The following is a 63,999-nucleotide window of genomic DNA, read 5'->3' as shown; positions in this document are numbered from 1 at the left end:
GAGGAGACAGAGCCAGATTTAATATTCTCCCCTCAGCACTTCTCCAGGGTAGGTATAAGAGAACACCAATAGCAGAACGGGTATGTATATGTGGTAAAGGAGAAGTCAAAGATATCTCACATGTTTTATTGTATTCTGTGTTATATAGAGTTTATAGATCAGTATATATTCTCCCCTTATTACAGAGATTGCCAGGGAGGGCAGCCGACTTTTATGTAGGCTTTCTCCTCCAGGACTCAAACCCAGCTACTATGCGTGCAGTGGCAAAATTCTGTGTTGCTGCAATGTCCACAAGAAAAAAAAATTAGTTACAGAATTATAGCTGTCAACTTGTGCCAATTTTTTGGTGATATCTATAACAATTTCTGGGGGAAAAAATATATTTACTCACATAGCTATCAGCTCTCCATTCATATAAATTAGGGGGTGACCCTAACAGTTTGAGATCATGTATTTTCTTAACAGGGATGTCATTACCCACTATTAATGTCAGTATTATTTTTTTAATATATTGTATGTCTATTGCTGGTCGATGATTGTAATAAAGTTATATTCTATTCTTTGAGAGGAAACAGTCACAAGTACATTTTAAGTTGCTCCACTAAAATGTGCCCATTACTTTACACTAGCCTGTTACACTAGCCTGTTCCAAGGACAATAAAAACATTGTTCAGTGATGAGTCATCTAAATTTAATCTAGCAGTACCAGATGTGTCTGAATTTAGAATTTCGAAGTAAAGAAATATACTGTATATTTGGGAGGGGGGGTTAATTAACAATCAACTGGGTGGAAAGAAAAGCTTTTTTATTCCTGAGTCAAGAATCAGAACATAATATGGAATCTATTCAAATGGAAAGTTTCTATGTTTCAGGCCAATAGCGGCTAATTAAACATCCTTTCCATTTTACAGGAATTTAGTGATTAGAGACAAATGCTTAATGGGAAGAATCACTTCTCCAAAATCAGCTACAGAGGAAGTGGCACAGCTCCACTGCTGATTTCTTTAATAAAAAAATCATCTTTGGTTTATAATGTAATCACACCAAAACGAACTCACTGGCAAACAGTTGATTTAAGTAGTATTTTCTTTACTTAAAAACAACTCTTTAGGAGTAAAAGTTACAAGAAAGACAATTAATTACATCTATCAGTTGGAAAGCGGTTCTTTCTTTTTTTATCATTATAATTTCTTGCTTTTACAAATTCTCCCCAGCACAATCACAGGACACCAGAATACAATGGTGGATCTGACAGCCATAAAATTCCAAAATAGCAATGATTGATATCTGTATATTAAACTGTTTTACATCACTATGAAGGTTAAAGTCAGTATTAACGTTCTGACCAATATGGCTCAAATTATAAAGTATAAACCAAGATAAAGGGGTTACAATAATTTCTGTCTCATTAAAACAATGAGTTTTAAAACAAATCATAAAACAATGAAATATTATAATCTTAGGAAAGTCCAAAATTTGGATGTAGCATTATCCCATTTATAAAAACGCAGTCCTAAATAATTTCTACATTGCATTGCAAACTCTCAATCAGATTTGTTTTACAGATAGGAAGTTAAAGTTGATATTGATACATACTTCCCATAACATCAATTTATTTACATTTATTTATTCAATTTCTATCGCTGTCGGAAAAATCAAAAGCACAGATGTTAAAATAACCAGGAAAAATGTTATTTTACACACTCGGGACCACAGGCACATAACCAGGTCTTCAAAGCTTCATGAAAGGCCAATTTCTGGAGAGAGAATATTGCAGAGGCAGGGGCTACAACAGAGAAGGCACACCTCCTAGTCCCCGACAGGTGACACTCCTTAGCTGAAGTGACCTGGAGTTTATGCCCCGTCAGCCAGACTATATTGGATAGAAAGGTTACCAGTCCCACAGGTAACCGAATTCCAAGCTAGGAAGGGCTTTAATGGTGACAACCAGCATCTTCAAATGCAGACAGAAACACTCTGGCAGCTAATACAGTTCACAAAGCAATGGTGTTCCACGTATCAAATATCCAACACCATTCATTTATCTATGCAGCTGCATTCTGCATTAGTTGAAGCTTCCAGATGCTCTTCAAGGGCAGCCTCATGTAGAGTGTGTTGCAGTAATTCAGATGGATGGTCCCAAAGGAATTGCCAATCCATTATAAAAGGGATTATTTCATAATTTTCAGTATAAGGAAGAATAAGAAGTATAAGGAATCATAGCTATTACCATGTACAAAGCCAGTTCTGTACACTTTGCAGGAATGTAAGGTTAGTAACATTTAATTTAAAAAATAGGTTGAAAAGAGAAAATCACCTTTAACAATTTCATTTATAAATTGTATTATAAAATTGTTGACTTTGGGAAGTTTTTGGTTCTGGATTGTCTTTAATTGAAATCTACTTCACAAGATTGTAACGATAAAACAAGGAGAGACAGTTATCTCCCATGTACCCCAGAACTTCCAGAGGAAAGGCAAGATATAACTGCAGGAATAAATACAAGTAGTCCTCCACTTACAACAGTTCATTTAATGAATTCAAAGTTACAATGGCACTGAAAAAGTGATTTATGATCATTTTTTACCGTTACAACTCTAATTTTAAGACTATGATCTTAAAATTTGCACCCAGATAACACAAATAATTATGGGAGTCGAGGTCCACAAGTTGTAAAATTGCCACGTTTCGAGACCTCTGCCCAAGATTTCAGAGCAGTCCAAGTACAGGTAATCCTCAATTTACAACAGTTCATTTAGTGACCGTTCAAAGTCACAACGGCACTGAAAAAAGTGATTTATGACCATTTTTCACACTTACGACCATCCAAATGTTCACATGATCAAACTTCAGAGGCTTGGCAACTGGTTCATATTTATGACAGCTGCAATGTCCTGGGATCATGTGATCACCTTTTGTGACTTTCTGACAAAACAAAGTCAATGGGGAAACCAGTTTCACTTAACAACGGTGTTACTAACTAAATAATGGCAGCAATTCACTTAACAACTGTGGCAAAAAAGGTTGTAAAATGGAGCAAAACTTAACAAATGTTATACTTAGCAACATAAACTTGGGGCTCAATTGTTGTCATAACTTGAGGACTACCTGTGCAAATTATTTATGTGCAGGATATATATGATCATCTATCTCATATCATAATTCTATGAGACTCACAACAATCCATCAGGGGCGACCGCTAGTAAGATGTGTCTCTTAGGTCTCATTAGGGGGTAACATGGTGATACTGCAGGTTTTTAGGGTAGCTGAGCAAAGAAGGATATTTTTTCCCTTGACAAAAGGGATATGTACAAAAGGACAAAAGGAGACAGTTGGTAAGGAAGCATTTTTAAAAATTTCATTTCAGTTGGTATGAGCGAAAAAGTTCCTACTTTTGTATGAATTTTTTTTTAAAAAACATATACATGCAGGGGAAAAAAAGGAAAGAAAAAGTCAACTAATTGATGGTTGAGGGGATTTAAGAGCACCTCCCCACTATATTTCCAAATTCTCTAAAGAAATTGGAAGCCACCCTGCATGTCATGAAATGCTGAGTATATAGAGACAACACAAATCTATCAGCCTCCACCTTCTGCTTCTCAGCAGGAGAGAACAGAAATACCTCCCATTCAATTACTCAACCTAAACTGCCACATCTTATTGTGCATCTCCTCCCCTGCATTCCAAACAGAATGGAAATAAAATAAACTGCCAGCACCAAAGATGAAGTAACAGGATGCTAAAGCTTGGCACAAGGGCTGGAGGGAATGATCCTTGTTTGGTGTTAGAAGCCAGAGGTTAGGCTGAAACAAGGGTGCCCACCAGTGTGGAAGAGACCTATCCACAAGGTATCTTCAGCTAATTTTAGTGTTGCAAACAACAAAAATACCTCTTCTGCAATTCTTGACACAAACTGAGCCAGAACAACAACAATTTAAAAAAAAAACAGCTCAGCTCAACTCATCACATTCAAGTGATGACATGAGATTGCAAAGGCATGCAGCTACTTTATGCTTGTGGTATAAAGATATGTGGGGAAGTACCTCTTGTAGCATAAAATGTTGATGTTTGTGAGGTTTTGTTTTCAAAGGAAAATTTTAAATCTGTCAACATTCCAAGAAATCCAGTGTCCTCTATTGAATGAAATTAGTAGAAAATGACCAGAGATTGTGACAAATCCTCATCTTAGATTCGGAACAGGGATCCTTCATTCTAGTGTTACGAGATCAGGGCTGAAAAAATCTAAACAATCACTGGATGGCAACAAAGAAACACAGAAACCTCAACTCTTTGCTGCCATCTAGCAACCATGTAAATATCAGTCCAGATCTGGTAGTTTCACCCCTTTCTTAAAGTCTACAGCAGTGATAACTAACTTTTTGCCATCGCGTGCCAGGAGGAGGGGCGGGGGAGGTTCACATGTGCGCATATCTACACCCATAATTCTATGTGCCCTGCCCCATGCATGCACGCGTAACCCCCTCTCCCCCCCCGCTCCTGGCATGCAAAGGCCCAGTAGGCCCATTTTTCTTTCTCACCTGGCTCCAGAACCTCTCTATGCATCTGGGGATGGTGAAAACAGCCTTCCCCGCCCCCTCGGAGGCCCTCCGGAAGCCCGAAATGGCCTGTTTCCCAACTTCCAGTTGGACAGGAAGTGACTTTTTTGCTGTCCCCAGCCTCCAGAGCCTCTCTAGGAGACATGGCCATAGGTTCGCCATCACGGGTCTAGAGAAAGAATTGCATTTTCAGTTCTTCACCAAAAAGACTACAATATTTAGTTCATTGATAGTAGCACATATTGTACATATAAAATAAACTGCAACTGGATTTGACGTGTATGTTTTAAAAGAATTTGTTAATAAATGCTTGCAATATGGAAGTGATTTCGCTGAGTGTTTTGAGGCAAAATTGCCAGTGTCTGCCATTACATTTTTGCAATTCTTAGTTGTAAAGTAGAAGCATACAATGACTCATGTGACAACAAAGAGATTAGAAACCTTTGAAATGTGGATTTTAGAAGACTACATAAAATATCATAGTGTGCATATAAACAAAATGAGATGGTCCTCCAAAGACAAATAAATACTCTGTTTGGACATTGTGAATACCATCACCAAAAGGACAGTGAAATATTAAGCACACAGGGTAAGCAATCAGAAATATCAAGAAAAGATTCAAGAAAACATAGCACTGGCAGATGGCATAAATCCTAGTTGAAAAAACTACATGTATTGTTTGACAAAAATACATTTCCTTGTTTGGTAACAGCAAAAGAGCAAATATTGTTGATAGTCACCAATCTCTGGGAGAAAAGAACACAAAAAGAAGAAAAAGAGTTCATTTGTGATGGTTTATGGTTCATGCACACAAATTGTGTGAACATTGATGTGGCATCTGCCTTGCTACTCTTCCACGAATCCCATTTCTACTCTGAAATTTTTCTGAAAGTGAGCCATGAACTTTAACCAAGATGAGATTGACCTGCAGATCCATAGATTGTCCTTGGCCATTTTATGCTCTATTCTTATAGTGATTCTGATAAGATGAACTCTCTTGGAAAAACTCAGTATTATCGCAAATGGTCTCAATTTCAAGAGTACATATCTGACTGAATTGGAGACATCCAGAGCTTCAGAAATTGTGCTGTAATCTTCTGCAAACTGATAGATATTAATGCCTTTTTTAAATGCAGTGGGCATGTCATCTTTCTCGAATAGTGTCCTATATAAACTTCACTGTGATGAGTGGAACCAAACTTTGGGATGAGTGACCCAAAACAGCCCTTATTGTTTAATGCAGCACAGGAAGAATTGCCCATAGTTAATCCTTTAATTTAAATTATTGAATTGAGGTGGATATTAATATTCATGCTGAGACTTTATATTCTGAATTATTTGTTTGTGAAATAAATAGCATTATAGCACTTAGACCAGGGGTGAAATCTACTTACCTTCCCTACCAGTTCGGAAGTCTGGTGCGTGCACGTCATGTATGATTTTGGACTCTCTGCACATGTGCAAAGCTTTCTGCGCATGCACAGAGGGTAAAAAACAAGTTATTGCCTGGTCAAAACCAGGAAGTAATGACCTCCAGGTGGGTGGGCGGAGCCTCGCGCTGCCACCGCTACTGGTTCTCTGAACCATGCACTGCCGCAGCTACCGGTTTACCCAAACCCGTGCGAATCGGTAGCATTTCACCCCTGACTTAGACTTATATACTGCTTCATAGTGCTTTACAGCCCTTTCTAAGTGGTTAACAGAATCAGCATATTGTCCCCAACAATCTGGAACAAGTACCATATTTGTGTATTGTTTGCTTCTTTTCTATATTACTGGGGCCCACATGAAGTTCTGTCAACATTTAGTGGCAAAGATAAGCAACAATTTAAAAAATCATGTATGCACACAAGTGAGACATCTCAGATTGTGAAAAATTAACAATGGACAAAAAAACATCTAAGATCCATTTTTTATGGAGCATGACTGGGAATGTCCAGTTTAAGTATGTTATTCAATTATCTCAAAAATGTTCTGACTTAATACTCCAGTAAGAATGGCATATGCTCCACTTACCATCTTTAATTTAGATCCATCTGAAGGAATACAGCTGTCATGAAGGCACAATAAAGATGGGGGAGTCTTGAAAGAAACTAGGTAGTGAGTCAAGTAAAATTATTGGGAGAAAAAAAAATCTAGATTCCTAGAGCAGTGGTCCTCAGTCTTTTTGACACCAGGGACCAGTTTCTTGGAAGATGATTTTTCCATGGACCGGGGGGTTGGGAATGGTTTCAGTTTGCTCACTCATCCACTATCACCTCCAGCTGTGTGGCCCGGTCCTAACAGGCCAACAACCAGTACCAGTCCATGGCCTCTGTTCTAGAGAAGGTATAGTTCACAAATGGTACATGGCCTCATTAAAAAGGTAAAGGTTCCCCTCGCACATATGTGCTAGTCGTTCCTGACTCCAGGGGGCGGTGCTCATCTCCGTTTCAAAGCCAAAGAGCCAACACTGTCTGAAGACATCTCTGTGGTCATGTGGCCGGCATGACTAAACGCCAAAGGCGCACGGAACGCTGTTACCTTCCCACCAAAGGTGGCCCCTATTTTTCTACTTGCATTTTTTACGTGCTTTCAAACTGCTAGGTTGGCAGAAGTTGGGACAAGTAACGGGAGCTCACCCCGTTATGCGGCACTAGGGATTCGAACCCTTTCGATCGATAAGCTCAGCGTCTAAGCCACTGAGCTATTGTGTCCCTTTAATGGCCTCTAATGACCTCATTAGAAGATCTTAAATTGGGTCCATGGAGTTTTAAACTGGAAAAAAAAATTCTTTCTTGTACAAGAAAATCCACTCTGGTTTGAAGCATAGACAGCATCAAAATTGACTGGTCAATCTAACCATGTGGTTAAGTTATGAGCCACTTTTATTCGTCCGAGAATAAAAGTGGCTCATAACTTAACCACATGGTTAGATTCCTTTGCTAAAGGTTTCACACATTATGCCCTGCAAACAACATGGGATGATATTCTTTTGGTAGGCAGTGAAATAGACTTGAAAGAGAACTACCTCTGATGCTGACGGCTAATTATTTTAAACAAATGTTTGGGAACTTCAGCTAGAACTAATGTTTTGTTATCAGTTAATGATAAATTACTTAATATTACATGAAAATCAATATTATATTAAACTGAAATAATACATGTTTTAAAAATGTAACCATACTTGTGTTAACTTTTGGCAAACTCTTCAAAACTTGCCTGTTGTATAAAAGAATGGTGCCATTCAAATTATTAGAACACACGTTGCTTTATGTTTTTATCATATTTATTTTGCATAATGTGCAACAATAAGTTATATATACAAAATTACACAAAATTGTTACAATATTAATCAAGAATGCAGGACTAATCTTGCCTTTTGCTGCTTTTTAAATTACAGTAAAAAGCTTCTTTCTATTTTAAACAAAATATTAAATATTCCTCTGTTCACATTGGTACTGTTGATTTCAAAGCCTTGATATTCCCCAGACATAAACTATGTATTTTTAAACAATTACCAAAACAAATCTAATGGCAATTCTTTAGTTCTCCAAGATCACTTTGTCAGTAGGAAGTAGGGATCTGAATTATTATTTATAGCTTGGAGCTGCATTTATGTGGAGATGCAGAATAAGCAATTGAAATTCTTGCATGTTATAATCCCAAAATTATGACCCAAAGATGTTTCTTTTTTTTTAAAGTGCTTGTGGGTTCTACCAAAACTAATACTACAAAGATGGAATAAAAACTAAATCCAGTTTGCAACAATGAACCTATGGGATTACTTTATGATGTCACCATCTTAAAAAAAGAATTTAATGCATGTATACTTGATACATTTATCTTGTTTTCTTAGCAACAGTGCACAACCAGCTTGTCAAAGTCTTATTGTGGCATTTTTATCCACCTATTATTATTTACGATCTAGAAGGCCCAACTCTGCTTAGCCTATTCAAGATCAGCCAAGTTTAGCTAGATCCTGCCACCTGCTATGACAATTGCCTCCTACCTCTGGATAATTGTCTTAGAGCAGATGTTGAGAAGACCACCATGGGTGGTCTTCTTCTGCCATACAACATCTCATGATGTAATGGTTAATGTGTGGTATTTGCAAATATTAATTCCCCCGGGATTGCTTGGATTTCCACTGAACATCCACCTGAATGGTCCTACTGTGCACTAGATTATAGGCTGTGGAGGCTCAGAATAAAACCCAAAGTTACTTCCTCTCCTTTTTCAAGGTACTAATCTGACACTTCTATTTATTTGTATCTACGAAAATAGATTTCAAGGTTGCTTCCAGCTGCACTGGAAAAAGGAACTGTAACAAATATTGTGTTTGCAAATTAAGTACAGGAAATAATTCTATCATCATTCAGAGGAGAAAGGACACATCGCAGATAGTAAAATATATTTTAAGGCAAGAACTCATACGCTAACAAACTGGATGCTGCATGGAGACATACCAATATTAAATATTCATCTCAGTGACCCCATTAGACTAGAATTTGATTTTTCTTATTTGGAATGAAGGCACTAGGGGGTTGGCCTAGTTATTATTTTCCTGAACATGAATTATAGTTTTATAGCATTTTCATTCAGTCATGCTTCTTGTAATTAAAAATGTTTTAAAGGCATGTTGTTTCTTTTAATAATAATAACTTACTGAAATATGTCAACATAGCAGTTTCTGATAGGTATATTAACAAACTTGCTAATTAAATTTCTACCAGCTCTTGGGCTCTGTGGTTATGATTCCTGGCATAAAAAGAGGGGCTATTCCTTTCAAATCTATAAATAAAGACCACAGGCCATTGTATCCAAAGGCACAGTGTTTACACTAGGGATATACTATGATAAAACTCAATAGTTACTATTCTCTCTTTTTTGCACTAAGTGGGTTATCAGGATGGGTCACAGGAACTGACCCAAATGCAAATTTCTCAAGTGATGATAATAGGCAAGAAAGGACGAAGGCCCTAATGGATGCTATAACTATGCAAAGTAGATCATCGTAACAAACTTTAGCCAGCGCTGGGGGATTCTGGGAGTTGAAGTCCACCCATCTTCAAGCTTCCAAGTTTGAGAAACACTGCTTTAGGTGTTCATATGATGTTCCTATAATCAGTTCTTCCATGGATTTCATATTAAAACATGGTATACAGTTATTTTAAATAATATTGGAAAAATCAGTACCTTCACATTAAATAAAATAATTTAGAGCAATACAGTTTTATCAGTCGGTACTTAGTCCAACATTCTATAGACAGAAAAGAAAGTCTCCAGTTCTGAGGAGCCTGCATCCATCATAGAAGCCCTGATGATTGTGATATATTTAATTCACATGGCACACAGGTCCTTCTGACAGATGGCCCACCAGTTGGGAAAAAGGTGAATTAAATGAAACACACATCCTCAAATATGCCCAAACTCCATGCAAATTCACATACCATGAGAAATTGGGAGCAGTGTTCTCATTTGCTCTGAAATAAGCCAGATTTATTTCAAAAATAATCATGATAATTCATTATATTCAAATGTAAGAGGGAGCTGTGCTTGTATCAAAAGTAGATATTTCTGTTTCTTCATTAACTACTATTGTTCCTATTACAGCTGCCCAGAAAAAAATTGTTTTGGGTAAAGTAAAAGCATCACAGGAAAACTAAACATACCACGGAAATTTCTGTTGGTGACTGCAACAATTCTAGTCAAGAAATCTGTAATATTTTTAAATGCTAAAACATAAAAGTGTTTCAACAGTCATTAATTTCCTTTGCATCTAAAGTTGATCAATTTGATAGATTTATTACAGGCTTCTGTCTCTCATTAATGATCTCTTTTCAAGAACTAACAAATATTCCCATTTGTTTGTTCTAGTGCATAAAAGATGGTCCCGATCAGATGTTTATGAAATGCAATATTACATTAATAAATAAATTCTGCTTATATTATAAGTACTTTAAGTTTCCACTAGTATATATAAAAATATTGCTGAACTTTTTGTTAGGACCACTTATGCAAACTCTTATTTGCTATAATTGGAATAAATTGGAATAAAGCTATAGATCTTGGTAGAATGATAATTCAGCCAACTTCACCTACAGGCATGGATTTTTTCCTCCCCCAAATCCATAATATATGGGAGAAAAATTATAATTCAAAAAATACTTCTTGTAGCAGCACAGATTTTCATATAGATCACTATTTTTGATGTGACATATTCATTATCCAGGACTGAAACAAAATTAACCCATATTTCTTCAAAGCAAGTAATGATACCAGTAGATTGATCTGTACTCGTGCTTGTAAATGGAACTGTAAATGAACTGTAATGTCTTTTGGGGATATAAACAAGTCTTGTTGAAAAAGTCTTCAGTTCGAGCACTTTGTATTTGATTCCAAAAACCAAGAACAAACCTTGGTTATTGTTGTTTTTTATTGTTTCAATAGCAAAAACGATACTGAAACAAAAGCTACAGACATTTCAAAAGTTTATCTTCTTCTCAATCCCTTTGTTATTTCAATCACCCCATCATCGTCTGGAAATGAAAATCACAAAAATGCAAGTCAGGAGGTCACAGTTGGATCAGGCTTCGGCATCACTTGGGCCCACTCTAGGATGTCTACACAGAGAGACTCTACCGCATCCAATCGCTCAATCTGAACCAGTTTTGTCAGCAGTTCTGGGATACTATACCCAGCTGTGCTGATGCGGTCGAAGAGTTGCATGCCATCTGTCATGCCACCAATTTCATCCCGCTTCAATCCAAAGCTTTCAGCAAGATGGCGCCAGGTCTTCACAATGGCTTTCTCGGTGTTGTAAGTGGAGCTGAGCATCCTGCTGGTCTTTTCCAGACAATCAAAGGGCAGCTCTGTGGGACTGAGGCCTGGAAGGAAGTTCACAGTCACGTTATTGGATCTGCCTTTTTACTATTTCACTTATCTATCCCTTAAGATAATATTACATTGTATACTCCAAATGAAAAGATATATTCACATATATCGCATTTACACAGGGTTGACATTATCTGTTGGGTCATCCCCATTTCTACTTCATGGTACTTTTCCTCACTACTGCTAATTCTTCAACAACGTTCATTCTATTTTGCTGCTTTGATTTCATCTTATAGAAGAAGCAGCAGCAAAGATTGTTGAGTCTCTTACTTTATGTTTTAAAGCATTTTTTATTTTTACCTTCTCCTGGAATATATACTAATCCATTGCTTCTCTATCCCTTGTGATTTAAACACTTGCCAACGTAACCTTCTGCCAACCTTCACATGAAGCAACAACAAAATTTAATTAAAGGAAAGAGATTTGTGTCTCCAGCCTCAAAAGAGGCAGGAGAAATGGTCCATTTGTACCAGAACTGGGAATTTGGGTCTCATTGAACTACATGTCTAAACTGTTTCAGCCCACACAGCTCTTCATGAAGGATGGTGGAAGTATTCCATCATCTGAGAGGTCTCATGTTCCACAGCCTTTTATGAGAAATTCAAAAGAACCTTCCTGCAATATTTTCCTTTTTATTTGTGTGTGGGTGTTTTTTTTTTTTTTTTTTTTTAAAAATCTCTTCATTTTGGGAGCAATGCACTCTGTATTAGTTAACTTCCCACATCTTATTACAGTTAAGAACAAATCCACCTCTGAAAGTTTCTTTTTCTTCAAAAGCTTCTACTGAGATAAAGCAAACAAAACAGATGTGAACAGCTTATATCCACAAATGTGTAAGTTACTGTATATAAGGTGTATATGTTTTGCCTATTTTACAGCTTTTAAATAATGTACAGTATATCACAGACAGTTATTTTCTGAGTCTGGCTGTGTACATATATAATTAATCAGCTTAAAGAACCCTACAATAGAAGTTTATTTTAACACTTTCCACCTTGTGCCATCTGTCTTCTAGAATAACTATTGAACTGATTCTTAAACATCACAGATAAAGGCAGGATGCCTATGGGACTACAAATCCTATTACTGGAGTTTTTCACAGAGATTGTTTACAGAAGAAGTTTTCAAGACTTTTCCCTGTTGAATTCCAAATGTACCAAACACCAACCTGATTCTGGCATTAGAATATTCAACTTTACGGGATTAATCTGTATCTAGTATTTGTGACTCCTTGGCAGTGTTGAAGCTCCATAAAAACGTGTACTTACGAAAGCAGTTCATACATGTTTTCAGTTTCTATATTTTATTTCTTTTCACTCACCTTCTGCCACACTGCATACATTAGTGTATAGGTCGAGTATCTTTTTTCTCCGGCTTTGTATCTAAGGAAAATAAAAGGCAAAAACATTTATCTTTCAAAACTAAACTGACCTAAGTCATTCAGGATTGTGAAGAATCAGAGGCAAAAATGGCATTCCTTATGTATTTGGTATGGTATATAAAGTAGCTTTGGTTTGAACATAAAACAAAATATGAATCTTGGCTGTAAAGTTAAAAAATACATATATTTGTGCATACCTAGCTAGAAAGAAGGAATTGTGTCAAATTGTTTGTGCTTTAAATGAAATCTACTCTTTTCATTTTTGTTCAAAGCACACACTGCTCTGGCTTGGAATCCAGAAATTTATCCCTCAGGATTTTATTTCTAAGAAGTTATATATTGGATTGGACGAACTATTCAACTCTTAGTTCTGAATCCATGGAAAATGGGGAGGAAATATCAAGATTATCATTGGCACTGACAAGACTGAGGCAGCTTTAGGCAAGATTCTTCCATGTGGCTTCCTTGACATTACTGCTTCTCTTCTCAGTATGCAACCTAATTATTATTCTCATTTAAAAAGAAATCAAGAGAGATCCCTTTTATTCTTTCTTGTGCACTGTGTCACAATGGACACAGAAGACATGTTTTTGAAGTTGTCTGCACTGGAATGGTTAAGCCCACAGAGTTGGAGGCTGGAGGTGTCAGACCTTTTCTCTCCCAAGCCCTTTGGGGATTCACACCTTTCCCCTTCTTGTCCTTTGGGTGATTGATTTGGGGATACCTTACCTGGAATTGTAATCTGTATCTATGCTTACAATTTGGGAAGCTGCAAACACTCACCCCACCTTCCATTCCTTCTTCCTCTCTGTCTTACAGAGTGGGCAGTTGTATGTTGCAACTGGGAGTATCAGTGGGATTTGAGTACATTTAATGAAAAAGCACCTATATCAAACTGTAAGGGCACTCTGTACTATCAAGTCCATAAATGTTGCTGGCATATTTTTCTGATCAGTGCCAGGCATAACCCCTCCCTCCAGCAGCTAGTGAGCAGCTATCCCTCACTATCTTGTGTAGCCATTTCATATTGGGCTTCTCAGTTCTCCATGCTTTTTATGTATATAATTTTGTAGTTGATCGAACAGTGCCCTGTTAAGACGATGGTCTTCTCCCTTAGAAGCTCATACTCTATTCTATTCTATTCTACTCTGTTCTGTTCTGTTCTGTTCCGTTCCGTTCCGTTCCGTTCCGTTCCGCTCCGCTCCACTCCACTCCCATTCCCATCCCATCCCATGAAGCATGTTTCCTTTCCCATCCTGTGCCACCTTACTGCTAAACTTCATTTTTCTTTACTTTTTAAAACATCATTAAGTTGCAATATAGAAACATGATTCCTTTGCTTCTATAAACCCGAACTCTCCATTTTTTCCTTGCTGTAAAGTTTTTATGAACCCACAGAGGAAAATAGTAGTGAAAGAACATGTTCCCTATTGTTATGTTAATTGTGGAATTAGAACTACAATACTGTGAAAATAAAATAAAAAAACAAATGTCTGTCTTAGTGCCAAAGGAGATCATCTGGGAAAGAGGATGGGAGGGTGAAGGCACCAGGTGTGCAAACATTTGTCTTTTTGGCTTGTTAGTAGCCTTTATCACAGCATTTCTCAAACTTTGCAACTTTAAGATGGGTGAACTTCATGTGGCTATGGGATTCTGGGAGTTGACGTCCATCAAACTTAAAATTGCCAAGGTTAAGAAACACTGCTTTAGCAGTTTGATGGAAATAATAGAATTCCACCCCATTTTTAGCCTTTTTCTCATCAGCTCATCACAAAGATTCCTTCGTACATTTTTCTTTTGGATACTGTCCATTAAAAGTGCAACTAATCACTGTAACACATCATCAAAAAGGTCACTGATTCAACAAGGTTTCCAATTAACTTACTCCGGTTGATTTGTTGTTTGTTGAAGATTTATCTCGAGCCAAATGTACCAGAGACAACAAACACAATTCTGGAGTCCCTTGCTTGTCAATTGCAGCTTCTTCATCGCTGTCCATGCTGCGACTTAAAAGCCTCTCATTCTCTGAAGAAGCATCGTTTTCACTGGAAAGCAGCAAACGAACAAATAAATATGCTAACCAGGATTGCTTTTCTAAAACAGCAACATGCACACTTCCAGAAATGCCCTTTTGGATTTAAATTGCATACTTGTTAAATGTTTATTTAATATAGATGATGAATACTAGATTGAGTGTAAGTAAATACTGCAAAAAAAGGGGGAAACATTAACACTCTTCACTTGTATCTGCAAATTAATGTCTATCAGTATATTTATTTAAAAGTAATCCTGGTTTTCTTCAGCAATGTAGGACTGTAGTGTTCTGTGCATTTCCACTTCCAAGAGGACTTACAACAACCACGTGGCCAAGTCCAGGCCTGGTGAATATTTTACTGAATATTCATGAATGAATTCTCTGTACATATAGATCCACTCCTCACATTTCATTTAATAGGGACTGATCCACATATGCATGTGAACACCATCACTTATTTATAGTTTTAATTTTGAAGAGTTTAAGTAATGGAAACTGTTCCCTCTTAAACAATGCTTGAGCCTTCATTATTGTCCCTTCTAATTTATTTGATCTCATTATACCAGCCATGTCGTTGCCAATGAAAACTGCTTAGCAATTCACCCACTGGATTCAATGGGGCTCAGTTTAGAAACAAGCACCCATCCCCCCAATAGTTTGCAATTGTTGTCATGTTGTGCCCGCACTACCAGCATGCTGTTTAGGTAACACATACCTCTTGACAACCTTAGCTGGAGTTGCTGTCAATTTTCCAAATTCATCTTTCTCAGAGAAAATTTTTCCATTTTCTGCAATGGAAAAAGGATGTGAAAAGAACAAAGTGGCAAAAACACAAATCAGACACATACAGCAACAACCACCTGGCATTTGAGTTGTGAATACAATTGCCTTGCAGCTTCTCCGAGCAGGTAAGAACGCATAAATAACCAAATGCAGAGCTGAATTTTCATTAGTTTTCAATGCCTTTCCAATTACTCTTCCACTAACAATGGGAGCTTATGCAGTTACATTAAAGCAATGTAAGCTCTGTGGGCACTGATGTCTAAACAGCAGAAATTACAAAACAGTCCCAACCTTGGGCTTCTGTTTTTTCTTCCTGTACGTTGGCCTGGGCTTCTACCGTCTTCACTGACTGGCTGGTGCAGCATGCTGTAAGTGTAAAATACACGCCTTGTTAAGATTAACTCGTAAGAGTCACCTACACTACACCAAGCATTTTGAATACAAGATGGCAAACCCAGTCCATCCTTTTCACATTTCATTCTATCCCATGAAACAGGCTTCAATTCAACCCTTCCAAGACTGAGTGGCTGTGGTTGCTGGTGTCCCGGTATAGCCAGCTGGTGCCATCACTGGTTATTGGGGGTGAATCATTAGCCCCCACGGAAAGGGCCCGCAACTTGGGCGTCCTCCTGGATGCACGGCTGTCTTTGGAAGAGCATACGACAGCCGTGGCCAGGGGGGCTTTCTATCAGGTTCGCCTGATACGCCAGTTGCACCCCTTTCTAGAATCGGGACTCCTTACGCACGGTCACTCAAGCACTCATCACTTGTCGTCTGGACTATTGTAACACTCTCTACATGGGGCTCCCTTTGGGCTGCACTCGGAGACTCCAACTGGTGCAAAATGCGGCCGCGCAGGGGATTATGGGAGCGACGGGGCGCTCCCACGTGACACCTCTCCTGCGCGAGCTGCATTGGCTTCCAGTGGACTTCAGGGTGCGCTTCAAGGTGTTGGTGACCACCTTTAAAGCGCTCCATGGCTTTAGGCCAGGGTACTTACGGGACCGCCTTCTGCCACCAATTGCCTTCCACCGGCCGGTTCGGTCCCACAGAGAGGGCCTTCTCAGGGTGCCGTCAGCCAGATAATGTCAGCTGGCGACCCCCAGGGGGAGAGCCTTCTCTGTGGTGGCACTTACCCTCTGGAATGATCTACCTCCAGAGATACGAGTGATCTCAGACCTCCGGACTTTTCGTCGGGCCCTAAAAACTTACTTCTTTCAGCTAGCCGGGCTGGCCTGATTCCATGTTGGTTTTAATGTTTGATATTAAAATGTTTGATTTTAATTGATATGTTTTAAATTATGGGCCAAATTCTATTTAATTAGTTTTAAATAATTATTTTAACTTTTCTACAAATGTTTTTATTTTGGCTGTTCACCGCCCTGAGTCCGAAAGGAGAAGGGCGGTATACAAATTTAATAAATAATATTAATATTAATAATAATAATAATAATAATAATAATAATAATGAACACAAGGGTTGACACTCCAATTGTGTCACTACAACTGCCTGCTTACCTTTTTTTTTATTCTGCTGCAACTTCCCCCCCTCCCATTTCAAAACTGTAATCTTTGCTATTAATTGACAGTTACCTTGAGCTGAAGTTTTAGTTTTCATAATGTAAAACATGATGATCAGCACGATAGCAATAGCCATTATGAAAATAGTTGACATGGCAATGATAAGAGCAGTAGCCAGATGCCCTTGACCAGAAAGATCTCCTAGAATGATAAACAGGGAGAGAGAGAGAAAATATAATTTAAAAACATTTTCAGGGTTAATCATCAACTACTTTGTTTAATTATTGATCAAATGCATCTAGGATCAATCCAATATTTCTAAAACAGATAAAAATCCTTCCAATGTTTTGTTGTTATCTCATAGATAGTACCAGCATCATCTTAAATCAGGGTGCCATTCTGTAGGCTTGAAGAAAGCAATGATTTCTTTTTGATGGTGCTTTGCTTGCTGCAGTTACTTAATAAGCAACAATAAAAAAAAAACCAAAAAACCCCCATCTAACAGTTCATTGGAGGTTATTTTTAATCTACTAAGTTTGTAATTATTAACCTAATTTTAATAATGCTTTAAAATTATTATTATTCATTTAATTAAGGACTGTAGTGCACACAGCAGTAGCATAGTGACACTCCCCTAGTGAGAGGATATGAGATATTGGGGGATTACTGTCTTTAGATTTGTATGTGCTGAAAATGGGAGCATAAAAAGTGGAATCGAAGGTTGAACATGATTTAGAGATTGTAGATTGCCCATGTCTATAATTTACAATTCCTTGAGAATAAATGAAAGTCAATTCAGAGTATTTGTCTTTAATACAAGTACTTGTACATTTATATGTACTCTTAAACAATTAACTGAGGATAATATAATCAAACTAAATACAATTAAAAGGTAAACTTCCCTAATGAAAATGAAATGTAATTCTCTACTGTCCCATCCAGCTTCCTAAAAAGGATTTAAGAAAGCTCCCAATCTGCCAAAACAGATTCCAAAGATGTCCAGGGAGATGAGGAACACCCTCCTCAGCTTTGAGGAAAGCAACTCTTTTAATAGAAGAGCTTTAATAAAATCACATCACATCTTTATCGATTGCAATCAGCACTAAATGTAAAGGCAATTTATTATGAAAATAAATTCTACTACATTTAGCCAACTAAGTGTCTACAACAAAGATGAAGAACTAAATCAGAGGTGGGATTCAGCAGGTTCTGACCAGTTCTGGAGAACCGGTAACGGATATTTAGAGTAGTTTGGAGAACTGGTAGTAAAAATTCTGACTGGCCTCGCCCCCATCTATTCTCTGCCTCCCAAATCCCAGCTGTTTCGGAAGAAATGGGGATTTTGCAGTAAACTTCTCCTGGATTGGGGACGGAATGGAGATTTTACAGTATCCTTTCCCTGCCACGCCCACCAAGCCACTCCCACCAAACCATGCCATGCCACACCCACCAAGCCACACCCACAGAACCGGTAGTAAAAAATTTTGAAATCCACCACTGAACTAAATGTGTGTGAAGAACTGTATTTTTCTGAAGAAACACTCTGGCAGGACAAATGCTAGTGCCATGATGGTGAAGCTATGGCACATGTGCCAGAGGTGGCATGCAGACCCCTCTCTGTGGGCATGTGCGCCATCGCCAGTTGCTCTTCCTGTTCTGTCACGCGCATGCATGCCGGACAGCTGCTCTCTTCTGTGTTCCGGTGGGCACATGCAAAGACCAGCTGGCCAGCAGACATGTGCATGTCAGAACCCAGAAGAGAGCAACTGGTCACCGTGCGCATGCACACCAGCCAGCTGCTCTCTTCTCGGTTCCGGTGCTCCGGCACGCACACAAACACTCCAGTTTCAGCACTGAGTGCCAAAAAGGTTAACCATCACTGTGCTAGTGATTAGAGTTGGGAGAACAACTTCTTAGTTTCCTGGGTCAAACCTTTCCCTTCTAAGCAGCCAATTCCATTTCATGTCTAGCATGTAGAGCTCATGTCATTTTAATAATATACAGTAACTATACCTAGGATTGTGTTGCCATACTGTATAGTATTTTAATTTAAGTCAACTGAATTGTTCTTTGCTTGCAGCAGAATAAAAGGGTGGGCTTTATAAACCTCTATGTTTCAGATTGCAATCTATCTTCACTCTTTCAATCGTTTTTTCACCCTCCTTTCACCGAAGAGCATTGTTCACAGAGCTCATTCAGAAAATAACAATAAGAGAAAATGTAGTTTTGGATGCTCTATCCTCACTAGTCAATACCCATCTCAGAATATGACATTCATTGCAAATTGTGGACATTTTATAATGGCTCACTGACAATTCCAGTTTGTCTATTCAGTCTTTTTAGTATTAGCCATGAAAAGATCAAAGCTGGAGTTGAAATCCTTCTGCCACTAGCATTTATTTTTATTTATAATGGTCACCTAAAGGTAAGACTTGGATTTTCAGTAGAAATGAATCTGCCATTTGGTTCCTTGACTCTTCGCAATGGATTCTTTTGGTCGTTTTATTTTGTTAAATTTATTTGCTACCTATCTCACTGTAGAGATAGTAGATACTATGTAGAATATTTTATTATTTATTTTTTTGTTTGTATTTTATTTATTTATTAATATTACCAGTATATGGTTCATCACACAGTCAGCCAGAGGTTCCAACTGCGATTACATTATTATAAACATTATTATAAAATAAGTATTCTTATTTGAGCTTTAGCAAATTATCCTTTATAAGCCACCTGGAGTCACTAAGTGCGAATTGGACAGCCATATAAATTTCAATAAACAAACAAACAAACAACCTTCTTGGGCCATGCAGGCATTTCAATATATTTTTCTGCAGCTTGTTGGTTTTCGTTTTATGCCAGTTTGAAACATGCAACTGGCAAAGAAGGTAAACTTGCATCAATTCAAGAACATCCCCAATTTTTATATTTGTAAACTGAGACTTATTATATGCGGGTATTCCCCAGTCATGCATAAAAGGCCCTAGTGTAGAAGTCTCACTAAATGCCTGGTAAATTACTTCCATGCAAGTGCAGCACGTTCCCTCTCCTTGCAATTAACTAATGAACTTGCTGGGCATTCTTCACACATTACAGTGATGATTACTCTTGGGATCAGAACAAAAAGCTGCTTTCATAAACCACATACCCCAATTACAAGGCTGCATATCATTTCCATATATATGTCTCCTAAGCAAGGATCTGGTGTATTAGCAGCCAAAAGCTTGTTCATTTGACTACATTCCATTAAATTTCTGCTTTCCAAGTCAGTTACACCCAAGGAGATAAAGCAACTAAATTAATTTCCCTGAATAGGTACATCCATTGGCAAATGAAAGTCATATAATTCATCTTTACTGAAGTAAACTGATTGCTGAAGAATAATTCTGAGGATTCCTCACTTCAGAGAAAAGAAGCCATTGTGAAGGCTTGTCTGTCGACTGTAGTCCTTTTACCACCTGTTCTTTATAATTTTCACTCTCCTGTAGCTTTGTAGGGATTTCTCCCCTTGGAGAAAAGAACACCCCCCCCCCCGTGTCCTGTTGGCCTTTTGTAAGTCTTTAAAAACTTGGCTATCTACCTGGGTCTGAAGCTGTGTTAAGGGCCCTGTTTCTTGGCTTTTCTGTTAGTTATTTAACTATCTGGGCTACCGTATGTATTTATTTTTTGAATGTTTTTATTGTTATCAATTCAGAGGTGATATTCAGCAGGTTCTGACCAGTTCTGGAGAACCGGTGGTGGAAATTTTGAGTAGTTTGGAGAACCAGTAAATACCACCTCTGACTGGCCCCGTCCCCATCTATTCTCTGCCTCCTGAGTCCCAGTTGATCGGGAGAAATAGGGACTTTGCAGTAACCTTCCCCTGGAGTGGGGAGGGAATGGAGATTTTACAGTATCCTTCCCTTGGAGTGGGAGGGAATGGAGATTTTACAGTATCCTTCCGCTGCCATGCCCACCAAGCCACACCCACAGAACCGGTAGTAAAAAAATTTGAATCCCACCACTGTCAATTATTTTAACTGTTTTTATAGTTTTAGAATTATGAACTCCTAGTGTCACTTAGTTAGATAGGCAGTTCTAGAAATGGAATGAATGAATGAATGAATGAATGAATGAATGAATGAATGAATGAATGATAGAGCCTGGTGGGTAATAGACCCTAAACATTCACTTGGTCTTTCCTAGTTGTGTCATTGCATTTGCCAAATTTCCTTCAAGCTGACATTACAAAGGCTACTGTGGTCCAAAGCCTGCTATTAACTACAAAGAAGAATTAAATCAAGATCTGCTTTTCTTACCTTTGTGCACATGTTGAAAAGGAGAATGAGTACTTGTGCCAGATGTACTTGGGAAACTGGCTGACACACCAGAAGTAACTCCTGTGCCTGTAATAAGAAACAAATTTGCTACACACTTTGCTGGTTACTTGCAAAATCTCAACTTTGAACTGCTTTTTTTTTTCATGAACAGAGACCAATTATTTGAGATTCCTATCCATTTAAAAGATGACTTTATATGATTCAATTTATCCCGCTGAAATGCGAAATAGAGAGTTGGCACATTTTTGTGTCTGAATGGAGATATTTACCCATTTTTATCTGAGGCAGAGAAGCAATTTATGATCCCAAACATTTTTTCCAGAAATTAGTTATTGATTGATTTAAAGAAGACATGCTAGCTAGAGGACTAAAAAAATATAGTACACATTTTCTTAGACTATGATCTGTTACATCAGCAATATGTTATTTTATGCTGAAAGAGGAGTATTTCAGTATTATCAGTATTATACTCTATGCATTGGATGAAGTAGAGTCTAGTTGAGAAAATGTTTTGCTATAATAAAATTTGGGTGTTTTTTAAAAAAATTTTAATACTATATTTTATTTATTTATTTATTTATTTATTTTATTATTTAAATTTTTATACCGCCCTTCTCCCGAGGGACTCAGGGCGGTGCACAGCCACAATAAAACACATATATCCATAAAGTTTAAAAACAGTTTAAAACATATTAAATAATTTGGCCCTATATTAAAAAACTAAAACACCCATTAAAATTTGTTATTTAAGCCAGCCCAGCCTGTTGAAACAGTAAAGTCTTAAGGGCACGGCGAAAAGTACGTAGGTCAGGGATCATACATATCTCCGGGGGCAATTCATTCCAAAGGGCAGGTGCTCCCACAGAGAAGACTCTCCCCCTGGGAGTCGCCAGTTGACATTGTTTGACCGACGGCACCCTGAGGAGTCCCTCTCTGTGGGAGATATGGCTACTAAAGAATTAAAACAAGACCAGAAACAAAGATTTTTTTAAAATTAAGGACAAAACCAAAGGTAGGTACAAAAACAAAGAACTGAAACTTTGGAATATGAATACTTCTATAAACCTAAGGAGCAATACAAATATTATTTAACCTCCAATTTAATTGTCTTTTTAGAGTGATATTTCTATAAATGACAAAACAAGCAGAGGCATCTCTGGGAAAAGGTGCAAGGGGAGATCCAAGAGAAAGAGACTTCATACGTGCATAGTGTTATTGCACAAATGATGCAGTTTGTTTCCTTTGAACATGTGAATGTGCTCAAGGATCGCGCCCAATAACTCCACAGGCAAGTATTCATCAGTCCAGATATAGTTTATTAACAAGGCATCTTATCATTACAGGTACAATGCTGGAACTGCTGCTGGACCGCATGGCTGACCCTTAAGTACCCCTTGGGCGTGGCTAAGGTAAGGAGGGGTTATTGGGTTAGGGTGGACCTTGGGGGTTGGCTTGCCTGGCCCCCATGCTTCCAGCTCTGTTCAGAGGCAAGGCATTTATTCCTGACAAAACCCCCTCTAAATGCCTGGCCGAGATGTTCTTGGGCGGTGCATACCTGAGATGTCATTTCTAAGAGGACACCCAATTTTGATGTAAGATATGTGTGCTGTTTGTTTTGTAATGGTTTTGTTAGAATGTCCGCTGTTTGTTCTTCGGTGTTGCAATGTATAACCCTTATGAACCCTATGCTTGCGAACTGTCTAACGTGTTTGTACTTTATGTCAATATGCCTTGACCTTTGGCCGACTGCTTCAGCCTTTGATATTTCCACAGTGGCCTTATTGTCTTCGTGTATGGTGATTGGATAGTTGGGTTCTGCCCATATGTCCCATTTGGACAAACAAATGTATTCAGCCTCTGTTGTGGATGTAGCTACCAGGTCTTGTTTGCCCGTGTGCCAATGTACTGGGCTGTTGTTGAGGAAGAATATGTAACCTGACGTGCTCTTCCTGCTTTTCACATCCCCAGCCTAGTCAGCATCTGCGTAGCATGAGAGTGTGGGTGTTGTGGTTTTCTCGGGTTCTAGTGCTAGGCAGGCATCAGCGCTATGTTTTAGATATCTCAATACCCTTTTGATGGCTTCCCAGTGGTATACGGTGGGTTTGCCTACATGTCGGGATAGCAGATTGACTGGTAGTGCGATGTCGGGCCTTGTCCAGTTCGCAATGTATAGTAGAGAGCCTATGGTTGATCTGTACAATGTGTTGTCTTTGAACGCCTCAGATTCATTATACATGTCCTTTATGAAGTCTGGCTGCATTGGCGTTTCACACCCTTTGGCGTTTGTCATATTGCATTTATGTATTAGTTCCAAAATTTTGTCTTTCTGTGATAGTTGGAAACCTTTGTCTGTTTTCGTGATTTGCACCCCCAAGTATTTATCTATCTTACCCAATATTTTCAGTGAAAAGTGTTTTCCCAACTCATTGGCAAAGTCATTGCATTTGCTAGCCTGATCACCAATATACAGTATGTCGTCCACGTATATCAAGACATATTCGAGAGAGTTGCCTGACTTCTTAGTGAAGAAGCAGTTGTCGGCCGAGGTGGCTGAGAACCCCATGGACTTCAGTGTTTTGGATAAACATTCGTACCAGCGTTTCCCTGATTGCTTGAGTCCATACAGGCTTCTGTTCAGGACCCAGGTTTCCCCCTTCCTGGTGCTTTGGCTAGGTGGCGCTCTCACGTATATTTCCTTATCGAGCTCAGCGTGCAGATAAACGGTTTGCACGTCGAACTGGTGCACTTCTAGTCCAAGTAGTGATGCAATTACCAATGCACATTTTACGCTCTCGGCCCTGACTGTGGGGGAGTAGGTTTCAGTATAGTCATCAGGGTATTTTTGGGCGAACCCCTGAGCCACCAGCCTAGCCTTGTAGAGGACTTTGTTTCCCTCTAGTGTTTTGACTTTGTAGACCCACCTGGTGCCTATGGGTGTTTTGCCTGCTGGGACTTCAGAGGGGGTGTATACGTTTATTTCCCTCAGGCTGTTCATCTCCCTTTCCATGGCTTGTTCCCATTTTGCTCTTTCCCCATCTGGTAATTTTAGTACATCCTGATATGTGTTGGGGGTTAATTGGTTAGTGTGGAGGGATAACACGTAGTCCCCTAACCTTTCTGGCACTTTGCCCCTGTTTGCTCTGATTGGCCTGGCAGGGGGTGTCTCAGTGTCATGCATGTACCTAGCTTCTTTCTCTGTGAGTGAGTCCACTTTGATACATGGGTGGTTCTCCTTCCACTCCTTCACTAGTATTCCCTGTCTTTTGGGTTTGCCCCTTTCCCGCTCTCTGCCCTTTCCTGCGTTGTGCTTCATCTCCCTTTGGCCATCCCCTGGTCCGTCCTTGCTAAGGGACACCTCGTTGAGGTGTATCTTGGACCAGTTAGTGTTTTCGTGAAAAACAGCTGTTCGTGATATCACAAACCTGTTGTTGCTCGCCGTGGAGTGAGGAGCTTGTCTCTGCAGCTCCCGGGTGGAGGCCCCAACCTTCCGGATGGGCCTTCGGTTCTTCTTTGGTTGGCCTCGGTTGCTCAAAATCGTCACGGGTCGCTGCCTGGAGCCTCGGGAAGGGGTGAGGATCGCCGGGGAAGGTCAGAAGTCCCGCTGGGGCCGTGAATGGTCCCGGATGGCCCGGCCTTGCGTGGATATCGCCTCCTGGTGTCGGGCCGAGTCCCCTGCCCACCGATGGACGTCCTCTCCCTGCGGATGGTCCCGTGGGCCATGGATCTGGTCCCGGTCGTCGGTCTGGTGAGTAGTCCCATCGCCTTCGGTGCCCCGTTCCTATGGGAGGGCTCCTTGGGAGTCCTGGGTGGCCCTGGTCCTGCGCGGTGGTGGCCTGTTCCCCTGGGTGGGTACCGGTGCTGGCCCTCTTCACGTTAGGGTCCCCTTTACACTTTTCCCTAGCACCGGGGTGCGTGTCCGGTAACTTCATTTTTGTCCCCTAGGGCCGCGGTAATTAGTTCGATGGCTTTGTTGACCTTGGGCTCGGTAGGCGGGCCTGTAGGTTTTGGCTTTGGGCTTTCTTGTTTGTCGCAGTAGTTTTGGGTGGCTACTTTGGAGTAGGCCCCGATTCCCGCCATGAGATTTAAATCTCGGGAATCTATTGGTGGTTGGTCGGCCATCTTTGGTCGACATCACCTCCCAAGATGGCCACCGCGTAAAGGGCGTGAAGTCTCCTTTGGCCTTTTCGGTGGGTTTTTGGTGGGGGCAGCCCTCTCTTACCGCATCTTCGTCGGTGTAGTCGGATTCATCTTCATCTTCCTCACTCGCTGCTTCACAGCCCTTGATCAGGCTCCGGAGTTCCGCGATGAGGTCGGTGTTGCTCTGAGATGAATCTATCAGTTTCAGAAGTCTTTCTTTCAGGTCGTGCATCTCTCCTTTCGGGCTCTCGTGTTCCTTCCACCCCTCATTGCATCTGGCCGGGGTGCATGGGTAGTGGAGTAGGCTTTTCGTCTCGGGTGCCTCTCCTTGCGTGGTTTCGGGTTGGGCAGGTCATTCTGCCATCTTCTTGGTGAATGCCCTGGTATTCACCCTGTCCGTCGTGGTCCTTTGCATGATATGGAGTATTAGGATTGGGCTGTTAAACCATCCTCTGCTACCATATTGTGAATGTGCTCAAGGATCACGCCCAATAACTCCACAGGCAAGTATTCATCAATCCAGATATAGTTTATTAACAAGGCATCTTATCATTACAGGTACAATGCTGGAACTGCTGCTGGACCGCATGGCTGACCCTTAAGTACCCCTTGGGCGTGGCTAAGGTAAGGAGGGGTTATTGGGTTAGGGTGGACCTTGGGGGTTGGCTTGCCTGGCCCCCCTGCTTCCAGCTCTGGTTCAGAGGCAAGGCATTTATTCCTGACAGAACATTAATTATGTCCCACATGTCCTGGCCTGATATCTTAACCACTATAGCAAATTGGTTTTATTCGTACATTGTTACAAATTATAATGTCAACTCACTAGTCACCAAGAACTGATAACTGCAATATTTTGTAAGCAGGTAAAATTGTTTCTTTTCTTTCTTTATGGAATTTAATATTGAAAAGAAATAAAAATACAGGGGTGGAGTGGGGAGGAAAGCATTTTAGCAATAGCAATAGCACTTAGACTTATATACCGCTTCATAGTGCTTTTACAGCCCTCTCTAAGTGGTTTACAGAGTCAGCATATTGCCCCCAACAATTTGGGTCCTCATTTTACCCACCTCAGAAGGATGGAAGGCTGAGTCAACCTTGAGCTAGTGAGATTTGAACTGCCGAACTGCAGCTAGCAGTCAGCTGAAGTAGCCTGCAGTACTGCACTCTAACCACTGTGCCACCTCGGCTTAATTATGAAAAAAGCATTCATATAGGCTCCTCCCTTTCATTCCTAGCACCACCACCTTTTCCTTCTACTCCAGATGTATTCTGAACTTACTTAAATTTTAATTATTAGTAATTGAAAAAATTAAAATCAAGGCGATTGTGTGACCTTGTGTGAAACTCAACTGGTATTAATCAAACCTTGTTTGGAGGTTTGATTCATAAGACACTAAGATATAAGATAAGCTGAGAAGGGAGGAGATAACTTTTATTATTATTATTTTTTACTGTGAGTACACTGGCATTACATTAAAAATGAAATTCTGTTGCCTGCTCTCAAGAGAAAGTTTGGGATTGTACGCCATGTACAATCTGGCTAGGCCCATTCCAGACATGGTTGCCCATGGTTGCAACTGCAAAGGGCCTGAAAAAGGGCATCTGTCCACTGCCCTGTGCAAAGCATTCCCCTCAGGAGCTCCCACTCAATCCATGCTGCAACAGCACAAAGTGACCCTCATATATATGGTTAAGCCAAGGCAGTGAGCCTGATTCACAACTTGTAAGCCCAGAGTTTTATGGCACCTAAATATATACTATTATTTTGTATATATTGAATTTTGTGAATTCCCAACTCTATACCATGTGCATGGGTTTGACAATTAGTGTGGTAATACCTTAGAGCAGGGCTGTCAAACTCGCAGCCCGCGGGCTGGATGCGTCACACTCAGTTTAGCAAAGCGGGGGAACGTCCCGATACGTCATGTGATGTTGCTGTGATGATGTCAGTTTGACACCCCTGTTTTTGAGGAAATGTATGTCACGATGTGCTGCAGCTTTTCATATATCATAGATATTGATAAGCATATATCAGTGCTGGAGTGAAAAGTAATATGGAAATAGTTGAATTGCATGACAGTGAAGCAAAAAAAGAAAAAAGTGTATTGTATGTAGTATGCAAATTATTTATTATTTTTAATTAATTTCTAATTGAACTTCCATTCCTTATGAAAGAAGAAATTAGCCTAGGGGCCTAAAGGAGAGAATTAATATTTTATTTATTTATTAAATTTATATCCATATTTGAGTCAAATCATTCTGTAGTGAAAAAATTATTACTATTCTGCAGTTCTGGAATATGAATCTTAGCTTAGCGCAGAGACACCCAATAAACTGAACAGGAAATTCGGTTCTCTAATACAATGAAATAAATATCTCTCACCTTAAGAGGCAAAGTAATGTGTATAGTTTAAATAAAATGTATTAAATAAAATTTTATACACTATATTATGTAAAATGTTTTAGAAAATGACATCCATTTTCATTTGCCCAACAGAATACCCATGATTTTGAATAAGTCTTTTCTACAACAGTGGGAAGCATTTTCCAAGCAATACTAACTGTGAAATATAGTGTACCTTTAACTTTTAAGGATGCTCATTTGAAATCCAAATAGTGTTCATGCAATGTTAATAAACTAGTTTTATTTAGCTGGCCTGTTTCAGCTGTGCCTGCATTCACTATCTGTAACGTGACTTTGTGCTGACATTTATTGCTGTGAATTAAATTGATGATCCAGTGAATCTGGAGCTAGTTCCCTGACATTTTTTACTTAGTCTCTCCCTGGCAGGGTAAATATATTTCTCCCCCATTTTAAAAAAAAATTCTTTTGTTACATGTTCTTTTAGGACATTTTTAAAATATGTATTTATACTTTTATTTCACCTGTATTATTTTTATAAATAACTCAAGGTGTGGAACACTCCTCCCTCCTCAGTTATTAAATCCTTATCCTCCTTGTCTGGTTAACTGATACACTGCTTGAAATAATTTACACCATAAAACAAGGGTGGAGAACTATGGCCTTTTTATGACTTGTGGACTTCAAGTCCCAGAATGCTGGCTCAGGAATTCTGGGAGTTGAGGTCGATAAGTCATAACGGGGCCATAGTTCCATACCTCTGCCATAAAACCAGATCCCATTATAGCCAAGGGCATATAATGTCTATAAGTTTTCAATCACTCGCTGCTTTGTTTACATAATTTACATAATTGTAGCATAAATTACAGAAATATGTACCGTATATAAATCATGGTTCAATCTTGGTAACTTTAAGACTTGTGGATTTCAACTCCCAGAATTCCCCAGCTACCCATACTGGCTGGGGAATTCTGGGAGTTGAAATGCATAAATCTTAAACTTGCCAAGGTTGCACACTCCGATATAAATGAAATAAAATATGGTTTAATTTAAATTCAGGTTTTCTCCCTTGCATCCAGAGTTGAATTAATAGAGATCCATAAAATAAAAAGTTTCATTACATTCGATGGCAAGTTAATTATCTTCAATCTGTTTATTTGCTTATGCCTTGCTTTACTTTTACCTCCATACTCCTGGCAAGCCAGATCACACCCCTTAGCAATTTGCCCAAATTTACAATTAAAATAATCAATGTACACATACAATGTTGGAAGAGCAAATTCATAGGGCAATAGTCCAGTGAATAAAGATATTGGGACTGTAATTGATTATCATTGAACTTGAATAATGCAATTGCAGGAAGGAAGAGAAGACTAAATTCTCCTGAATGAATATCAGTATTGAAATGGATTTGGGGTATTCCAAATTATCAGCATTTTATAGACTATTAAAGAGTATTATTGAAGTCAATATTATTATATGCAAGAACTTCCAAATAAACCATTGGACTATCTTATTTTAATAAAAAAATAAGAACAATGGTTGAGGTTTGTTGAAAAAATGGTATAAATCCTTTTTTCTTAAATTGAGATTTATATATCCACTCATGCCCAAAAGGCTGGCTGTTCTGTTCATTTTGCGGGAATTGTAAAATGACGGAGGGGAGGGGACCTTAACGTATGATTATGGATTTAATATCCGTATGTTTGTTAATACAGTTTTCTTTTTGGGAAAATGAAATACGGTTTAAATTTGTGAATTTGATTTGATATATGGACATTTATTTATTTATTTATTTATTTATTTATTTCTTTATTTCTTTCTTTATTTATTTATTTATTTATCAGACTTATATGCTGCCCTTTCTCCACAAGGACTCAGGGTGGCTCACAGCAATAAGCAACAAGAAGTCCAAATTAAAATTCAAACAATAAAAGAATCTAAAATTCCCATTAAAACCCCTTCAGTCCAGGCCAGCCTGGCGAAACAACCATGTTTGAAGGTCATGGTGGAAAAAGCGAAGGTTGGGGGCCACCTGGAGCGCCAAGGGAAGCTGATTGCAGAGGGTAGGTGCGCCTACAGAGAAGGCTCGCTCTCTAGGGGCCGTCAGCCGACATTGCTTGGCCAACGGAACCCCAAGTAGGCCCTCTCTGTGTGAACGCACCGGGCGATGGGGAGCTGTTGCTAGCTGCAGGTGATCCGCCAGATACTCCGGGCCTAAGCCAAGTAGGGCTTTATAGGTAATCACCAACACCTTGAACCTTGAATAATATTTAAGTATTATACCTGATGTTTTCTGCACTGGAACTTTTGATTTTTGTAATAGAAAATATAAAACTGCATTCTTATAAAAGAGAATTATGAAAAATCCAAAATGTTACCCAGTCAACAGATTCTATGTACAACATCACAGTATTTAAAACGGCCTAAAATGTAGGTTAAATTTAAAGGAAAGTAAAATTAAAATGGAATCCAACTTACATTCTTTAGTGTTTGGAGGCGCCATAGAACATGAGTAACAAACCATCCCATATATATTCCGAGGCCTGTTTTCTAACATATAATAGCTGTAAAAAAGGGCAAGACAAGGAAAAACTAATAAAACTGGGTTTACTGATATTAACTATGGTTGAAATAATTAATTACTGTGTAAACACCGTATTTTAAATGCTTCAATATTATCTATTTTCCTTGCTTGACTAGAAAAAGTCCCTTCTCCACTGCCTCACAAGATTAGTGAAATCAAGCTTGAAAGGTCCGTGGGATATCAGTCTAATCCAACATACATTTGTGCACAACATTTGCAGTAAAGTTCAACACACGTTTCTAAAATTAAATATTTTCTGCACTAGAAATTTCTGGCAGAGGTAAACTTCCAGACAGATCCTGGCCTTAACTGACACAAAAATAATATCCTTAGGTACTGAAAAAAATCAAGGGTGTAACCTGGTTAGGAAAAACATGATAGTTAAAATAAACACCCAATGAATTTATAGGAGCTTTGGCAATATCCTGTGTTCAGCTAGGCATGTACAAATGTATTTGCCAATCTTCAGTTTGGATTTTATGCAAAAATTAAGTGGGAAGGAATTTAAGATTTATTCCATATATCCATTCCCATTTTGCTAATGATAATTATATCAAGGCAAGACAACAATGCATTCATGTGGCTTAGGAAACACGTTTTATGTGCCTTTATGATGCTTTCTCTCTAGCTTCAACTGCTCCTCTGTTACTTTTAGGAAGCAAAACCTGAAATAACATTATGATGAATGCTAAGCAAAAAGTCATTTATTTGTAATTAGGAAAAAAAAATATTGCTACTCTACTAATTGCTTTGGATTGGACCCAGAATTAGAGAAGGTCAATTAAGAATTGGGAAAGTACTTAAGGTTGCAAAACTCTGGATAGCCATGAGATGGCAGCAAACGAATACAGAAAACTGATTCCTATGTCATCTAGTGGTCAAGAGCCTGGTGGCGCAGTAGACTAAGCTACTGTTAAAGTAGTATTTAGTTGCCAGCTGCCTGCAATTACTGCAAGTTCAATTCTCACCAGGCTCAAGGTTGACTCAGCCTTCCATCCTTCCGAGGTAGGTAAAATGAGGACCCGGTTTGTGGGGCCAATAAGCTGACTTTGTATAAAATAGAACACTGCTTAGGGGGGGCCAAAAGGCCCTACTAAGCAGGTATATACAAAAGTATGAAGGCTATTGTTTAAAAGCATTGTAAGCCGCCCTGAGTCTCCGGAGAAGGGCGCCATATAAATCAAACTAATAAATAAATCTGGATTTATGGTGGGTCTATTTCTACTGGGTGGAAAAGAGCTTTATTGGCAGGAGTGGCTCATGAAAAGACCACCCTCATATCTGCCAAAAAATGTGCCTGGCTTTGGAAGCACAGAACATCCTCATGTCACTTCTTACTTCAGTTTGGTAGGTAAATTAGGCTTAAAATCATCAAGATTTAAGCCATGACTACTTTTTCACATTGCTTGCTATGTGAAAATAAAAGTTTTAGATCCAAAGATCAGTAGTGGTTTCTAATTTTAAGGAACAAGCAGGTGTGCATTTGAATTGATATTTCATTTGCTTTAATAATCTTGTTTCCTTCTTTAACACAAATCTTTGGGGCCACCTTTATTACCTACGTACAGATAACTATCATGCATTTAAGTGAATGCAGAAAAATGGAGCATGCACAGAATGAAGACTGTCAAGACTGTAATTAAATGCTTACCCAGGGAGACAAGGTCCACATTCGGCATCATTTTCTTTATCTCCAGGTGTCATCACTGTCGCCCGAAAGAAACCTTCACAATCTTTGTGTCTCCGGCAAATATGATATCCACCTTTAGAAAATTTTTCTGATGGGCATGGGATGCAACCATAGTCTTCATCTCTAGTGCCATACCCACATGTCTGTGATAACAAGAGCATTTCAAATAATCCAATTTTTTTCAATGACTTTTACAAACAGATGGAATTGATGGCTTTTCCTCCTTTTCCCCACTGGATAGCCATGGCTTTAGCAGATTGCCTGAAGATTACTTTGGTAATCTCTGCTTTGCCTTCCTGATAGGATTAAATAAGAATCCAATCTAGAACAAACTAGAGTGTCACTGCGTTATGTATTTGTCAGCCGAGCTTCCATCCTAAGACTTACGGTAGCCTGCCAGAGAACTTTATCACATCTCTGTAGCAACAGAGATAAGACTGCCTTGTGATTTCTTAGCTACTGCGCATGTCCAAGTTTAAGGAAGAAACTTCCTGATCTTTTTCCTTTGTCCGTCTGTGATAAAACTGCAGGTAACAATGTAGTTAGTAAGTTTGTTTTATTTTTTTTTAATAAAATGTTTCTTAGAATATATTTCGGGTTTTCTTTCTTTAAAGTATACAGCATGGAAAAACAAGATCCATCCGTCTCTAATCAAGTGCAATTACCCCAGGGCGGAATATTGACGCTTCGACATCACAGACGAACAAAGGAAAAAGATCAGGAAATTTACCTCCTTAAACTTGGACATGCGGCTGCTGTGGCTGAGGCTGCTGTACTCCATCTGGGATACCCAGATCTTTTAACTGTGCTGTTCTCCAAATTCAGTTTTGAAGGAAATATGAAGAATGCCTGTAATCAGAGGTGGGTTTCAGCAAGTTCTGACCACTTCTGGAGAACCAGTAGCAGAAATTTTGACTAGTTCGGAGAACTGGTAGTAAAAATTCTGACTGGCCCCGCCCCCATCTATTCTCTGCCTCCCAAGTCCCAGCTGATCAGGAGGAAATGGGGATTTTGCCCTGGATTGGGGAGGGAATGGAGATTTTACAGTATCCGTCCCTTGCCACGCCCACCAAGTTGCACCCACCAAGCCATGCCATGCCCACCAAGCCACACCCACAGAACTGGTAGTAAAAAAATTTGAAACCCACCATTGCCTGTATTCCTGTGAAGAAAGACCTGGCCTGCCTTTCCTTGTCTGTGACAGGTCTAATAAAAATAGGACCCTTCTTTGGGGTGGCACCTAGTCTTTGCAGAACCTCTCTGTCCTCCCACCCTCCAGGTGTTTGTGGCTGGTTTCTTGTTTCTGGTAGACAATAATATTTGTCCTTTTTTTTACTAAGCTTTTATGACACACATTTAATCTCATTTTAATCATAATGTTGACCTTCCTTTGCTTTTAAAAATATACTTTAGCTCTTTGGGTTTTTCTCAGTACTGACACAGGAGTTCACTAATCACTCAGCACCACAGTTACCTAAGCTCAGGCAAGGGACATTTAAAATTTCACAGTCTTCGGTGTGAACATGAAGGGACCCTAGCAAAGGTCTTTTTCACTATGCATTTGTCCTGCTTATTTGCATTAAAAAACTGAAAGGCGGTAAGGTACAAAGGATGAAAAGGGATGAAATATCAGGGAAAATCTTCTGTTCCTGCTGTTTCTCTGTAGGAAGGTTTTAAGAATCTCTTACGTACCACTAGGTTTATGTAGGACATTCTTTCTTAGTCAAAATATGGTGCCCATTAAAAAAAATTGCTGCCAAGGATAATTATATTTCTAAGGCAAAGTAATTATGGGAAATTGCACTGGAGAGAAACTGTTCCTGCTTTGCTGGACTTACCAACCTTGTCTGAAATCCTATTTGGAACACGAAGGCTATTTTCTTACTTCATAGCAGTCCTGTGAAGGCTATTTTCCTGACAGTGAGGAAATTTAGAATAATGATACCCTGCACCACAGGGAAAATGACATTGTTCACTGCCATTGTCAAACAAGACTAAAAAAAAGTGTACTTTTGTTGGCCTATGGATATGATTCAGTACAAATTTCTATTTTTATTTGGACAAATAAGAACATCAGAAATTGCCTTTATAGAAGAAGGCCAAACTTATTTAGTCTGATATTGTTTACTGCTCTGGCTAGGAGGAAGGATTCCTCATCCCCACTCTGTGTGTGTGTGTGTGTGTGTGTGTGTGTGCGCGCGCGCGTGTGCACATTCAAGGAAGAAGATATGGTCTTTCTGTCTTTCTCCTTATGGAACATCTCTACTTTCAACTTCTGCATGGAAAACACATTCACTACAGCTACATGAAGACAGAAGGAGCAATGCTTTTAAAAATATGTTTTATAGTATTTTGAACACATTTCTTAATAACAGTGTTGTCTTCTGTGATACATTTTTTAAATTGGCACCTTTAGAAGAAATGATCTCAAGAACATCACAATGATGCTCACCATATAAGGTTCTTCTCCTGGCTCACACTGTGGACACTCATGGCACATTCCGGTTGTCTGATTGTAATACTCATTTTCACCACAATTAGAATATTCAGCATTACCAGAATACACAAGTGATGCCTGTATCAAAAAGTAAAGCTTGGTTATTCTATTGCCAGGTTGTCATAGTTATTTAAAGGCAGACATGATGGTTGGCTGAATCATTGGGCTTAAAACATACAACCCACAACCCACCTCCCCCAATAATATGGGCTACTGGACATTGAAGAAACTATCTCCCTTCAAAACCTGTCATGAATCTTCTAATCTTTATGAGCTGAACCTGATTTCATGATTTCACATTTTCTTGGAATAGAAAAGACTATAAATACATTTATGTCTACTCTTTATTTGACAGGCAGGCAGAAATATGAAGAATGTGGTATTTGGAGCAATGGCTAAATTTTAAAAATTGTCCGCATCTTATTTTGTTAAAATATGAGACATTACAATTGAGGGCATGTGTGAAGACATATATTGAGAACAATGGAAGTGAAAAGGGAGAAAATTACATTATCAATGGTTGTAAGGTAGACTTCAAAATTAGAATAAATATAAAAATGGAGCCCATTTTTCAAAAATAAGCATAGAATTTAGCTTTCTTCATAAAATTATATCCCTTTTAAATAGAATGTAAAGCCTTGGATATTAATCAAAGACATATAAGTTTATATTTATTGCATGCTAATTGTGGATCTGAAACAAGAAACAGATGGTTTGTTTGAAAAATTATGTCTAAAATATCTAATAAAGAAATATTATATTTTAATTGTCTATAAATGCGATATAAAGGGCAATATTGTTCAAAAAAGATGCCCAAGGTTATTTCCACATTAATGGCTTATAATATCTTATAAGTGTCATTCATTTATCATTGTGCCAAAATAATAATAATAATGCATACAAGATTTATATCACTTCAACGATGGCTGGGTGATGATATGAAAATACGATACAGGTGCAACAATGACCAACTTTTCTGCAGAATGGGTATCTCCTTTCACAAATGCTATTTTGTTAAGTTATCTGTTTGGCATAATTAAAAAAAGGTGAAAAGGATATGATTTTTAGATGTAATGTTTAAATTGCAGAATTATTTTATGTGGTTTACGAAGGACTCATAAGTTTTATAACACTGTTTACAACATCCAGTTCCAAATTCCCCTTGCATTACTTAGGCAGGTTGTTTATAACAGGGATCTCCAACCTTGGCCACTTTAAGCCTAGAGGACTTCAACTCCCAGAATTCCCCAGCCAGCTGGCTGGGGAATTCTGGGAGTTGAAGTCCTCCAGGCTTAAAGTGGCCAAGATTAGAGACCTCTGGTTTATAAGTCCTCCATGCATACAAATTAGAGGTTGGGGTCATCACCATGGAATTTGTGTGGGTTTTTTTTTTACACTCATCAGCCCTTTTAGTGAGACCTAAGTTTGCTTTATTCTTATTGACTTATTAATATTTTCAGCTTCATTACAGAAAATTGTCCATGAGAATATGATCAGATAGTATGACAGTCATTCTGTGTATAGGCAAAGCCCCATTGCATTTTGAGAGAGCCTCCATTTCATGCTCCCAGCATTTCAAATCTGCCAAGCTAGTCCCAAAAGCAAATTGAAGCAAAAATGCTTTTATTAACATAAAAGTACTGAATATTGTATGCCTTCTTAGTAACGCTTTCTAAAATTAGCTATCTGCAGCTATTGTTCTCAAGATCAAAGGAGTCCATTTCCACTTATTTTCAGAACTTTTCTGAAGCAAATATTACATTGAACATAAGATAGCTTGGACTATATAGCAGTTTCAGCATTTCAAAATTAAACGGATTATTTTCTTTTGAGAACTTATTTTTCGTTTGTTTCTTTTTTTATAAACTTCACTTATCCCCAGAGTAAGAGTGAAGAAGATGAAGCCCTGAATGATAATTCCCAAATCCTTTTTCCTTCTGTTAGCTGAAGTTTATAAACTGGAGATTTTAAGCTTATTCCAGGTTCAGAGGATTACAGAATTGCTCTTAAAATTGCCCTGAGTTTATTCAAAGCTGCTTTCTCGAAGACAAAAGGTTTGCATATGACTACATTCTCTAGCAGTGTGTAAGATTGATCTGCTATATTTACCTGCTATATGTTCTCTATTGCTTGAGGTCAAGACAAGAATACTTGAGCAACTTGTTTCTTTTACCAATTGGTGAAGTGATCATGTTGGAAATTTCTTGTAGATTTCCTCCTAAACTTGGCAGAGTTCATTCCCTATTAATCTGCCATTACTATTGCCTTCAGGCCCTTTGAAAGATATTCTGTTTGGTTGAGTAGTCAGTAACATAAACCAATAACACTATGGCTTTTGCTTGTTTTCCTAGCTTAATTTAATCCAGAGGTTTCTACAGTAAGCCAAGGTCATCTATCTGAATTTCTGAGCAAATATGCGTATTTTTAACATAGAACTCCTCCTTCAATTCCATTGCTTTTTAAGCACTATTGTAATTGCATGATTCTTGCCTATCAATTTGTTTTCCTGTAACGAGTTCAGACTCCCCCTTGTTTATTTTCCATGCTGTGAACCTTGATTTATCTAGACAGCGAAGGCCATGAACTTTATGAATCCATGTTCTTCTTCATTTTTAATTGAGCAGCTTAATAAGTCCCTTTATTGAATTTGATGCTGTAAAAAACTTTTTTTTTGTAGTCTTTGTGAGAGGCAGACCATCTTGTCACAGCAGTCTATCATCCGGTAATACAAACCATGATTCCAGAAATCAAATCTCTTCCATCCCTTTCCACTCCTACTTCACAGAGTGGAAGAATGAAAGCTACAGGAGCTGCTAGGACATTCTGCTCTCTTCTTTCTCCATCTCTATCCAACACAAACCCTGGATTTTGTAAAAGTAATAAACCTTACATGTACTTTGTCAATCAGATCAACCTAACCCCTTGAGTTTCAACAATATTAATGACGTTTATGCGTTTGGTTTTTTTAAAAGACATAAAAAGGTGTTTTTAAAATGAAATATTCTGAAGTAGCTACATGGAAAATTTTGGTTCTGATTAATAAAGCACTAATGAATGGTTCTTTACTGTCAATTTGCTACAGTTAATGGATGGACCTGCATCTTATGCATTCAAAATACCTACTATGAGAAAAGGGAACATATGAGTCCATCTGCCTTCTCCCAGATACACCATATTATCTTGATAATTTATCTGAAAAGAAAAGAAAGATTAACTGTTATTGCAGGGAAAAAAAGTCACATTTAGAATGCTTTCTTATGCATATTACTTGGAAATCATTGTCATCGCACAATAAGAAGCTGCTATAAAAAGTTCTTGTTTTTATAGGAAAAGAACGGTTAAGCAATTCATTAGTTAAAGCCAAATTGTTCTAACAAGAAGCTTAAGGGACAAAGGATGTTATTATTTCCAGAGGAGGACACTTTTAATTAAAAGCACAATAGATTGGGAAGTGTCTCTCCTTATCCCAAGAGGCAGGGTCCCAATTTAACTATGGATGTGTCCGCCCTCCCCAGTAAACTAGACAGGAAACACAACTAGATGTGCTAATCCTACTTTATTGTAAGGCTATGTTAACTGGCTCTTGCAAGTCTAAAGATACAAACTTCCAGCCACCACTTTTAACTGCTTGATCCATAAAAGTGAGTCCTTCCTAACAGTAGTGGGATTCAAATCCTGTCGTTACTGGTTTGCTCGTGGGCGTGCGCATGTTCACACTCATGTGCAACACTTCTGCGCATGCACAGAGACATCCGGGTAGGTGGGCGGAGCCTTCCGCCACCGCCACTATCAGTTCACACAATCCGGGGCGAACCAGTAGCAACACACCAGTGCTTCCTAAATTTATTTGTCTCACTATTAAGCTGCCGAAGGCTCTTCCCTGTCTTATCTGATTGTTTTCTAATCTAAGTACCATCTCTTTCCCTTTATCTCCAAGGTCATTCATAGATTCCAACACAGAATGAGATAGCAGACCTGGTTTGTATTATTAAAATCTGAATGGAAGAGAAGAGTTCTGTCCACTCAAAGTTTGGATGTGGCATTGGCCACCATCCCATTGGGGAGGAGAGGGGGGGGGGCAGCTGTTATCATCCATGAAACTCTGCTGGCATCAAAGGCATGACATTGCTGATGCTTCCTGGTTTGAAGGATCAGGTGGGTTTGCTTGTGAATTGTGTTTTGTGGATTAGTCTTCCTGTTCTATTGTGTAATCCTGGCCAGGGATGTATAACATGAATGCTGGGTTGGTAGTAAATTTCAACAATCTGATTGTACTTGGAAGTTTTAAGTTGCCTTCCTTGGTGAAAGATCCGAAATAGCCCAGGAATTCATGGCAACAATGGCAACGTGGATCTGATCCGGTTTACTGAGTGCACACACGAGATCTGATTTTTGGTTTGGGGCAGATGGAGGAGATTGAACTTCTCCCTTGTTATGGACAGACCATGTTTGACTGAAGTGCCCTGCTTTTCTGCGGGGGTTGGGGGGGATCTGTTAGAAAGGCCTGTCCCAAGCATCTAATGCAGGGGTCTCCAACCTTGGCACCTTTAAGACTTGTGGGATTCTGGAAGTTGAAGCCCACAGGTCTTAAAGGTGCCAAAGTTGGAGATCCCTGATCTAATGGATTTCTTGGATTTTCCGAGGGTCTAGGGGAGTTTTCTGAAGAGGTGATGGGCAGCTCAATCAAAGTATGAATTGCTAAATAAATAACATGACAGGCAGGCAGGCAGGCAGGCAGGCAGACTCTAGCATGAAAGTACTGCCAAAAGAACAAAAAGAACTCCCAGATTTAAAATACAAAAACATACCCTCTTTTTACCAAAAGCATGACAGACAACTGATTGGATTCATTAATTGTTTTTTTTTTCCTTCTCTCCAATGAAATTGTTGGGGGAAAGGGTGTAAAAATCCTGCCCTTCAGCAGATGAGGAAAAAAAGAACACACTTTTGCTATAAAAGGTTTATGCTTCAGGGTTTTAACAAATTAAATATCTCTGATATTTGAGGTGTGGCTGTAACAGTGTGGTCTTTGCAGAAAGCATTAACTCTTTTTCTATAGATCTATTTTGAACACATCTTTTAAGTTATTTTCTGAATCTCAAGGCAGCATACAGTCACTTCAGTTTACATTACAGTGTCCAGTTAAATAATAGCACTCTCACACATACAGATACTTTTAAAATCAATACAGCTGATGTCACAAGTATACTACTGAACTACTAAGTAATAAACTCCCCGCATATGTTCCTTCTAGCAAGTAGACTAGCTCAGACAAGTTACTGTATAGATGGGGAGAGGAAGACAAAGAATCTGATCTATCTATATACATAATTTCTTTAGAATACAAACCAACCCGTCAGCCTTTTTAAAAAGTCCTATTGAGTTCTCCGGAAATGAATGAAATACACTTTATATTTTCACTTGAAACCCGTGCAGTTAAAAGTTCACACTTTTGATTAGATGATGCCTCTAAAAATTGCTTTATCAAAGGGCAGACAGAAAAACTTAGTTTGGCTAAATATAGGTATTAAAATACCTAAATATAGGTATCATTTCACAATCATATCATTTCTTATTTCCTTATATTCTTATACTTTTGAGAGTAGAATCATGTGTTCATAACTATGGAGGGAAAAATCTTATGTCTTATATAGCTTGCTCTGTGTTGAAGGTTGTTAACCTTCCAACAACCATGCATTATTCCACCAAACACATTCTAATAAATGATTCCCAACAAGGGTACATTTACCTGTTCTTTAGTTGTAGCCCAGGTGTGGAAGCTGGTACATAAACATTGTCATGAAGATTGATTCTACCCTATGTATATAAAGTACACAATAAATGCAGTATCTTTATATATATATATATAGTATGTGTGTGTATACAGTATATAATGTACACTATATTATATATAGTGTACATTATATACTATATACACTAAGCGCTCCATGGCTTAGGGCCTGGGTACTTACAGGACCGCCTTCTGTCACCAATTGCCACCCACCGGCCAGTTCGCTTCCACAGAGAGGGCCTCCTCAGGGTACCGTCAGCCAGACAATGTTGGCTGGCGACCCCCAGGGGGAGAGCCTTCTCTGTGGTGGCACCTACCCTCTGGAACGATCTACCCCCAGAGATACGAGTGATCCCAGACCTCCGTACTTTTCATCGGGCCCTAAAAACTTACTTTTTTCAGCTAGCCGGGCTGGCCTGATTCCATGTTGGTTTTAACGTTTGATACTGATTTTAATTGATATGTTTTAAATTATGGGCCAAATTTCATTTAATTAGTTTTAATAATTATTTTAACTTTTGTGTACAAATGTTTTTATTTTGGCTGTTCACCGCCCTGAGTCTGAAAGGAGAAGGGCGGTATACAAATTTAATAAATAATAAATAAAATATAAAGAAGAGGTCAACTTATTTTCCAAAGCACCAGAAGGCAAGAGAAGAAACAATGAATGGAAACTAATCAAGGAGAGAAGCAACCTGGGATTAAGGTGAAACTTCCCACCTTAACCAGTGGGAACAATTAACCAGTGGAACAGCTTGCCTTTAGAAGTTGTAGGTTTTAAGAAAAGACTGAACAGAACCTGTCAGAAATTGTATAGGATCACCTCCTTGATCAGAAGGTTGGAGACCTCCAAGGTCCCTTCCAGCTCTAATCTGATTCTAGATTCTATCTCTGCAGACCATTGGCCTCATTCATAAAAGATGTAGCTATCTGGCTGAAAGCAAGCAAATTAACTTTTATTAACTTAAATACTACTGATTTGCCTCAGAAATAAGTGAGACTTGATGAAGACTGTACCACAGTGTTATTATAACCAAGGATAAATTGTTCTGAAGCAAACTTGCTTCTAGCAGGAAGATATAGCTAGGATTAACAATTCAACTCTCATCTTTCCACCATCCTCCTACATTGTCAATAAGAAAGAAGCAGGCACTCTTGTGTTCGTCATGTTTGCCACTAATATGATCTAAGGCAGGGGTGGGCAAATGTGGCTCTTTTACAACCTGTGGACTTCAACTCCCAGAATTCCTGAGCCAGCCAAGCTATCTCAGGAATTCTGGGAGTTGAAGTCCACAGGTTGTAAAAGAGCCACATTTGCTCACCCCTGATCTAAGGCCAAGCAGTCAAGGTGAAGGTATATACATTTTCTTGAATACCTTCATCAAATCTTTCTAACCATGTCCACAGAATCTGATTAAATAAGTCAAAGAAAGTCCCAGCAGCTTCCTTAAGGTAGTTTTGTGTTATCCTTGGTTATTTTTTTCTGGCTTAGAAAAAAATAAGGTGTATTATGTAAACTTAGTGTCTTTTGAAACTTTATCAGTGACTTTATACTCAGCTTTTGGGTTCAATTCAAAGTACTATTACCTATAAATCCCTCCTTGGCATAGGGACCGGCTATCTCTCCCATTGTTTCTGCCCACCTAGTAAAATCTAACCGGTGTTTCTGTCCCATCCATTAAGCAATTTCATTTGACGGGCATACAAAGAGCCTCTTCTCTGTTGTGGTTCCTTTGGAGTAGAATTTCCTTCACATCTGATGTTAGGACCAGTGGGACCTTGCAAGCCTTTAAACAATTGTTGGAAATCCTCCCTCCTCTGAATTCTGGAATAATTTGGGGTGTGCCCATCTGTCAGTGTCAGTTTCAATTAGGTTATGTCTCCCCACCCCCGTTATATTTATTTTAGTGTTATTTTGTTTTGTTTTTCGATAATGTATCAGCACAATGCAATACACCACTCAGAGTCAGTGACAAATTTGTTGCTTTCTAAATTGAAATTATAAATACAAATACATAACAGAATAGCAGAGTTGGAAGGGGCATTGGAGGTCTTCTGGTGCAAGCCCCTGCTCAAACAGGAGATCCTATATCATTTCAGACAAATGGCTGTCCAATCTCTTCTTTAAAATCTCCAGTAATCAAACACCCACAACTTCTGGAGGCAAGCTGTTCCACTGGTTAATTGTTCTCATTGTTAGGAAATATCTCCTTAGTCCTAGGTTGGTTCTCTCTTTGGATCAGTTTCCATCCATTGCTTCTTGTCCTTTGGAGAATTGGTTAACCCCCTCTTCCTTATGGCAGGCCCACAAATTCCAGGAAATAATCAAGGAGAGAAGGAACCTGGAATTAAGGAGAAACTTCCTAACTGTGAGAACAATTAACCAGTGGAACAGCTTGCCTTCAGAAGTTGTGGGGTTCAGTGGAGGCTTTTAAGAAGACACTTGTCTGAAATGGTATAAGGTCTCCTGTTTGAGCAGGGTGTTGGAATAGAAGATCTCCAAGGTGCCTTCCAGCTCTATTCTGAATTTTAAAAAATCGGAATACTGCTATCATGTCACACCCCAGTCCTTCTTTTCACTAGGCTAAACATACCAATTTCTGCAAATAAATTGATGTAGAGAATCTGCATCAGTACAGGATCAGGCTAATACTATTATCTCATTTCGTTCTGCAGACTTATTATTATGGTCGCCTGGGAAGAAGGAAGAAAGAACTGCCCCCACATGAGCCATAATTTCAGATTCTCACATTTCAGTGAAAAATATCTTAGAAACTGTAACAGAAAGTAAAATGTGCAATTGCCATTCTAACTGGGTATTGTGTGAAAAGGGTCGTTTATTTCAACATTTTCAGCTAATGAAAATCACACAAGATTCTGTTAATCTAACCTTACAATAAAGTTAGAGCAAATAATTCTGGGTGTGCTTCTTGTCTGGACTACCTTGTAAGACTGATATCAATCTTATAAGTATCCCTCCCTCCCTTCACTTGTACTCTGCTGAAAACTAGGAAAGGTCCATTCTGAGGCATTTTGCTACTCTTCCTTCTTTGTATGGAAATTTCATTTGTCTAGGCCAGTGATGGCCTAGCATGCCAGAAGTGGGGGAGTGTTGCATGCATGCCCACACCCATAATTCTATGCGCCCTGCCCCCACACATGCGTGCGACCCCCCCCCTGCGCTCCCCCCACTCCTGGAACGCAATGGCACGGTAGCAGGGCCGGATTTAGATGAAAAGAGGCCCTAGGCTATTCCACTTATGAGGCCCTTTCACCTATAGTGAAAGTGTAATTTTAATTTTGCTAACAATTTGAATGTAGGCCCCTCTTGATCTTGAGGCCCTAGGCTGAAGCCTAGTTAGCCTATAGGAAAATCCGGCCCTGCACGGTAGTCCCATTTTTTGCTCTCCAGAGCCTTTCTAGGAGTCTGGGGAGGGCAAAAACGGCCTTCCCCACTACCCCCCGAGGTCCTCTGGTCCTCTGTTTCTCTACTTCTGGTGGGCCCAGAAGGCCCGAAAATGGAGCTGAGTTCGCATGCCCACCGATATGGCTACCGATGCCACCTGTGGCACATGTGCCATAGGTTTGCCGTCATGGGTCTAGGCTATGGCTCTCCTCTCTCCTAAGGTCATTCCCATATACCATTACATCTTGCTATGCTGTCTATTTTGGAAATCTGGGATTACTGTACGTTAGAAACATGTTGGCATGACACTAATTTGAATTCCCTGCAAAGTCCCTGCGTAGGATGCTGCTGAAATACACCACTTTCTGATTCAGGAATGCCTTTTGTATGTAGATTATAAGGGGAAAATAAGGGGGGAAATGCCTGCATCAAAACATTTGTGTCTAGTTTTGCAAACAGGTGGCCTTCAAAAATCCACTAGGAGGCTCTCTGCCATTTATGTTCCCAAGCATAAAACTTGCCAAATTGAAGATACTTCCATCACAACACATGCACTATTGATGCAAAGGGGATGTAGGTCTCATTACTTGAATAAATTCTGATGCATCATCATCATCATCATCATCATTATCATCATCATCATCATCATTATTATTATTATTATTATTATTATTATTATTATTATTATTATTATTATTATTATTATTATTATATTGCTCTATCCCTCTTCCTCCTGAATGTAAAACTGATGGCAGAACAAAATGTGGCTAGGGTTGTGTGCATCTGACAGAGGCAGGACCTTGATCATATGCTTGTTGCTGTCAACTTGACTTTTTTATGCACAAATGGACCACTTTCATTCTTTCTACATGCTGCTACATAAGAAGACTCAGCGGGTATCCTTGCAAATATGCTGTGTTCTTCAAAGTAAAAGCTGTGTTATGCCCATAATAGGGATTATAGGGAATGATGACTCTTAAAATACTTTAGGCTGGTATTCCAATGTCATTCTGAAAACTTCATGCTTTTAATAAATTCATATTGCAACCACAATTGCTATTGATTCATACTACCTATTTCTCTGTGAAGCTTTTCTGGTGTTCTTTGGCCCCCCAGTCATTGTGCCATGCCATGCACTGAACCCTGTGCCACCTGGCAGTCCAAACAGGGAGAGGGCAAGGATAGCAAGTGGGATTCACTTTTTGTTATGTTGTAAACTCAGCAGAAAAGCTGGGTGTGCGCCGTTAAGGGAAGGAGCAGCAGCCTCTGGAAGGACTGTAGCATGTGATCCCGCTCCCGTGCCAACTCGCAGGCCCGAGCAGGATTCTCCAGGAATCTGAAGCCACACAAGCTGCAGGCAGAATTCATACATGCGGGGAGCTTTGGAGGCAGTTCTCTGTGCTGAGCTTGATCACGTGCCCAGCTAATTGCAAAAATCGCTTCATGCAAGCTGGCTGTCAAGGAGATTGTAAATCAGGGCTGGCAAATGCTGGAGATACAGACCAGGAGGGGGGCGGGAGTGTGTGGAAAAAAATCAATCAGATTTAGTAAAGAAGAAATGTAGGGAACAAGCACACCTGGACCTTTGCAGAGCATTAAATACTCTTTGACACAATAGCCACACATCATCTGGGCTCTACAATGGCAACTTTATGGATATTATTCTTCAATATGAAGTCAAAAGCTACTTAACTCATTCTTCCCAGATGATTAGAATCTCATTCTCGGGGAGACGGGAGTGGGGGACGGGGACATTAAGCATAGGGACAGTGTTACAGAAAGCCAGCTGCCTTTCAACCTCTCTAGAAGAAAATTGTTCCACTAGCTTGTTTCTACGGGGAGTTGTAAATCAACAAAGACATTATAATACTACTTCTAGTCCTACCTTCCCCTTCCCCACTGATCTTGAAGGACATTTTCAGTTTCATGTAAGACAGACTTCTAAACATACACAAAACAATCCCTCAGGCCAATGTTCATAGTCAAAGAAGATGTTAATTTGAAAGCAAAAACATCCCTGCTAAGTAGAGCTGATGTATTGGCACAAGGTTGTAGAGATTCTAAATTAGTTGCAAAGCTGCAGGGAGTAATGAGGTATTCGGGGTGGTGGGTTTTTTCTCTCTCTTCTTTTCTTCTTAATATTAATTTTGAGGGGGTTAATCTCTCCCCAGCCCTGGAGGAACTCTGGAAAGATTTGATGTTCATCTGGAGAGTTGTCAAGATTTTTACAGTAGTTTAATGACTGCCAACATGGGTGGTTGTTGCTTGGAGGTATTTCAGTGTGGCAATTTGTGGGTTGGAGTTTATAAACTAAGAGTGTATATTAATCAAATCTATGTAGAACCGGACAAAGGGTGGGAAACATAAAATATTGCTGAAATATCAGGTATACATTTTAAAAATTCAACGCAACCCCCTCGCTGGATATTAAAATGGATTACATGCTGTGGTTAATCGTAGTTAATCTACTGCAGATGAATTAATTTAGGGCAATGTAAATGGCAAGAACAGGGCTTTTTAATGAGAATGCTGTGCTTAGTCTACAAGAACGTGAGAGAGAAGACGCAAAAGTGCTAGAGGAGTGACCGCTTATCCTACTTTTGGCCATCCTTTAATTGAAAAGGAACATGGGGCCACAGGTAATAAAAGTGGGAGAGAGATGAAGCAGAATCCATGTTTTTCTCCTTGAACTTTGCTCTCTAAAAGGATTTTTCTTCATTACAGGTGGTCCTCGACTTACGACCACAATTGAGCTCAACATTTCTGTTGCTAAGTGAGACATTTGTTAAGTGAGTTCTGCCCCATTTTACGACCCTTCTTGCCACAATTGTTAAGTGAATTATTGTGGTTGTTAAGTTAGTAACACAGTTGCTAAGTCAATCTGGCTTCCCCATGGACTTTGCTTGTCAGAAGGCCGCAAAAGGTGATCACATGACCCTATGACACGGCAACTGTCATAAATATGAACCAGTTGCCAAGCTTCCAAACTTTGATCACATGACCAAGGGGATGCTGCAATGGTGTGAAAAAAGTCATGAATCACTTTTTTCAGTGCCGTTGTAATTTGAACAGTCACTAAATGAACTGTTGTAAGTTGAACTCTATCTGTACTTGGACTGATCTGAAGTCTTGGACAGGGGTCTCAAAACTTGGCAACTTTACAACTTGTGGACTTCAACTCCCGGAATAACTCAGCCAACTATGCTATGATGGTTGGAGAATTCTGGGAACTGAAGTCCACAAGTCTTAAAGTTGCCAAGTTTGGAGACCCCTGATCTTGTCCACTGGGTGCAAATTTTAAGATCATAGTCTTTAAGCCCCACAGAATTTAAAGGGAGTTGTTTCTGAATAGATAGATATAATTTTGCTTCCTGGATTTTTAGTACTTAGATTTTGCATCCCCACAAAAAGCAATGTTCATGTACTTGATCTACTGGTATACTGGTTTAATAGACAACCAGTTTATTTTAAAAAATCACACTGGTTTTGCAAATATTTTTTCTTAGTACAAATAGAGTCCAAATGCCAGGGGAATAACCAGGACTCCTTCTGAGATGTTTTCCTTTGGAAACATTTTAGTAAATTAGCCAGATCACCTAAACAAGGATCAAAGGAGGCTGGCTTTTATTTATACAATCATATATTTATATTATATCTTTTGGATCTATTGTATGCTACTCAGAGTCTTCTTGGAGTTGGGTGGTTTTAACAAATCCAATAGTAAATAAAAATAAATATATTATCTTGCACCATTGAACCAATGGTTGCATATGCAATGATGATGCATAGCCAAGTACATCGAAACAAAGAGTACAGATCCAATGTACAATTTAACTCTGGTTTTCTTTCTCAAGTTCCCATGGTTTTTCTTTTAACTGTGAAATACATACTGCCCACTGAACCCAGTATGGCTTCCTTCCAAATAGATATTGTACAGAGCTGAAGGACAGGTATCACTATTAAGGCAACAAGCTGATGAAAGGGGCTTGAGACTACGTCAAGAAGAAAATGTCTCAGACAGCCCAATCCTAGTTCACCTGAAGGGAAAGGAAGGAAGGAAGGAAGGAAGGAAGGAAGGAAGGAAGGAAGGAAGGAAGGAAGGAAGGAAGGAAGGAAGGAAGGACTTTCAAGTCATTCAGACTTGAAAGTTTCTGTTGCTGTTACAGTAAAAGTAGCACTGACTTACATGGCATTGGATTCTTAGTCTACTGTAGTCTAATATAGCCCTACTTAAAAAATGGGAATTGGGACCAGAAACTGTTGCTCAGCAACTCCATTATAACCATGTAACCATGCCAACTTAGATCAGTAGCTGCAGTAGTCCCATTGTTAAGAGGAATCCTGCATAGTCACAGTATCCTGCGGTCACACGATCACCATGTTCAACCTCCTGCCGGGTTTCCCGTTCATTTTGCTTCCTGGAAGCTGTCATTGATTATTGCAAATGGCAATCACGTCACTGGGAAGCTGCAACTATCCTTACCAATCATCTGAATCATGATCACTCTGGATATCCTGTAATCACCACTACAAAGCAGCAGGATCATAACGCTCCTTGTTCAGCACCATGCTAACTTTGAATTGAATAAAATAGAATAGAATTTTTTATTGGCCAAGTGTGATTGGACACACAAGGAATTTGTCTTGGTACATACGCTCTCAGTGTACATAAAAGAATCAAGAATCATAAGGTACAATACTTAATGATAGTCATAGGGTACAAATAAGCAATCAGGAAACAATATAAATATAAATCGTAAGGATACAAGCAACAAAGTTACAGTCATACAGTAATAAGTGGAAGGAGATGGGTGATGGGAATGATCAGAAGATTAATAGTAGTGCAGACTTAGTAAATAGTTTGGCAGTGTTGAGGGAATTATTTGTTTAGCAGAGTGATGGCGTTCGGGAAAAACTGTTCTTATGTCTAGTTGTTCTGATGTGCAGTGCTCTATAGCGTCATTTTGAGGGTAGGAGTTGAAACAGTTTATGTCCAGGATGTGAGGGGTCTGTAAATATTTTCACAGCCCTCTTTTTGAATTGTGCAGTATACAGATCCTCAATGGAAGGCAGGTTGGTAGCAATTGTTTTTGAACAAGTAATTGCTGAAGAGGGACTACATGTAAAGGATTTCTTTGTGGTTTAATTTTGGAGATGCCCAGGTAGACGTGGTGTCAGTTGACTCAAACAACAAGAGAAACTGTGGGAGGATGATCAAATAAGAAGGGCCCCATCAGTTCTGCTTGCCTCCATCAAGTTTGGTGGGTATCTCAACAATCTTATATTTGTCCTATTCTGAGACACACTCTTGAAAATGTTTTAAGCTATGGCTGCATTATTTATGAGTCATTACATATAATTTTCTCCTCTAATTCAGTTTTACAGTTCTGAATAGACCTTCTGATTCTGACTAGAGCAAGCTGGGCTGCTGTTTCTCAGAAGGCCATGTTTATGCACCAGGTCTACCAAGTGCAAGCTGTAAATGCTACTACTTCAAGGGGCCAAGTTATGCAAACTCTTGGGTTTGCAGTCACCAGTTAAGGAAGTGTTGTCCTGGGGATCTATAGGATCCAGAGTTTTTGTCATGAGGAAAGCAGCCACACAGGGCCGGATTTAGATGAAAAGAGGCCCTAGGCTATTCCACTTATGAGGCCCTTTCACCAGTGGTGGGATTCAATTTTTTTAACAACAGGTTCTGTGGGCGTGGCTTAGTTGGGGGTTGTGGCTTGGCAATCGTGTGACTGGGTGGGCGTGGATAGCTGGTCATGTGACTGTGTAGGCGTGGCTAGCTCATCATGTGACCAGGTGGGCGTGGCTATGTGCATAGGGACTACTCAGAGGGCTGAAAAAAGTTATTTCTGACTGGGCCTCGCACTTTTGACCGGTCCTCACACTTATGACCATCCTCACATTTATGCCCGTGCAGCTTTCTTAACAACCATGTCACTCATTTCACAACTGCTTCTCTTCACCATGGTGACAAGATAGGGCAAAAACGTAAAATGTGAGGACAGTCGTAAGTTCGAGGACTGGTCAAAAGTGCGAGGACCAGTCAAAAATAACTTTTGGAGTGTAGGAGTGAGGGTAAGAGAGGGAGGAAGAGAGGAGGAGAAGGAGAAAGGAAGAGGAAGTAGGGAGGAGAAGAAGAGGGGGAGGAAGAGAAAGTAAGAAGGAAAGAAAAGAGAGAGGTGGTAGGTTTGAGGAGAAAGATTGCTGTACAATAAAAAAGATGAAAGGGAAGAAAGCCAACCCCAAACAAATATAAAGATATTAAGATAAAGAATGAATTGTTAAACTTTAAAGAATAAAAGAGAACAAATGTGAATAAATAATAATTAGAAACACACATACAAACATACAATGTATTTTCTTTGAACAGAGTATTTGGCCGGTTCACAAATTTAAACAGTGTTTAGTCATTTCAATTAAATTTACAATTTCTATATTTCCTTTTTACCATATTTATTCCTCATCTATTTTTGTAAAAAACCAATATTACCCTTCATCCTCATCTCTAATCTTAATCAAATTCAATTTTTCCCTTCTAGTTTATATTATACCCCTTCCCATTGTCATCTATTTTTATATCCATCCTCACATTGGTTAATTATGTAATATTAGTTGTTTAATATAAATTCAACATTTTAATATAAATCAATTAGTTATATAACTACCTTTTTTGTATATTAATCAATATGAACATGAATATTCCAATTATTTCCATGCAATCCAATTTCTTACAAATCAATTAATTATATTTACCAATAATAATAAACCAAATAATTTCCCCCATATATTCCTCCAAACCACAACTTAACCATTTCTGCTTTCAGAAATATACAATTAATAGTATCTCAATTATTACAATTCCCTAGTTAAATAGAGCTTTTTTTCTTTTGTGTTTTAAAATCCTGAACTCTCCTCTTTTTCCCTAAATTTCCCAATGTTTGCACCTACCTTTTTTGGTGAGGAAAAAGAAAAGAATTCTGCCTGCCTAATTTTCCAACCTTGCAGCAACAGCAAAGCAGTTTCACTTTCGTTTCTCAGCATAGCTAGGGGGAAAAAAATCAGCACTCTTTGCAAGGAAGCAGAAGAGCCCTGAGCAAAACAGCTGAGACAAATCAGTTGAGAGCCGGGAGGCCAATTAGCCTATGCTGAAGCTCCGTGGGCCAATAAAATTACAAAAAAAACACCGAACCCTTTGTTAAATTGCTGGCTCCCCCGCCCCTCGCCCACCACTATTTATTGGCAATAAATAGTGGTGCGGAGGGGCGGGGCAAGCCAGCAATTTAACAAAGGGTTCGGCTGCACCACTGGCTCTAGGGTGGCCCTTTGAAGCCCCGCGGCAAGAATTTGAAGTTTTTTTTCCCTCTAGCCATCGGAGGCAGCAATAGATTGGGAGTGGGCAGGGTAAGAGAACGGCAGAGAGGGAGGGTGAGTGAAGGCGTGGAAGCTGCTTTCTCCATCCTGCTCTCTTGCGTCCGGAGCCCCACGTGGATCCCAGGCAGCGGAACTCAGGCTAGGGAAGGGGTGGGCAATTGTGGCTCTTTTACAACCTGTGGCCTTCAACTCCCAGAATTCCTGAGACAGCCAAGCTGCATCAGGAATTCTGGAAGTTGAAGTCCACAGGTTATAAAAGAGCCACAATTGCCTACCCCTGGCTATGGTAGGCTGGCGCCACGCGGGTGGGAGGCGAGGGGCGGGCGAGCCAGCAATTTAACAAACGGTTCGGCCGAACCCCCTAGAACCCCACCACTGTGTAGGCCCCTCTTGATCTTGAGGCCCTAGGCTGAAGCCTAGTTAGCCTATAGGAAAATCCGGCCCTGCAGCCACATGAAATTGCACCTCAAAGCCCATAACTTTTATATGTAAAAAAAAAACAAAAAACAGGAGGAGTCTGATAGCACCTTTTCTAACAAATTTTATTGAAAAGCAGATGCTGATGGCATCTGATGAAATGAGCTGCAGCTCACAAAACCTGATGCCTTTTAATAAAAATTAGATGGAAAAGGTGCTAAAAAAACCAGCTGCTAAATCAGACTGCTAAATTAGACTGCTTCTGGGTTTTTTTTGTTTTGTTTTTTGCCACCATAGACTAACAGCTCTCCTCCTACAACCATTTATATGTGTGAGACTTTCGTCGTGACTACAGATTGCTGTTTTTGTCATTCTTCTCTCACAACTCCTCCTGCAGACACTGCTGGATGCTGCTTTGCACAAATAGCGCTACATGTGAAACACGTTCTAGCACCCAGAATATTTGCTATTGACAATGGTAACCTGGCTCCCAGATTTTAAAATGTACTTTAAAAAGAAGGATTAGCTTTTTGTGCTGATTCCAAATCTTCTGCACTCATTTCCTACTTAGACTATTATTCCAGCACAAATACCAGGCCTGGTCTTAATTAACATTTGGTTCTTAAGCATTAAAGAGCTTATATATAGTTTTAATTTTGTGCTGTCTGATAGAAAAAGTTCAAAAGACAGGAAAAAAATCAAATATGGGTGGTTAGGGGAAATTGTGTTGGAGCACATCACTGAGTGTCTAAGTATTAGATTCTAAAATAATTGATGTGGAGGAAATGAGAGGGAGGAAATTCATTGTATTGTATTGTATTACCATGAAGTTTGATAGGACAATAATTTAGAGAATTAATCCAGGCAAATTGAAAGATTGGATGATAAATAAGAATGAAATTATTGCGGTGATGGACAGTATGTAATGGTCTCCTCTGTGTTTCAAACAGAGCATGAGAATTTGATTTTTATTCTTCTAAAGGAGTAGGAAGCTATAAATCCAGTTCATAAATTAATTTTGAAGCTGTCTTTTCCAACCCGGAGGATTAAGGAAACTTCTCTTTTCTGCATGCACAGACACCACCAAACTGACTTAGTCACAGATGTTATTTGATCACGGAGGTGACTGAGATGTTCAGAAGTTATACATAACCATGTGGTGTCCTTCCTTTAAAAAACTGTAGTAAAAATTCCAGTCCAACATGAATGAAGAAAGGCATAAATCTGGATATCTTTTTCCTGTCAAGTGATTTCTTGTGCAACTGGTTCTGAGCTTGGTGGCGGGCAGCTGGAGGGAATGGTGTTAATTATCAATTATTTTCCCCCACCAACCTCCTGGAAAATATAAAAATACATGTGGGGTTTGTGCAGCAAAATTAAGAGCGGAAACTTTTATTGTGCAATTAATATAGGTTGCCAGCTCTTTCGTTTGGTGTTTACAGAAGAACAGGAGCTAGGAAACACGCAGGAATTATTGGGACTCAGAGTTAATCCTTTTATTAATGTCTTAATTTCAAAAGTAAGGATTACTGCTATTGAAATTGAAGGTAAAAATGTGTTGTCAATTTTTTTACAGCCATCAGACTGTCTAAGTCTGTGAAGAGACAGAAAGGCATTAATTGATTCAAAGTACTTTCAGAATAATATTTCAGGAATTTTGGAAAGATGCTGCCAAGATGTCTAGTAAAACAAGAATTAAAAAACCTGTGCATTAAATTGCACTGGAAAAATATTTCTGGTGTTTGCAGTCTTAATATCACTTCCTAAAAACAGTATTCTGTTCTTACTTTTCTATTTCATACTAATGGAAAAAGGAGCTGTACAAGGTAAATGTTGGCCCTCTCTGGATCCATTCTTTCTTATTTTGCTAGAGCTGTTACAAAATGTGGATAAAATCACACTGTGGGGTACATTCTGTTTGCTTCCAATAAAGGTCTTACTCTTCAAGAAAGGTCTCTTCTGCTCAATCAACTGTATACAATAGCTAAGCCCTGCAGATGTTCTGCAGTGTCCCAGCCTATTGACTCTGCTGCAACCATGGCACTGTAAAAATTCTGCCTTGGATCACCGAAGAATGTGTGTGTCTTTGAAATGTAATTGTTCTATCTTTAGATAGTGATGCCAGCGCAGTGGGGACATGGCCAGATCTACTGCTACTCAGGTGCACACCATTCTCACACAACGGCAAAGGCACCATTTCATATTCCATTCCCTGTCAATATTTTACATCATTCTTTTCAACTTAGCAACTTGCTTTGCAATGTTACGCCCAGTGAAACAACATGAAATCAGTGTTAGTCTTGATGTCTATTGTCCAGGACTAGACCAACCCTTCCCCATCAGGTGCTATTAAACTATTAACAATGGATGAATCTGTCTATTTTGATATCCACAACTTTTCTTTCTAATACAGCGGTTCTCAACCTGGGGGTCGCGACCCCTTTGGGGGTTGAATGGCCATTTCACAGGGGTTGCCAAAGCCCTCTCTCGCCCCCCCCCCCCGCCTTCACTCACCCTCACCCTCTGCCTTTGTTGGATTGCCCGGTCGCCGTTCGCTTACCCCGCCCACTCCCAATCTATTGCTACCTCCGGAGTCCCAGCTGGTGGCTAGAGGGAAAAAAAACTTTAAATTCTTGCCACGGGGCTTCAAAGAGCTAGCTGCAAAGAGGTAAATTCCTGGAGCAAATTTTTTTCCCCCTAGCTATGCTGAAAAGCGAAATTGAAACTAAAGAAGGGTCTTTGTTGCAACGTGACAAAATGAGGCAGAGAGATTTCTTTTTCTTTTTCCTCACCAAAAAAGGTAAGTGCAAAACTGCAAACAATGGGAAATTTAGGGCAAGAGGAGGTTCAAGATTTTAAAACACAAAAGAAAAAAAGCTCTATTTAACTAGGGAATTGTAATAATTGAGATACTATTAATTGTATATTTCTGAAAGCAGAAATGGTTGTGGTTTGGAGGAATATATGGGGGAAATTATTTGGTTTATTATTGGTAAATATAATTAATTGATTTGTAAGAAATTGGATTGCATGGAAATAATTGGAATATTCATATTCATATTGATTAATATACAAAAAAGATAGTTATATAACTAATTGATTTATATTAAAATGTTGAATTTGTATTAAACAACTGTGTTACATAATTAACCAATGTGAGGATGGATATAAAAATAGATGACAATGCGAAGGGGTATAATATAGAATAGAAGGGAAAAATTGAATTTGATTAAGATTAGAGATGAGGATGAAGGGTAATATTGGTTTTTTTAAAAAATAGATGAGGAATAAATATGGTAAAAAGGAAATATAGAAATTGTAAATTTAATTGAAATGACTAAATACTGTGTTGGAAGAAATATCCTTCTGGGTTCTGCTCCAAGTGGGGAAAAAGACACTGGAAACATGGAGACTGTTTGGAGAGATGTTTTAATGGTGGACAGGATCACATGGCTTGATGGGGCTCATTGTGTTAGTTTCTGTTGCTATTGTGTTGCAAATGTCCTTTGACAAAGGATTGACTTTCTGCCTCTGGCCCATTAACAAAGGGTGGGGGACAGGAAGGTGGGAGCTGCTTTGTCTATAAAATATGCTTCTCCATTTCTCCTCCAGGGAAATATAATATTCTGCCTTTTTAATATTTCCCAAAATATTTCATTCTTCTAGGAAAGGGGTGGGTGCTAACCTCCTACAACTGTTTAAATTTGTGAACCGGCCAAATACTCTGTTCAAAGAAAATACGTTGTATGTTTGTATGTGTGTTTCTAATTATTGCTATTTATTGCTATTTGTTCTCTTTTATTCTTTAAAGTTTAACAATTCATTCTTTATCTTAATATCTTAATATTTGTTTGGGGTTGGCTTTCTTCCCTTTCATCTTTTTTATTGTACAGCAATCTTTCTCCTCAAACCTACCACCTCTCTCTTTTCTTTCTTACTTACTTTCTCTCCCCCCCCTCTTCTTCTTCTCCCTACTTCCTCTTTCTCCTTCTCCTCCTCTCTTCCTCCCTCTCTTACCTTCACTCCTCCTCTAATTTCCCTTCCCTTCCTTCATCCCTCTCTATTGCTGTATCCTTTTATGCATATGGACTACTCAGAGGGCTGAAAAAGTTATTTCTGACTGGTCCTCGTACTTTTGACCAGTCCTCAAACTTACGACTGTCCTCACAATTTATGTTTTTGCCCTATCTTGTCACCATGGTGAAGAGAAGCAGTTGTGAAATGAGTGACACAGTTGTTAAGAATGGTACAATGGGCATAAATGATGACCAGTCATAAGTGTGAAGACCGGTCAAAAGTGCGAGGACCTGTCAGAAATCACATTTTTCAGCCCTCTGGGTAGTCCTTTTGTGCACAGGGACTATTCAGAGGGCTGAAAAAGTTATTTTTGACTGGTCCTCGCACTTTTGACCAGTCCTCGAATTTACAACTGTCCTCACATTTTACGTTTTTTGCCCTATCTTATACCATGTTGAAGAGAAGCAGTTGTGAAATGAGTGACATGGTTGTTAAGAATGCTGCACAGGCATAAATGTGAGGATGGTCATAAGTGTGAGGACCAGTCAAAAGTGCGAGGACCTGTCAGAAATGACTTTTTTCAGCCCTCTGAGTAGTCCTTATACACATAGCCATGGCCACCCGGTCACATGACCAGCTAGCCATGCCCACCCAGTGACATGACCTCCAAGCCACGCTCACAAAATAAGCCACGCCCACAGAACCGGTAGTAAAAAAAATTTAGAACCCACCCCTGGTTGGGGGTCACCACAACATGAGGAACTGTATTAAAGGGTCGCAGCATTAGGAAGGTTGAGAACCACTGGTGTAAGAGGTACAAAAACACTGAGATCCTGAGCACTGGAAACAAAAGAATATTATATTTAAATCCTGAAAAAGGATTTATATACTCTCAGTCCAATATTATTTGAAAGCCACACAGGAAAAAGGGAAAATAAAACTGCCTAAAATCAACTGCTAAACTGACATACATCTCACTGAGATAAGCACAATTATTTAGAATTCTGATTCATCAAAGAAGCTTTGGCATGTTTTTCTCTTAGCACATCACTTTTTGTTCTTGGCTTATGATTCTGGTTTGCTGGAAAAGAAGCAAGCTAGGAAATGCGTTTTGCACATAACTTGCAACAAACTATAAACTGAATAACCTGCTTTGGTTACCTCTCCTATTGGCAAAAATTAAATTGGATCTAGGTAGATATTGTTGTTTGATGGTGTTAAGGGTATCATTGCAGGATATAAGCTGTTCCAAATAAAGCTACCTTTTGCAATTGACCAACAGTGATTTTGTGAATGCCAGTGATGTGCAAGTGGTACTCCAGTTATTTTGGGATTGCATCCAAGGCACCTTTACTACTTTGCTTTCTCTTGCCTATTATTATAATTGCTATTATTTTCAAAACCTTTAAGCTCCAAAAGATCATATCAAGCCAGTAGAAATATCTTGCAATGACTGGAACACTATCGTGTAATGTTAGTGAACATGCCTTTCATGGCCTATCTTTGTCTCTTTGTTTTTAGACTTCTTTCATCTGCTGCAGCTGTCTTTCCCTTTACTCGTGTTCACTTGTTGCTATTGATTTTATTTTACTGATTGTATTGATTTTTAAACTGTTCCAAGTTACCCTGAGTATTACAAATGCAGCTAAAGGCCATGATATGGATATTTTTAAAGTAATAAGCATTATTTTAAAGTAAGCAGATTTCATGACAGCATTAATATAAAGAACTCTGGAAGAATTGGTAGAACAAAATAATGTTTGTCCTCAGGTGTTTAACTGTTAAACACCACAGTTCTTCACTGTCTAAGGAGAGAGATTTCTTGGCACTTTAAAAATAATCTACTTTACAGAGCAGGAAGAAATAATGATAGGGCTGGTTTTCACATGCAGATTCAATATCCTGATGGTTGCAGGATCAAGTGGTAGCTTGAACAAGTGGATAAGAAGCAATCATATATCCAGCATATGGAATTTTTGTATCATCGCAAATGCAGTATTTTATATGGATTCAATCCAAACATTTAGCAATGAGGCATAAATATGGAACAATTGTTAGCTGAGAAAACAATACATCATTGGAAAACAGTGCTGGTAGCACTTATCCGTCTACTAAATTTTATTAAAAGGAATTTTCTTTCATGAGTTACAATACACTTCATCAGATGCATGGACTCACTCCATCATGGAGTGCAGCTCTGCATATAATGTAGCTTTTCCAACTCAATGCCAATTAGACATTACAAATTTCATAACTGCCATTTCTTACCCACAATGGGTAAGAATGGCAGGAACTGAGTTCAACACATGTGGACAGAACCAAGTGAAGAAAATTGTAAACAGATTTGGAAAACTGCTCATCTGAGAATTTAACATTAATCTGGGGTAACCTCAGGTTGTAGCAACAAAAAAAATCAAGATGGTCACCACAATGATGGGACATAGATAACATAGATGACATAGATAAACAACAGGCAAAGTTTTAATTGCACTATCATTGTCACCATCTTGCCTTCTTAAAAATCATTCTGTGTGGATACCCCTGAAATTGAAACACTGAACATGTTTTTGTTTAACTATTTTGCTCCCACATAATGGAATACGCGCCATTCATTTCTATAAAGACAATTATTGCAATATTATAGAGATATTCCCTCCTTGATAGGAAACCCATGGGCTAACAATAAGTAGTTAACATTTCAGCTAAAGGAGAATAGGAAGGAAGCAAGTTACGTACTTACTCTGCTCTGCATTCTTAGATGTTCAATAAAATAACATTTTTGGATCCCACTATAGATATATTTGACATCTACAAATAGTTCTGCAAGCACTAAGTTGTGGGAGAAAATGCCACTGGTGATGTCAAGCAGCATCATTCCTGATTACCTTAGGTTGGAGAAGGCTCAAAGCATAATTATTTATCTAGACCAGGGCTGTCCAACTCCCAGCCAATGGGCCAAATGCGTCACATGCTGGCCACGCCATGCCCATTTTAGCAAAGGGGAAAAAAGTCCCGATACGTCACATGACACCGCCATGACGATGTGAGGTTGACAACCCTGATCTAGACTTTCTGGTAATAATTTTTACTGTTTTCATTGCTTTAAATGGGTTGTTTTTGTAATGTTTTATGGTTCCTTTTAATTGTATTTCTCTGGTTTCAACGGTTCTTCCTTTAATAGCTCAGCTGTCCTGAGGCATTAAGGGAGTGAGCAGCATGTAAATAAACATTGTTTCGTTAAGTTTTAAGAATAAAATAAGAATAAGACGAACACTTTTAAACAACAAGATCTTTAATCAAGAAAATGAGTAGATGAAATAAAGCAATAACTTGCAGATGGGAAAATGAGTTTTTAAACCACAAGAGTGGACATGAAACATATGTTGCTGTGCATTGGGCTTAGAAAAATCATGCTATTGCTACCTCAGTTCTCCACATTTTCTTCCTGGTAATTACTTTCTTCGTGTCCCTTTTTCTTCTCAGAATCTGTTTTCAGAGTCAGAGTCCAATTCCATGCTAACAATCAAAGATGCTTGTTTACCTCCATGTAATATATAGCCCCAGCATAGCCACTTTCCCCATTTCAGCACATCTGTCCATCAACTGATTTCAATGGAGCTTGCTTTTTATATCTAATCCACTCATGGAATGGGGAAGGACATTTTTTGGGGGGAACTATCAATGGGTATTATATGTCTGAAGGAAGATTTCAGACCCTACAGTATTTTTTTAGGCAATCACCCTTATATCGCATAATTAAGATAAACTGAAATCTCTGATCCAAAATCTCTGCAGAATCTACTTTGAGTCTCAATCTCTCACTCATTCTACTCTTTGTGGACTGTTCCATTCCTCATAACTCAACTCAGAGGACCCCAAACAACTAAAATCCAGGTAACTTAAACCCCATCCCCCATTTATGTATTCTTCCTTTCCTGGCTCAAACTTGAGTCTTTGAAAGTGTGGGATGCTTCTTTTACATGATTAAAAACATAGGAATGTTTACCAGAGGAACATCTGATTCCTCTATATAAGGAGCCGTTTGACAGTGGCTATGGGAATCTTTCAACATTGCTCCAAAGCTGTTCTGTCCCAGCTACGGACCCCAAAGAAAGCAGCACACACAAAGTTTGACCAAACCTTAGTTTACTAAATTAAATCAGTCTTTTTCAAACAAAGGCTGTTAATTAACTTTCTTAACAGCCTACAAAAATCTAAAGAATAAATAATCGTAATCTTACTAGGATTGGCAGAAAGCCCAGAAGCAATTTGTAGGAAACTGATAAAAGAACTAAGATCAAGACATGAAGGAGAGTGAACTAAGTTGTTCCCTGCAAATTGCTTCAGTCGGAGTTCCTCCTTAAATAGGCTAAGGGAGTGGCCAATTAGCCACTCTCCTTACTCTCTACCTTACTTTCGAGGAGACCTCCTCCTGAGGAGCCACTCCTGCCTTTTGGCAGCTCTGCGCGCCCATGCATCGAGAAGAGGTGCCTCCTCTTCTTCCTCTTCACCCATGGAAGCTTCTGGAGGTTCTGAAGGCCCTGGCTGAATCCCTGCTACTGGCACCACATCTTTTCCAGCCTCCTCATTGTCTGACTCAAGTGCCAGCTACACAGGCTGCTGGCGCAGCACCACACCAGCCTCCTCACTGTCGGAATCAGTACTAGCTGCACAGGCCGCTGACGGGCCACAACAAAAGCAGGGTTCTTAACATGCATCTCATGAATTTAGGAACTTTACACCACAAGTAGTCTTCAACTTATGATCAAAACTGAAACCAGAATTTCCCTTGCGATGCAAGGTGATTAGTAAGTGAGTTGCACCCGATTTTTTTTAGCCATGGTTGTTAATCACTACAGCTGTTAAGTGAATCATGCAGTCATTAAGCAAATCCAGCTTCCCCCACTGTCCTTGCTGGTAGGAAGCCAGCTGGGAAGGTTGCAAATGGTGATCCCATGATCCTGGGATACTGCAACCATCGTAAATACATGCTGGTTGCCAAGCTCCTGAATGTTGATCACATGACTGACTGTGACAGTTGTAAGTCTTTTCAGTGCCATTGTAATTTTGAACAGTCCTAAACAAATGGTTGTAAGTCAAGGATTGTCTATTGTACCCACTTTAGGCAATGCAATGCATGAAGCCTTAGTCTAGATCAGGGGTGTCAAATTCAGGTCATCACAGTGGCATCACATGACGTATCAGGACTTTTCCCCCTTTGCTAAACCGGGCATGGGTGTGGCCAGCGCGTGATGTATCCCGCTCGCGGGCTGAGAGTTTGATAGCCCTGGTGTAGATAATGAATGAGAAGTTTGTTCTGCTACAGAATTTTTACCAATTTATTGAGTATTATGGCCTTAGGGGCCCATACAGTGAGACAAAACCAAACTTTTTTTTAAGTCTGCAGGATTTGTAATTAGCACACAATAATGTTATAGCTTCTAGGAAAAATCTTAAAACCATTGTTTGTTTCTCCCTGGTCGGGAATGTAGCCTATATTTGGACAAAAGGAAAATGTGTTATTATTTATGTTTCTGTAGAGGATCATATTGCAATTCTACATAGGTTATTCCCCCATTAAATCATACCAGGCTCAGTTCTAGAATAAATCTATTGATGAGAACTGTTGAATAAATCGTTTAAAAGTTGTTGATGCTAAAATCCTGTACAGTGAGATTACAATCTTGTATGACTTTTCTTCTGGTTTATTATATTAACATTGTTTATAAGTGTTACCAGGGCCTTTTTAAAATTTTGAGAGGTTTCTAAGGCATGATGACATTGAAACATTTTCTACACTCTTCTTACTGTGTACTGCAGTAAAAACATCTTTTTCTCCATTATTTTTTTGTTGATTGTGGTAAGTAATCAGTAATCAGAAGCATACAGAAATTTTTGTTGGGGATTTTACCAGAGATTTATAGTAAAGATAATGTATATTTGATCATTTATGTAATAACTGCAGTGAGAATTGTATTTGCACAAAACTGGAAAAATGAAGAGATTCCTACAGATGAGAATGTGATCAGGAAAATATTAGAATGTGCAGAAATGAATAGGTTAACACTTGCAATTAAAGAGAAGGAACAAACTGAATATTATAATGTATGGGAACTATTCTACTGATTGCTAGAGAATAAATATGAAAGTTAGAAATAAAAGTAGACTAGTGAAATACAAAAAAATATATTAATATAATTTAATAGAATAGTAAGTAAAGAAGAGAACTGTTATAGTATTAGACATGCAATGTATATCAATATTAAGTTTAAGAATAGATAAATAATGAAAATGGCTGTAAATTTCAATTGTTATTGCCCAAGATATTTGTACCCAGATGACACACGGTTTAATGGAAGATGGATTGTTTGTATTAAAATAAAATTTAAAAATTTTCAAAAAAAAAAAAAAAGAAGCAGCAGCAGCATAAAAAAACTGAAATATTGAAACAATCCTTGCCATGATATTTAAATGATTAATGCTGTTAGTTAATGCTGTAAAAAAGATGTTGGCACTCTAGAAAGAATGCAGAGACCTGGGTACTTACGAGACCACCTTCTGCCACCAGTAGCCTCTCACCAGCCAGTATGCTCCCATAGAGCGGGGCTCCTCAGGGTGCCGTCGGCCAAACAGTGTTGACTGGCGGCCCACAGGGGGAGAGCCTTCTCTGTGGGGGCACCTGCCATCTGGAACGAGCTCCCCCCGAAGATACGGAGGATCCTGGACTTATGCACTTTCCGCCGTGCCCTCAAGACCTTTTTATTTCAACGGGCTGGCCTGGCCTAACCTTTTTAATTGTTAATTAATTTTAAATTTGTTTTAAAACAATAGGGGTGTTTTAAATTGTTTGGGCCAAATTATTTAATGTGCTTTTACATTGTTTTTAAATTTTGTATTATGTGTGTTTTATCTTTTGGCTATTCACTGCCCTGAGTCCTTCGGGAGTAGGGCGGTATATAAATTCAAAACAAAGTAAAAGTAAAGTAAAGAGAAGAGCAACAAAGATGATTAGGGGACTGGAGGCTAAAACATATGGAAAACAGTTGCAGGAACTGGGTATGTCTAGTTTAATGAAAAGCTGAACTACGGGAGACATGATAACAGTGTTCCAATATCTCAGGAGCTGCCACATAGAAGAGAGAGTCAAGCATCTGAAGGCAGGACAAGAAGCAATGGGTGGAAACTAATCAAGGAGAGAAGCAACTTAGAACTAAGGAGAAATATCCTGACAGTTAGAACAATTAATCAGTGGAACAACTTGCCTCCAGAAGTTGTGAATGCTCCAACATTGGAAGTTTTTAAGAAGATGTTGGATAACCATTTTTCTGAAATGGTGTAGGGTTTCCTGCCTAAGCAGGGGGTTGGGCTAGAAGACCTCCTTCCAACTCTTGTTCTGTTCTGTTCTGTTCTGTTCTGTTCTGTTCTATTTTATGCTTTGATATTACACCTAATATGTAGATGTGTTAAGCTTAAACTGGAAAGTTGAATGCTTTTATATCAGCATATCAGTGGGGCATTTAATATATTTTACTAAATATAGTAAATGCCCCAATATAAAAAGAAGTTACTGTAACTTCTTTTTTTATTTTTTATAATAATTACTAATAGTTTGGGGTAATCTCTTTCTGTCATAAATTTATATTTGAAGCTTATTTTTGATAAAATCAAAGGACTGACATGGACTGGGGTGGGGATGAGGTCTGAAAAATGCAGGACGTAAAAATAAAGACAGAAGAAAAGAACAAAAGGCTTTGTGCCATAGTATCAGCATTTGTGGACTAGAGTCTGTTTTGTCAAATCCATGAATTGTTTTTCCTGGATTTTCAGAATACATTCACATTGGAAGGATAATTACAATCAGTGAAATCAAATACAGAAAGCAGAGAAAAAACACCTTTCTTAACAGTGGCCCATTAATTCTGATACTACAAATTTTCTTCCACCGCTATGTTGAATAATGCAAAGGTCTGATAAAAGAACAAAAATAGTTCTATTGATATAAGTCAGAGTCAAAATCAAAGTGAATGGTTGCCTTCTTTTTTTTAACTAAGAGGTAAAATATAACAAAAATTGAATGCTTTCAAAACTCAAACGTAGAATTGTCAAAGTTGTAATACTATGCTTGCTTACCAAGATGTAGGTCCCAGTGGGTTCAGTAGGGCTTATTTTGGAGTTGATTTACATGAGAAACCACCGATTTTATGTGTCCAACTTCAGATGTATTTGTTGTTTCTTAGAGCAATT

General features: G+C 38.9%; 1 protein-coding gene across 1 annotated transcript; it reads right to left on the bottom strand.

The window, feature by feature from the left end:
* Positions 1-11,061: 11,061 nt before the first annotated feature.
* Positions 11,062-37,918, bottom strand: EDAR (ectodysplasin A receptor). Its single transcript, XM_070943382.1, has 11 exons — positions 37,868-37,918; positions 34,700-34,822; positions 32,209-32,390; positions 30,452-30,537; positions 21,451-21,537; positions 17,225-17,350; positions 15,923-15,997; positions 15,564-15,636; positions 14,699-14,858; positions 12,754-12,814; positions 11,062-11,425 (listed from the first exon to the last, which is right to left on the bottom strand). The coding sequence occupies exons 1-11, from the start codon at positions 37,916-37,918 to the stop codon at positions 11,106-11,108; spliced, it is 1,344 nt and encodes a 447-aa protein (XP_070799483.1). The 3' UTR covers positions 11,062-11,105.
* Positions 37,919-63,999: the final 26,081 nt, after the last annotated feature.

The sequence above is a fragment of the Pituophis catenifer genome, unplaced genomic scaffold (assembly GCF_029215685.1).
Source record: "Pituophis catenifer annectens isolate HBS135680 unplaced genomic scaffold, rPitCat1.0.hap2 SCAF_4, whole genome shotgun sequence".
Taxonomy (NCBI): Eukaryota; Metazoa; Chordata; class Lepidosauria; order Squamata; family Colubridae; genus Pituophis; species Pituophis catenifer.
The sequence above is the reverse complement of the archived record's forward strand: the minus strand, read 5'-3'. Positions and strand labels throughout refer to the sequence as shown.

Bases quoted from the DNA above. Each gene is read 5' to 3' on its own strand.
- EDAR (XM_070943382.1), bottom strand. From the start codon at position 37,918: ATGGTGTATCTGGGAGAAGGCAGATGGACTCATATGTTCCCTTTTCTC. The intron at 17,351-21,450 runs GTAAGAAAAGCA...TCATTCTAGGAG, and splicing joins TTTTCAACATGTGCACAAAG to ATCTTTCTGGTCAAGGGCAT. The intron at 14,859-15,563 runs GTATGTGTTACC...GCTGCTTTCCAG, and splicing joins CCAGCTAAGGTTGTCAAGAG to TGAAAACGATGCTTCTTCAG.